The sequence below is a fragment of the Cottoperca gobio genome, chromosome 4 (genome assembly GCF_900634415.1).
Source record: "Cottoperca gobio chromosome 4, fCotGob3.1, whole genome shotgun sequence".
Lineage (NCBI taxonomy): Eukaryota > Metazoa > Chordata > Actinopteri > Perciformes > Bovichtidae > Cottoperca > Cottoperca gobio.
The window spans coordinates 8689043-8749249 of record NC_041358.1 but is presented as its reverse complement, the minus strand read 5'-3'; the positions used below and the strand labels follow the sequence as shown (position 1 = coordinate 8749249).

The 60207-nt window shown below is 40.7% G+C and overlaps 5 protein-coding genes across 5 annotated transcripts; 2 read left to right on the top strand and 3 right to left on the bottom strand.

The window, feature by feature from the left end:
* Nucleotides 1–3732: 3732 nt before the first annotated feature.
* On the bottom strand, nucleotides 3733–11629 carry LOC115007497 (interferon regulatory factor 4-like). Its single transcript, XM_029430399.1, has 8 exons — nucleotides 11237–11629; nucleotides 10332–10518; nucleotides 9867–9943; nucleotides 9051–9189; nucleotides 8853–8954; nucleotides 7074–7451; nucleotides 5700–5812; nucleotides 3733–4894 (listed from the first exon to the last, which is right to left on the bottom strand). The coding sequence occupies exons 1-8, from the start codon at nucleotides 11432–11434 to the stop codon at nucleotides 4733–4735; spliced, it is 1356 nt and encodes a 451-aa protein (XP_029286259.1). The 5' UTR covers nucleotides 11435–11629; the 3' UTR covers nucleotides 3733–4732.
* A 683-nt stretch (nucleotides 11630–12312) lies between these two features.
* On the bottom strand, nucleotides 12313–21241 carry LOC115007089 (dual specificity protein phosphatase 22-B-like). The gene is made up of 7 exons (XM_029429784.1): nucleotides 20993–21241; nucleotides 20863–20896; nucleotides 18513–18595; nucleotides 15916–15965; nucleotides 15282–15356; nucleotides 14622–14793; nucleotides 12313–12920 (listed from the first exon to the last, which is right to left on the bottom strand). The coding sequence occupies exons 1-7, from the start codon at nucleotides 21011–21013 to the stop codon at nucleotides 12762–12764; spliced, it is 594 nt and encodes a 197-aa protein (XP_029285644.1). The 5' UTR covers nucleotides 21014–21241; the 3' UTR covers nucleotides 12313–12761.
* A 2370-nt stretch (nucleotides 21242–23611) lies between these two features.
* Nucleotides 23612–27624, top strand: bphl (biphenyl hydrolase like). Its single transcript, XM_029429459.1, has 7 exons — nucleotides 23612–23846; nucleotides 25217–25320; nucleotides 25419–25585; nucleotides 26259–26412; nucleotides 26553–26684; nucleotides 26989–27112; nucleotides 27223–27624. The coding sequence occupies exons 1-7, from the start codon at nucleotides 23764–23766 to the stop codon at nucleotides 27311–27313; spliced, it is 855 nt and encodes a 284-aa protein (XP_029285319.1). The 5' UTR covers nucleotides 23612–23763; the 3' UTR covers nucleotides 27314–27624.
* A 523-nt stretch (nucleotides 27625–28147) lies between these two features.
* On the top strand, nucleotides 28148–31551 carry psmg4 (proteasome (prosome, macropain) assembly chaperone 4). Its single transcript, XM_029429460.1, has 3 exons — nucleotides 28148–28466; nucleotides 29814–29889; nucleotides 31162–31551. Exons 1-3 carry the CDS (start codon nucleotides 28290–28292, stop codon nucleotides 31281–31283), a joined length of 375 nt encoding a protein of 124 aa, XP_029285320.1. The 5' UTR covers nucleotides 28148–28289; the 3' UTR covers nucleotides 31284–31551.
* Nucleotides 31433–52944, bottom strand: slc22a23 (solute carrier family 22 member 23). Its single transcript, XM_029429457.1, has 10 exons — nucleotides 51759–52944; nucleotides 49167–49270; nucleotides 47712–47866; nucleotides 37748–37934; nucleotides 37354–37481; nucleotides 36397–36499; nucleotides 35988–36214; nucleotides 34611–34643; nucleotides 34311–34434; nucleotides 31433–33432 (listed from the first exon to the last, which is right to left on the bottom strand). The coding sequence occupies exons 1-10, from the start codon at nucleotides 52185–52187 to the stop codon at nucleotides 33012–33014; spliced, it is 1911 nt and encodes a 636-aa protein (XP_029285317.1). The 5' UTR covers nucleotides 52188–52944; the 3' UTR covers nucleotides 31433–33011.
* Between the last annotated feature and the right edge of the window lie 7263 nt (nucleotides 52945–60207).

The following is a 60207-nucleotide window of genomic DNA, read 5'->3' as shown; positions in this document are numbered from 1 at the left end:
AGGGTAGGTAACACCGACTCACAGACGTATGTTGACCCAAACATTGATAGTAGCTTGAGCGCAGCCCGTTTGACATTGGGATATTTTTCCATTGGCACAGTTTTACAGAACTCAAGGGTCCCTTCACTCAGAACAGGTTTCAGTCGGTCTTCCTCAGAAAGTTCAATCATCTCCAACTGGGCCACCGCCTCGTCCGTGACTAGCGCATACCTGTCAACCCTCCTGTTTTTCCCGGGATTATCCCGTATTTTTACTTCTATCCCGATTTTCTCCCGTTTAAATATTTTCCCGTAATTATCCCGTATTTTTAACCTTTCAGAAAAAAAAATAGGCCTAATTAAAAAAAGGGTAAAGTGGCCTCTGATAGAGCAGGTGGCAGTATTATGTTTAACTTTAGCTGAAAAACGTTATCTGCCAGTAAACACACAGAAGAAGAAAACAGGAACAATAACACAGAAGAAGACGACAAAACATTTGGATGAGAGTCACAGTGAACGGGAGATAGATGGAGACACAGTTGTACCTGCCAAACAAGTTAAAACTTTATGTAAGTACCTGGCCAAATGAGAGGAGACCTTCCCTTATTTAATAAAAGCAGAGTCGGGCAAACTCGTGCTTTTTGTAAAGTGTGCCATTCAGATGTTAGCATCGCACACGGCGGAATAAGCGATGTTCACCAGCATGAACAATCGTCCAAGCACAAGCACGTCAAGAGGCACAAAACATACACTGTCAATGACTTCATGTGTGATAAGAACTGTGTCGGAGGCAGACCAAGTGACCAAAGCTGAGGTAAAGATGTCGATGCTTTGCGTTAAAAATAATGTAGCCTTCAGCTTCTGCGTTGATTTCAGTCGCAGTGTAGCGGACATGTTTCCCGACTGACATCGCAAGGAAGTCCTCGTGGGGCAAAACAAAAGCCAAATAACTCATCAATAAAATACAGAAATCTTATAAACATGTCCGTACAAGTAATACATACTTTAAATAAACATGTATTTCCTGAATGTCCCTTATGTGTTTACGTTTACATTGGTGGCTGAGAGCCGTTAAATGTTGACAGGTATGGACTAGCGGGGCTTTCAAACAGTCCGTCTCAGCATTAAAAGGGTCGACGAGGAACGTAATCTGTGACCTTTTCAGCTGTAGATCATGGAACCGAGTCGCAAAGTTTTCGTACAGGGTTTCAACCAATGTTGCATTTCGGCTTGTCCGCTTGCTTTTAGCAGAGGGAAAATGCGCTAATTCTCCCTTTTGAAGAATTGTTTTAAACAGTTTCAGTTTGTTAACACACGCAAATACACTTTGCACTAGGTCAGGCAGCATTTTTATATGAATATGAACTCTCCCACTCTAATAAAACGTCCTATGTTGGTCTTCATATTTTCCCCTGCCGTTTTAGGATGGAACTCAGATGGTCAGATATTGTTTACTCAACGATAGGTTTTTCCCCCCTCGAAGGTGATTGGTTCACTGCATCGCAGGCATTTTTGTGATTGGCTCTTGGGCCACATCAAAATTAGACGCACTGTCATGCTCTCATACTGACAGCACACATACACACAAATAAAATTTGATATGAACTGAAGAGCAGCATGCGGCTCGAGAGCCGCAGGTTGGCCATCCCTGCCCTAGTGTAATCATTTTAATGTATATACAGTGTCTATAGAAAGTCATCATACCCTGTGAAAATATTTACCTTTTGACACATTACACCCTGGAAACTAAAATAAATTAAATCTAACTTTTTTGAGCTGCATGTACACGTTATAACCCTCATCATCATAGCAAAAAATAATGTTTAAATAAAATCTGGACACTTATTAAAAATGAATTAGTGAAATACCTGGTTTGGTTAAGTGATCAGCCCCTTTAGCGTATACCATTATAACTCATAATAAACTCAGGTGGAACCAATCAACTTCCAGTTCAAACACCAGGCTAACTGCCCCCCACCGGACATCCATTGAAGTGATTTTGATTACTTCAGAATCAAACCATCTGTTTCTTGAGGAGTCCACTACTACTAGTGCAAAGTTCTGCAAAGAATCCACCATGGTTGGAAAAGTGCTTTCAAAAGGCCTCCGGGATAAAGCTGTAGGAAGACACAAGTCAGGTGAAGGCGACAAAAATAATTTGAAGGCTTTAGCGCTCCCTCTGAGTGCTGTTCAGAGCATCATTAAGAAGTGGAAAGCGTATGGCACCACCAACACCTTGCCTAGATCAGGCCGTCCGTCCAAACTGGATGACCGAGCCACGAGGACATTGATCTGAGAAGCTACCAAGAGGCCGAAGGCAACTTTGAAGGACTTACAAGTCTTTATGGCTGGGACTGGTCGGTCTGTGCATGTTTCAACAAAGCTGGCCTGTATGGCAGGGTGGCAAGAAAGGTGCCACACTCAGTCTCGTTTGTGCAAAAACACACTTGGACGACTCTGTTGCCATGTGGTAAAAGGTTCTATGGTCAGATGAGACTAAGATTGAACTTTTTGGACTGAACTCAAAGCGTTATGTTTGGCGAAAACCGAACACCATACCTACTGTGAAGCATGGTGGTGGCAACATCATGTTGTGGGGATGTTTCTCTTCAGCAGGGATTGGGCACTTGGTCAGGATTGAAGGGAAAATGGATGCTGCCAAGTTCACCCACATTCTTGAGGAAAACCTGCATCCTTCTGCTAGACAGCTGAAGATGGGCAGGTCATTCGACTTCCAACACAACAACGATCCTAAACATACCGCCAAAAGAACAACGCAGTGGCTTAAGGACAGGAAGGTGAATGTCCTTGAGTGGCCAAGTCAGAGCTCTGACTTAAATCCGATAGAACATCTGTGGATGGACTTGAAGAGAGCAGTCCATCGCCGCTCACCAAGTGAATTTGACTGAACTCGAACAATTCTGCAACAAATAATGTGCAAATATTTCTCCAATATAGGTGTGTAAAGCTAGTAGAGACATTTCCAAATAGATCGATGGCTGTAATTGCAGCAAAAGGTGGCTCTACAAAGTATTACATCAGGGGACTGATGACTTTTCTAGTTCTTATTCTAGTTTTTCATTTTTTATTAATTTTCAGAACTGTCGACTTTTTTTCATTAGTTTGATGTTGTAAGGCTACATGTGTCTGCTTTACGTGGTTTACATCGTAATGGATTTGATATCTTTGACACTTTGGAAAACACAAGACATTTGAAGGCATCACCTGAGGCCCTGGGGAGTTGTGATAGTCGTTTTCTTTATTTTTGTCTTACATTATATGCACTTAATCATTCTGGTAATGAAAACCATAATTCCACCATTCATCAATATTGAATATAATCATCAGTGCAGCTCTCATGTACTGTTTACTGTGTGGTGTATTAAACTTTGAAAGACACTACTCAGTGGCTTTCTGTTTTTCACAGGCAACCTTATCAAGTGATGACATCTTCCCTGCTCTTCTTGTAAATGATTTTGTGGCAGTGACAAATGTATTTGTGGGTTCTTGTGATTGTTTTCCATGGAAGTGGAAACAGACTCAAGCCAGGAACGCTTCTCTCCAGCGCAGCGCGGAAAGCGTGGCCAACCTCTTCCTCTTTCTCCTCCCCCCGTGACGTCATAACATTTGTTTGTGATAACAAAGTGTTTGATTAACCAGCCTCATCCTGCATCTGAACCACACTTCCTGTTCAGACACAGCGCACACAGTACTGACGTTGCCCGTAGAGCTCACACAGTTATGAACACAAGTCTTCACTCTTTGCACTTTATTGCCATTTATTGTTTATAAAAACAGAAATGTGGTCCTTCAAGGCAAAAAAAAAAAGCTCAAAATATTTACTTCAACTCTTTCTTAGATTAAATGTATGCCACTTAAATTAAAAATATATATAATGTAACTGAAATATTTGATACAAAATGTAATTAAAAAATACTTCATAATTTACAAAAGAGTGGTGATAGTGTCAACTAGCAATACAAAATGAATAAGAGGAAGCATTAAACAAGTAAATCCATACCCCTCTCGCATCTTCATAGCAAATATGAAGCTACTGCCAGAAGACGATTAGCTTAGCTTAGCATAGAAACTACAAACATTCCAGGTGGGCTCATTCCAGAGGTAAACTATCTGCCTCCCAGTACCTTTAACGCCCCCATATGACACGGTATATCTTTTGTTTGTATGGATTACAAAGGTAACGATGACAATACTTTGGCTCATAACCTCCATAATGGTGAATTCTAGCTTTTTACACTTCAGTTTAACAAAAAATATAACAATGGTAAATTGTGAGTTTTTATTGCTAAACTAAGATAATCTAAGCTAACCGCCTGCTGGCTGCAGCTTCATGTGCACGGACTCGGGAGTAATGTTAATCTTCTCTAACTCGGCAAGAAAGTCAATAAGCGTATTTTCCCAAAATGTCTAACTATCACCTTAAGGCACTTAAATTCCCCACAGTTTTCAACAGTACAATCACTTAAGCTGTCAGTTTTCTTTGCATAGTATGGAAAATATTCACGGTGTCATAGAAATACAGTAAGGAGAGAAAAAGAAAATAACACTGACGAACACACACACACACACACACACACAGAACCCTGCAGGGCGAACACTGTCATTAAATGTCCATAATCGTTATGTACAACACTGTCCAAGTTTGTCCTCTTGTCTCAGAGTGTCCTTGTCTCCGGTGTCAAAGGTCACCGCTGCATCGTGAAGCTTTCAACAGTCACTTGAACCCACTGAGATCACTCCTGCAGGCTGCTGCTGTGGTGGTGTGTGAAGGTCCTCTGGTAGTCCTCAGGGGTGTTTATGTGGTCTGTGACTCCGGGGTGCTCGTAGCTGCGATAGTAGTGGCCCCCCATCTGCTGGGCGTAGTACTGGAGCTGCCTGGCAAACAGCGGCTCCACCTAAAACACAGACAGACGGCTCAGACAGGTCAGTGAAAGGCTTTGAACTGTCACCATTTTACTCTCTATGCGCTCAGATAGGTATCAACATATCAAAAGTAATATTTGAAAAAACTCGAAAGTAAGTTTTGAAAGTTAACTGGTTTGGGAAGTGGAACATAGGATTTGAAAGTGTAAAAATAGCACATGGAAGTCTGTATGAGCTGCGTCATTACTTTGAATTCAGGGTTGACAAAAAAATCTTTCTCAAGATTTTCTGTTTCCAACCCAATCTAGCAGAGATTCAACACACTTCATAAAGTTCTTTAAAAGAAATTAGGCTCTGAAATATAGCAAAAATGCCGATCACAATTTTCTGAAAGCAGCAAATGATTAAATATTTTCCCTGTTGGTCGACTCGCCCCTCCCACACAGAAATACATGAATATGATGTGAGACTGAACGATGAAGTGAAAACCATCTGGCTCTTCAGTGTGACTTTCCTGATAATCAGATTTTCACTTTAAATCACTAAGAAGATCACAGGTGTGAGCGGTGATACATGTGTGGAACTGGGCTCGTGCTGAATCTCTGCGAGACTCGTTCAGAAACTAAATTTGAAGTTTTGGAACATTATGACTCTGAAGTAGTTCTTACAGACTTTCAAATCCTATTTTTCGCTTTTCAAACCACATTTTAAAAGTGCAAAATGACAAATGAAAGTAATCTGAAGGTGCGTGGAAGTGCTATGAGGAGACGTGAGGCAGGGCTAATCAAACAGAAGGCTTATGCGGTCATCGGCAAGTATTACAGTGCGGACAGTCACCTGCACTGTGAGGCTCTGTCTTTGTCTCTGTGCGTCCAGAAACTCGTCTCCAAAACTCAGCAGGACCTGGAAACGAGGCAGCGGCCGACCGTGGAGTCCGCAACTCTGGATCTCTAAAGGTCGGGAGAGAGATGAGATCAAACCATCATGAGCTTTCTAAAACACATCAGAACGGGGTAAATTCAAATGAATTCAGGTGTATTTCTCGTGAAGTGGCGTGACCTTTGGGGTGATTCAAACGGAAAGTCCTGGTCACACCATGTATGCAAATTCAATTAGCTGTCAGGCTTTTACACAGCTGGGGCTGGCTTAGCATGTGGGCGTGGATGATGTGGCTGCAAAATGAAATACTACTTTAACAACTTTGTCTCGCACATGTGTTGTGATTGACACACGGTGATATTGACTTTTGGGGGGGATTTGCTTGTGTTAAGTTTTGTTTTTCGATGGCATTTATCCAAAGACACTTACAGTAAATGAGCTGCAGTTTTTCTCGGTTCAGACACAAACACAACCTTCACTTTTGAAGAATTCAAATCAGTACTGCTGAGTTGCTGTAAGAGTATCCTGAGCCCCAGTGTGTGCCTCTTATGTATCGTATTGCCATTACATACAAGTCACAGAGCTGAACATCCAACTTTCTGAAAAAATAAACACTGCAAAAAGCAGAAGGTTGAATAACAGCACTTTCCACTTGTCTAACGGCATTTCCTCAAAGACTCTTCCAACCAGCTGGAAGAACAAGTATTCAGTGTGTTGCACTATATTTGATCATTTCATGCAAAACAACACTTATTTTGCTTTTTTTTTGTTTTCTACAACAACATAAAAAAAGCAAAGAGATACAGTTTGTCATTTTCAGCTACCGGGTACAGTTGCAACTTAGGAACAAGTGCAACAAGTGAAATATCTTTTCATCCAGATGGTTGTATCTGACATGACTTTCAGCAACAGCGATGAGTGTTATTGAACAGCTTATCGGATGCTCTGTGAGGCACCAACTGGTGATGACTTGGCATTAGAGAGAAAAGGATATGTGTTTTTATGGGTTCTTGTTTAGTACTAACTCAATTAATTATTCGATTGTAGGGCAAACTAATTCATTTTCTTACTTTTGTGTAAGCTTCAATGCAGGTTTGTCATAAGTAAAAGGTGTGATATCCCAAAACCTTTTCTGATTAAAGCATAAAGTACTGAAGAGGAGTTCTAACACATCTTTTAATCCAACGTCTGAATTTGAATATGTTTGGATGTCACCTTGGGCTTTAGGAACCTGCTGGCCTTTTACACCACGTATAGATCTTAGACAATCAAAAAGCCACCCCCAGATGAAATACTTCTGCAATGAGTTGCATCTCTTCCCTGCTGTCTCACCTGTCAGGTAGTCCTGCGTGTGGAGGAGTTTAAAGGTGACCTCTCTCTCCAGTTTGTTGAGCTTGTCTCCGTATGGAGACAGTCCTCCCTGCCAGTACACTCTGCCCTGACAAAGCTTCCGAGCGTAGAGTCCGTCTGGGCCCATCCACAGTAACACTCCCCTCTCCAGGGCGGACGGGGGACTTGGGGGACACTCCTCCGACCTCCTCTGGGCTGAGAGACTGTCCAAATGCAGGGGGATGACCTCGGGACCTCCGGGCGGCAGGTAGTGCTTCTCCTCTGGGGAGAAGGGAGTGATGTGGCACCCCTCCGGACTGGAGGTGGTCACCTCCTTCACCAGAGTGTCCCGGAAGTATACCGACACATGCAGGCGGAAGTCTGATCGGAGGAGAAGAGGACACAGGTAGAGTCATCTTTTCACAGTTAATCTTTTCACATGATTCTCAGACTAGTGTTGTTGAGCAGTGTTGTCTAGTAAATGTATTTGAGACACTGATTTTTGTACTAGATTTCATCAAGATTTTAGCTTTATCACAAGGTTACTGTGAGCTGCCGTGTGTTTGGCTGTAAATCAATATAAATACGATTATGGAAATGATCGATTAGTCTGCTGGAAGAAAATTATTCAACAAAGGTTTTGATAATCGGAAAAAAAGCCAAACCTTTGCTTGTTGGATCCTGTCGACCCTAATGAAGTCCAAAGTGATTTTATGTAAAGACTCCACTGTCTACCTACAGTAGCTACAAGTTTGGACACAGGCTTGATCTCACGTCAGCATGTGCCGGTTAGCTTTAAAACTTCTTCAATTTACCAGCTGTTAGAGCTTCACTTAGTTCTTAAGCTATTTGTGGCATCAGCTGCTCGGACAATCGTGTTCGTACTTTTACTCTCTGCTTTTGAGGTTAGGAGGATCTGTGATTTATGTCAGCCTTCACTAACTATGAACTGTTCAACTTTAATTATAGCGCCACCATCGGTACAGTCAGCGTTTGAAATTGCTGCAAAGCAATAATTAAATATTAAATATGTCATCCGTTCAAATTCCATGGAAGTTAGACTAGCAATGTTAGAAGTAAAGCTGCATTACTTCATTTCCGGCCACTAGGGGGCAGACAGACCGATACACAGCCACCACGTATCCCTGGCTTTGGTGTTGGGCAGGCAGTGTACAGTGGGTATCGGGGGAAAAAAGGCTGATGCGAACTGTGACACTGAATCATATTATAAATGTAAGAATCACAAATATGCTCACGCTGTACGATGAGAGCAAAATATGCGATAAAGTCCTTAAAATATTCTAAAATAAATATATATTTATTTTTCCGTAATTGTAGCGCCCTCATTGGGCCATTCAGTGTATTTTTTAAGCTTAACAAAACATTGTGCAGTTTCACTAACCTTCTCAATATCAGATCAGTATTATCCGAAACGATGGATTAGCCTTTTTAAAGATGTCGAAATGAATGAAGACTAAAATTAGTGGAAAGTTTGAAAGTTAAATTTAAATAGATGTCTTTAGCAGTGTCTTGGTATACGACCATAAACAAAGCACAGTCTCGTTCATAGGGACTTACATGTTGCATATTATTATCTCCAGGTGCTTATACATTATGTAAAGATGTATTCACTGCTCGGTTCTCATTTGTGTCTTGATTTAAAATATTCTAAATAAGATCTGAAGCCCCATTGAAATCACATTCAGCTCAGTTGGACAAACAGTCCTCCTGATTTCATAGCTTGCAGATAATAAAAAAAGAGAAATGAAAGTGTTTGTTTACCTGAGAGCGCCTCCGCTGATCTGATGCTGGCGTCCAGTGTGAACGGCGAGGGCTGGCTGTCAGCAGGGCCGTACGAGTAGATCGAGGCTCTGAGCTGGTATCCTGCACGCACAGAGAGACGAACAAGAGCTCAACACAAGCACAGAAAGGCACAGGAGTAAGATGCTAATACTTCTATTTGATTACTGAGGACCGTACCATTTTCCATGGACGGGCCCTGCCATGGCAGGCTGCGGGGGGGACAGGGACACTGAGTGAAGGGCAGCTCAGGCAGGGAGGCCGGCTCCTGACAGTAATCTCTCCAGCCAACCTCTGGTGTGGGCACGTACTGTGGCATCTACAGACACACACACAAACAGTAAAGTTAACATAATCTGTACTGGACTCATGCATGAAAAAATGAAAAATATCGATTCTCAGGAGTCCTGCAACCGGAGAGTCTGTCAATCATTTGTTGAGGAGAATAAAGGGAGCTCCACACCATGATTACATGGTAGTAATTGTTGGTAATATGTTAGTCTTTGTTAGTAAAGTTAGAAATGTACACTGTCCTTTTCTCAAAGCTGAAGGTAGAGTTGCTATGTTAACATTTGACAGAAAGAAATGTAAGAATATAAAGGAATGTATTATTTATCTACCTGAATTATATTCCTGACATGGTGCAGTATGGTTAAACAATACAAATCTTAGGATGGTGGCATTATGCTGGGTAAATAGTTTTTAAATCTTAGTTATGGCCCTGGCACAAACATAAAATACTCTGTAACAAATGAAAAGCATCTGTTCACATATCACATCCTTGTAACTTGGACAACACAGACAATGATGTGTGACGATTTTCTTGTACTGCAAATTCAGCATTTCCAACAGCACTTGAAGGAAGCATCAGTAATACTTTGGCAAGCATAGACACTGAGGTATGCACAGTATGCTTTCTCATCCACTGCCCCCCTCCTCTCTCTCTCTCTCTCTCTCTCTCTCAAGCCCACTCATTTCCATGAGTGTGAAAATCACCTGAGTCTGCAGGGCAGGATAGGGGGAGTGCACCTGATAGCTCATTGGACTCAGAGGACTGTCCTCCTGCCGGAGTCCTAAACACGAGACAAAAGAGAAAACAAATGTAAATAAAAGGCTACAGAAGTCTGCAAAAAGTCCACATCTGTTGACATCATGCAGCATGACCTTCACTAGCGGTTTGTCTTTGTGACTCTTCAAAAGTGCATTACTGCACTGAGGAGTCATTGACCTTTATTAATCACTGCAGAGAATTTCCAACTTTGTATGATAAAACCAGTTCACCATAACAACAATTTAAAAATCATAATTAAAACAGACATACAAAAATACAGATGTTCACCCATGTGTTCACTTCAACACTGTGGATATTAATGCTGAACTGCCATTTAACTCGTGCAAACAAAAATCAACATTTTAAAAGCTGTATTGCTTGATGTGTGAGGTGTTTGAGGTGGGACTGACTTTTCTTGGCGCCCTCGGGAATGACGCGGTACACTTTGTACGGGTCTGAGATGTCCAACTGGCTCCTCTCCACCAGCTCCTCGAAGTCATTGCTCTTGTTGAGGGCGCAGCGGAGGCGAGTCTTCCAGGTCGGCGGGTCCGCCTTGTCGATCCCCTCCCGAAACTTGCCTTTAAACAGCGCCCAGGCCTGCACAGAGGTCGACGGTAACACTTTAAAAACCTTACTAAAGTTTAGCCTGAGACAACCAGTTCTCCAAACTGAGCTCCAGCATGTATTTCAGAGCCAGGAGAAGGGAAGCCTATTCAAAGTAGAAAGCTAAAAATGAGTCGATTAATTGAGGAGTCCATCAGAATATTTGCAACAATTTCTGATTTATCAAATGTGACAAATTCCTGTTTAGTTTTTTTAATTGTCTTAAAGCTATACAAGTAAACTGATTATCTTTTTTGGTTTAGAATTATTGTTCAGACAAAACAAACATTTTTTTATGGGAACTTGTGTTCAAGATAAAAACATTTTTTTAACTAGGTTAATTATCTGACATTTAATAAAGGAGTAATCGGTAGACTATGAAAAGAATGCAGGCTTATTTATATTGCACATTTCATACGCAAAGACACTGAAAGAGCTTTACATCAAATATAATTTAAATGCGCAAAGCAGCATAAAACATTAAAACAGGTAACGTTGAGATATTCATCTTAATACATTGTAGCTACTTTGTGAAAAGCAGCATAATGATAACAAATTCTGATTATTATTTCTCACAGTCTCCCTTTATACCACTTTAAAGCATTTGAAACCATTGGTTTAAAACTTTTGTGAGTTTGTTCACCCATGTTCCTACTTTTATTCTGAAAATCACTTTTTATTCTGGCTGGATTACCAGTGGAGGATCTCTTACCTTGAAAAGCGCGGCATCCTCATCACGGTTGTAGTCCTGTTTCCCGGCGTGTTTCCACGGTATCCTGAAGATGCTCTTCTCGTCGTTCTCCCACACCAGACCGGGATAGTTACTGCTGTCCACCTGCTCGATGAGCCACTGGCGCAGTTTCCCGTTCCCGCTGCTCACGGAGCCTCCGTAATCCACCTCTAAATTCATCTCTGTCCAAACACGCAACCGCAGTGCAACGTGCTGAAGTGTGTTTTGAAAGTAAAGTGCAAGTTTAGCAGAGAAGGATGAGTCTATTCAGTGAAACGCACTGAAGGTGATGATCTCCCACGCACACTAAATTGGCCTTAATGTCTCGTACTGAGCTGCTTTTACCTGTGAAACTCGAAACCCGTCAAGTTTTGTCTCTGAAAGTCCTCATCATCACGGCGGGCTCGCTTAAATCCTCCTATAGAGAGCGGCGGGAGGGCGGAGACAGAGCCGGGGATGCTGAGAGGACGCACCTGCTGCTGCTGCTCTCTCTCTCTGTCTCTCTCTCTCTCTCTCTCTCTCTCTGTCTCTCTCTCCGTCTCTCTCTCTCTCTCTCTCTCTCTCTCTCTCTCTCTCTTCTCTCTCTCTCCTCTCTCTCTCTCTCTCTCTCTCTCTCTCTCTCTCTCTCTCTCTCTCTCTCTCTCTCTCTCTCTCTCTCTCTCTCTCTCTCTCTCTCTCTCTCTCTCCTGCGAAGCTTATCAGCGCGCGCACAGTGGCCGATCTACAGTAAGACACCGGGGGAAACCCTGCCGCCGTCAGTCAGAAGTGTCACACACCCGCACACATGGAAAATCATGGAACGGAGACGAAAACAATTCTTTGAAATGATAAAGCTTTACGAAAAGTTACTATAGAGTGGCCCTGCAGCAGAAGTGATGCGCAGAAATATCAGTGGTTGCCACAGGAAGATTATATAGAACAAATGTGATTTAACTTGATTTTAATGGTTTAATTCAATAAAATGCAAATTACTATAATATGGAGCAAAAGTGTAGGTGTGGATAAATAACTCCCAGGCTGTAGACTTTAAAATTATGCTTTAACTTTTAATCCTTCTTATAATGGCATGAATTGAGAGAACAATACACTTTAAAATACAAACAAAAATAAACAAGCACTTTTGATAAATAAATACATTCTGTAAAAGTGTGATACTCATATTTAAAGTAGAAGACACAGCATAACTAAAAGCAAAAAGTGTTCTCACTGTGGACCGTATGTACATATTTCCTTGGTGTCATGCTTGACTGCCCTTGCATGTTGTTTTGACAGTTTGAGGCAAGGACATGACTTAACGAGGGGGGCCGAGATAATGCCAAGAAAAATCCCTCCTACTCACATGACTCCTAAACCCATCTGCAAGCATCGATACAGAACGTGTTCCGTTAGCTTCTCTCTGCAGGATCGATGATGAAGGCAAACAGCTGGTCTGGTCCTTGTGGGTTTAATGGTCCGAGCAGAAGCCCACCAGCCCCTCGGCTGCCTGAGTTCAGGGAAGACGAGACTCTCAGAAGACATTTTTTAATGTGCCACTCGTGCCCAGTTCAGGAGTGATGCTGGTCGTAATGGTATTGCTGCTGTTAGATTTCCGAGTTAAAAGGGCTTCCACCTCCTCATCATCGTTGAACGAGTTCTTCCCGTATCGGTCCTTCCACCAGGCTCGATACTGTAGGGGGGGAGAGCAGATTAATAACTGACAGCTAAGACAGAATCAAAGAGACATTTGGTTACTGGTGGTAAGGTAAGTGTGTGTTATGGGGTCAGTAGAGTAGAGTATTCAGAACAGGTCCAAAGTGTGTGTCACGCATACCCTGGCTTGTAGTTAAATACTGTATGTGCCAATGTTTCATTAAAAATCACACCTTTATTGTCCAGTAGGTGCAGCAGACGCAAGCTTCACCTTGCTGCAGTGATGTACAAGTGTGTCCCAGGGCGTGTCAGTACACAGTGACGTCACTGACGGGTGGGGTTACAGGTGCAGCAGCGCACACTTGTGACCACACCCAGCTGGCTGTGGTCACAAGTGTGTGGTGAAGTGCCCTGTTAGCCGTATGGTTACAGCGCATTCCACAAACTGTAACCACAACGTCCACGGTTTGATTCCAACCGCGGACATTTGTTGCATGTCACACCCTTCTCCCTCCCCCTGCTTCCTGTCTGCCTCTTCGCTGTCAAAATATAAAAAAGGCAAAAATGCCAATGTTTCAGGGAAATGAAACACTTTTTACGCCTCATGTTAAAGGAGCAGTGTGAAGGATTTAGTGGGATCTATTTGCAGAAATTGAATAATATACTCATTATGTTTTCATTCGACTATAATCTCCTGAAATTAAGAATTGTTGTGTTGTTGTTATCTTAGAATGAGTTGGGTGGGTCCTCTTTACGGAGCCCGCCATGTTGCACGCCTAGAATGGACAAACCAAACACTGGCTCTAGCGAGGGCCTTTTGCGTTTTTATGTTGGAGTGGCAGCTTGAATTTGTTGGCCTGAAGGCCACCGTAGGTTCTTCTACAAAGCTTGGAAAGGGGGGGAAAGGTATTCAGTTGGTTGCAACTCACTCCACCTCACCTCTAGATGGCACTAAATCCTACAAGGCAACAAAACATAATTAAATAATTTTACCCAATTCACGTGTAGTGTCCTACAAAATGTATTATTATACAATACATATCTCTTTTCTGTTTTCTCACACTCTGAGCCAGAAATCTCCACTGAAGGTTTTTACAGTTCGAATCATTAATTGCCTGATTTATATAACATTTGATTCCTAAAAAATTGATTTTTTTATCGATGTTTACATTTTCTGATTTATGGAGAAATACAAAGTCAAAATTCCCTTTGTAAAAACCTTTGTCATTAATATGTCACCAAAATGAAACAATAATTTTGAACCTGCTTTATCCAATGTTCAGATTACTGGTCCGGAAAATGAATGCAAATATTTAATAAGGAAATGCCTAATCTGCATATTTAATATTTTTATTTCAGCAAACGTGTAATATAGAAAGTAATTGTCTTAAATTTAGTAATCAACTACGGAGGTTTCATGGTGACATGTAAGACTTTTACCCTGTTCACCTGTACGTCTCCCCTTAAGTTACTCTTTAAGCAGCTACTCTCTTTGTGAGCAAAACCTGAACAAAGCGTTGACCAACAGCCTTCATCTGTCGCACTGTTTTCATAAAGACGAAACCATCATTTCCTGTTAATCCCTTGTTGGTACACAGTTTGAATCCCACATTGGGGACTCTGCCACTAACAGCTAAAACTAATCTATAGAGAGGTACTTACAAACAATTAATAATCAAAATGGGCATTTGATATTCTCAAATGTTAATGATCATAAGATCAGCGGGGTGTCACTCACTTCTGCCAGTTCTATGTTTTCAAACTCCTCCAGCTGCCGGAGGAAGCCCAGGTTGGGCCCCGCACACGGCCGAGCCGCCCTCACCGCCGCCAGAGACTCCACCCAGCCACGGCCCGTCGCCGTCATGATGTAGGCCACCACCAGAGTCACACTGCGGGACACTCCTGCCACACTGAGAGCACACAGCTTCACAGTATCCTGCCAGTTTTAGTAAGATTCTCTTCTGAACAAAGAAGTGAAACTCCTTTTTTTCTTCTACTGCTGTGGTTAAATGCTTGATTTTGTCCTGTTTGATATGAGAATGATGAAATGTACAATGAAAGCATAAACCATAATTGTGTTGTTTGATGACAGTGATGTGGTTGAAAATGAAAATCGGGCTAATAAAATATGAAAGACCTCACGGCAGTAATCGCATCGCAGGCAAATATTACTACTTCACTTTGATGTAAAGTATATATGACTTAAAGTGTTAAATAAAAATATAATTGATAGTAATTAGGTGTAGTTAAAACAACAAGACATAAAAGGAATCTATTATTTTCAAAAATAAAAAATCCCTTTAAGTCCTGTTTGATCAATCAAATTGAAGTATTGTACATTACATTATAGTACATTAAAACGTAAATAAGGATCGTAGTTTAATTTATTTTCACTCACCAGTGAACAAGGCAGCCCTCTCCTTTCAGTCGGGACTCGTGGATAAACATGATGCTGTCTCTGAAGTACTGACTCCTGGTGCAATTATCACATTAAACACACTGATCACAATATACTTAAACATCTTAATAATACAGACTTGACATAAAATATGTTAAACACCACATTTGAAACATCAGTCTCTTTTTATAACTGTATTTCTTAAACCTTCCACTTAATAATTCAACTTAATTAAGTATTGATTCGGTATCCCACAGTTTTTATTCCATCAAATATTCACAGCTGAACCCGCCCTCCAACCAGAAGACATTATAAATTGTATGATTTATTGATAGTTGTTAACCTGGAATAAACGTATGGTTGAAGAACTCAATCAGTAATGGGAATGTATGTGTGATTGTTATCAAATTAATGTCCCGAATAAGAATACTTAAATATAAAATACATTCATAAATTAAAAAAATGTTCATAAGATATTAGTAGAGACATCTGACCCAAGATTGAAGAACTTTCAAACACAGTGGACCTCGTGTGTGTGTGTATATATATATATATATATATATATATATATATATAATATATATATATATATATACACACACATACTTTGCATATATGTCATATAAGTACTCACAGGTTTTGCAGCCTGTTGTCAGCAGCAGATATACACAGGTACGTCATGTCCTGGAGGGCGAAGGGGGGAGAAGTTTAGACTCAGTGTATTTTATGCAGATAAACCTGTTGATTTAATGAATGTTCAACATTTAACTAAGTGTTATCCTATCTGTTTGAACTCCGGGTCTAACACACTTCCTGTTTTTGTTGGGGCGGCCCCTGAAACTTTGCCCCTCTGACCCCGCTGGTATGGTAGGTCACGACAAAACGATATTCGTGTGTGTGTGTGTGTGTGTGTGTGTGTGTGTGTTAGTGTGTTTTTGTACTGTGCACCTGGCAGCTGATGGTACATACATTGGACAGAAACTACCTTGTCCCGTTATGACTGCACCGCTGCAAAAACCCCTGAGCCCTCTGGGACACAGCGAACTCTGGAAGTGCTCCAGACAGGTTAGCTTGCACACACACCAACCACAGACAAGGTACTCATATATACACACACACACACACACACACACACACACACACACACACACACACACACACACACACACACTTACAGACGTGCACATATTGATAAAGCATGTAACTCTCATGTCGGTGAAACTGTACTTATTGAGAGGAAAGATCAGCTTATGCAAACACATGCTGAGAAGTTATCTTGTATCTTTGCACAATCCCTCTTAAAATCCTCATGACCATGACTCAGGGTTTGTAAAATCAAACCCAGGCTGACAGAAAGCATGAATACACAATGTGTGTCAGCAAATTGTGGATACGTGCAGAAATTCATTTTCTTTACTAAGATTTTGTTCCTTAAAGCCGACCATGTCAGTTTATTTTGCGGTATGTTAATTTGAGCCACATACTAACAGTAACAGTACGGTAAAGGGCACGTCCGACCTCAGAGACTTGGTGGTTGCAAATTCTGCCTTCCTCTCTCAGGAACCATCACGCTTTCTTCCAAGAAATCAATCAGTCAGCAGTTTGACTGTTAGGTATGCAAATACACCATCCCATCTGGCCATTTGGGCTAAACTGGTTAAAACAGACCTGAGTCATCATTATACCACAGAGCTAAAAAAAACTGTAAAAAGTTGAGTCAATCAAGAATGCGAGAACAATCCAACGATCAACATAAAAGATCTGTAAAGAGCTGCTGAATGAAGGGTACCACAGTCCAACATTTTTAAAGGTTTTGGGCTTGTAATGATGTCTGACTGTGGTTGACCAGTTTGGGTAGTGATACTGTAATACAAGTTGCTGTTTCTCTTCAGAGTTCAATGAAACATACTAGCATGGATGGAGAAAGTGTACAGAAATCTCTGAGCACTTTTCATGCTCGCTTTCAACAAGAAAAGATGAAAGTTATGAAAGTGGACACTGAAGATCAAGATCTTCGAAAACGTGCCGAAGGCGGACGGGGAGAGAGGGAAATTTCACTCAATTAAAATGACAATTAAATTCAAATTTAAATGGATCATTAGTTATTATTCTGAAAGGATAACGTCTCTTAATTACTTCATTTCCCGAAGAACAGATTTTGCAATTGTACAAACGATATATTTTGACATCTGCTACCAAATGGAAATCAGTGAGGGCTCATTTCTACTTTCAACCTACCAGGTTCTCACAGTATATTCACCTCTTTCTCTCATTCTCACACTCACTCGCTCACATACACACAAGACAGACACCTTTCTCTCCCTTTCATACACACATTGCCACGTCTAAATGCAGCTGTGAAAAGCCAGAAACCTTTTTTTTTAATGCAGTTCCACTTTCAAGACTTTCTGGACTTCAAGCTGCTGAGCTAAAAGCATCTTGTGTGAAATGATGTCTCCCAGTTTGATGGCTTGCATCTGCATCACAGCTGCATCACAGACTGAAAACATACAAATGTTCAGATGTTCACTGGGATCACACACATTATTGAAGTCAATCAGAAATCTGCTTTTTTAGTGAAACCTGGTGAATTCCAGGTCTTCTGACTGATACATGACAAAAGGACAAAAGGACTTTCCGTGCAAAATTGAAAAGACCATCTGACTTTCACAATAATTGAAGTGGTCTATTTCAACCACCTTTGATAAGAATCTGACTCCACACCCTTTTTCTTCTTATGTATTCTTTTAACAACATTAAATAGGTTGTTGGAGGTGGATAAATAAGTGTATAATGCAGCTTAGAGCTGAAAAGATTAGTTAATTAATCAATTAGTTAATTGAGAGAAAATTTACATTTTGAATAAATGTTTTAATTCAGTTTTATGCTGAAAATGCTGAAAATGATTTGGTTCCAGCTTCTCAGGTTTTAGGAAATTGTAATGGACATTTTTCACAATTTTTATTTTTCAGAGCTAGCAATTGGAAAATAAATTCACAGATTAATAGATAATGAAAATATTTGTTAACTGCAGCCATAATAAAGATATTAAGTCAGAGTGGCACCTCATGTCTGCTGCCAACATTGAACACTCTCAGAACGAGTAGCAGGGGCACTGAGGGGGAAAAACAGCCCCATGACTTCAGAGGAGGTTGTATATGTTATGGCCGGATTAATGTTGGGGTCAGAGGGTCACACAGGTCGATACAAGAATCAGAGAAGACAGCTCACCTCCAGGATGGGTGCAGCTGTGTCATGGATGGACAGGATGTGGGTGATGTTGTGCTGCACCAATAGCTCCCTGTCTCGTGCATCTGCGGACCGCAAAGAAAATCAATCATCTCAAATATTCCTTCCATCCAATCAAAAATCACACCATCTAAGTTAAAACCTAAATTAAGCATTTTCTACCCAACAACAACCCCCCCCCCCCCCCCCTCCTCTGATGTCTCCCAAGCAAATTTGGCCTTGCTCTTGTTTTGAACTGAAAGAAAAACCGGAAAACCAATGTTTCTAAAACAGTCCAACAGCTTGGCCCAGAAGCAAGAAACAGTAATTGTTCTAATCAAATTTTGTTCTTTAAAAGGAAGCCAAATGTGTTCTACCCTGGACAGATGTGTCTTGGCCATATTTCTTCTCATGCTTTGCAAGTTTGCAGGATGCTGATGTCACCTTTACAAGGCCAATGAGTCTGAACGCCCCTGCCAGCCAAATCAATTCAACTAACCCCAATTTCATACATCACGGCAGTTTGCATAAAGTTCAGGACAAAACAAACATTCATACAATATCAACTGGAAGAAAGATACATTAATATATGAATACTTAATATGAATCCTTAAAATAGTTGAAGAGGAAACTCAATCTGACTGTGTAACTGCAAGCCAGTGACTTGAAGGTCATAAAATGAGACAAGACCACAAGTGTGTTGGTCATGAGATAAATATTTTTATGGGCTGCATGGTGTCAACAACTGTCTCTGCTGAGCACAGAACAGTGGCGCTTCCCTAAAAAGACACACAGTCACTACAGTTGGACAACATTTTAAAGGGTCTTACTATATAAAAGTATTATAATGCCATAGAAATGTATGCTTTCTGTGAAAACAGCATGTCAAATTAATAGTAGGGCTGTCAAGCGATTAAAAAAATGAATCGAATTAATTCCAAACTTTGTGATATGCGATTAATCGCATATATCAATATTTGCTGTGAGAGCTCCGTGCGACGGGGGGGGGGGGGGGTCACTGTCGGAGCTCTGTGCTCCGTGCTGTCGGAGCAAAAGTCAGGGGCATCTAAGAGCGCGATTTATCTGCGTTAATATTATTTTTGTCACGTTATTTTCTCTGTGATTAATTAATCGAAATTAACGCGCTAATTTGACAGCCCTAATTAATAGTAATTAAAAAAACAAGATAAAAACAACAAGCTAACGTTAGCTGGTGAGATAGCATCAGCTAAAATTAAAACTAAATTTAATTATTGATATATCCCTACCTTTTTTTATGTAAGATATCAATTTTGATAAATTGACATCTTGGTAATTAAATTTCATTACGCATAAGAGTATTTAAATTCATTATGCAGTATAAGAAACCCAGCTAACACTAAACTGTTGCTGAAGCTAAGCTAGCTTAACAGAGTAGCAGTAACTGCCAACTAAGCTTTTAACACAAATGGAATTTGATGCATTTAAAATAACTTTATCACATAATTCTATGAAATAGTGACTTAGCTAGTTTAACATATTTTATCAGTTTATTTTCTTAAGCAAACTGCCAAAAATGTACAAAACATCTGAGATAACACACTATGTGCATGTTTCCCTCTATTCTTTGGAGGCTATTAAATAGGTTCCATGACAGGGATTTTCAGCCTAAAAACGCATACAATGAAGGCATTAGTTTGCCAGCCTGTAAACTTTAAACTCATTTTAAATCATTTTCATTATTGTTCTGCCATTGTACGACAGGCTAGGGCTCTTCTTACACTGTAAGAGTCTTACAGAGTTTTAGTCTTCCTCATCCACAAAGACAGAAGGTTTGAGATGATGTAAAACATGCCGAGCAAAATGGATAACAGAAGATCAAAGGCCTGGATAACATGAAAGGTTTCAGGTTTCCTATTCAACAGTGGTTCCCTGAACATATCATGTTTACAAAAAGTGATCCATATTTTTTTAGACGTTTCCTGTCACCATTACATGTGTGCACAAATCAAATAAAAATACAACTTAATGATTGCATTTGCTGCCTCATGGAAAGATGTGGAATACAGTCCACACCGGGGACACCCCCACACCGCGGGGCATCCCCTCCTACACCAACCCTCACGCACTCAGCAGCCCTCAATTTCTCTCCTCCAGCTGCTGACAGGCAAAAAACAGGTTGTTTGTTTTACATCAAAATACACTACTTCAATCATTCTGCTGTACAATGGGACCTCTCCACTCTATAGAAACTGAGCTCAGTGTAGCATCTCACCACATGCCCCTCCATATGAGGAACTGAAACACACTCTACTACATTATCCTGAAAATAAATTAATTCTTCACTCAAATGACAAGAGGCAGGACATCTTACCTTTGACATTTCCGAGATACAGATGAGGCAGAACCTAAAGACAGTTAGAAATTGAGTCAAAAGAAGGAAGGAGAGGCTGTGAAAATACAACAAGGTCATTAAGGTTGTATGTAGAGATTTGATACTGTACCTTATTTATTCCGTTACCCATATCAGCCAAAAGTCTCAAGAAAAGCACATCAAGCTTAGAGCACAATTTAGATTTTTTTTTTTTTTTTTACCAGATTGGTGAAAGTGTATCATCTAGTGTTCCACACGTTTTAAGGTCCGGTCTAGGCTTCTCCCCATGAAGTCACTGTTAATGTGTCTCATCGTTTTCAAACCACCCCTGATGACTTTGTTTGTGACCCGGGATATCATAAAGACTTTGACGCCTCCACAGTTCGTGCCCTGAGTGGTACTTGATTGAGAATGTGTTGCTTGGAATGACGTAATGTGACCTTAGCAGGGCTGCTTGGATATTTATTTTTAGACCAGGAGTTGGGTCATGCGACTGTCGATGGGCGCATACCAGCCAGACAAAGATGGTTAACGGCCAGAGGGCGGAGGAGAACAGATCCAACGGTGGCTCACGCCTGGCTATCACTATCTGCCGAGGTGCCATACCGTACAAGGAGCACGTCTGGATGAGGCTCAAAATACATGCCACTCGCAATAAATCTCAATTAGGATAATATTCTTGAAGTAGAAATGATTTGTCTTAGAACTACGAATACCCTCATTTAGCTTAAAGGCGCTGAACACACAGCTTCTTTGTGTTATTGATCCTATATGAAAACTAAATGTTCAATTTCATCCATGATATAGATTAATTAAAGGTAGTAAATTAATAAGTGAAACTTTGACCAGCTGGTGGCTCCAGAGGAACGGGTCAGGGTTCATCCTCGGGGATCATGAATGTCTGGACCACATTTCATGGACATTCATCCAATAGTTGCTGATTTATCTCAGTCTGAACCAAAGTGTTGGGGCAGACCAGTCGACATGCGACATACTAACATTGCCATCTAGAAAGATTATAAGTTTACTATTTAATACAACATGGAAAATCTTCACGTTGTTTAATCAGCTTGATACTTTATTACTTTCTCTAATTTTATGAGAATTGCTTATAAACTTTTTAAATGCTGTCTTGGAACTAAGAATCCTCCCATTTATTTGAAATTGTGTTTATTCTCAGTGAACATCCACTTGAAAGTACTTCAATCACTGCATTTCCAGTAAATCCTGCAACATCTTCAACAAATCGCTCTGCAGCGATCAAAGTATTTTTAGCCCGGCTTTGTCGCCTTTGTGTTGTGTTCCTGTGTGTGGTTCAGTGTGTGGCACACACCTCAGACTCACTGACAGCAGAGGAGAGTGGAGGCGTTTACAAAAAGCTGCCTGACTGCCTCAGAGAATTAGGTCTGAACAGCTCATCTAGCGAGAGGTGGGTCAAACCAATTTATAAACAGACGCATCACACATTCGTCAGCGTCAGAGCGTCACTCTGTGTGTCATTTTCATTGTCGATTAATCTGACTTCTGAGTATTTGGATTTTTAATGCCAGAAAACAATTAAAAAATGCCCACTGCAATTTCCCAGAGCAGGTGATGTCTTTGAATTACCAAAGATATTCAGATCACAGTGAAATAAAACAAAGAAAGCCACTAGAGTAGACCCTCACATACGAAAAGCTGGAACCAGAACAACCTTTGGTGTTTTGGTAATGTCTGTGGCTTCAGACTGAAAACCTCAATTTGGATTGCTATAAAATGGTGTAGAGACATTCATGGTCCCCAGATGATGAAGCCTACTGATGTTTGTTGTCCCCTGACTTTTCCTCTAGTGCCACCATGAGGTTGACATTTGTGTTTTTATTCAAATGTTTCAACAGCGATTGATTCGATGCCCTGATGTCGAAGCTCCCCATCAGGATGAACTGTAATAACCTGGTTGATCCCCTCACTCTTCATCCAGCGGCATCAATACTTTTTTTTCATGGCTAAATCATTGCTAAACTAATGTCATTCCCTTCAGCCTCAGCTGTACTTTGTTTTTGGTGCCAGTCAACAAATGTAAGAAAGTTAAATACACTGCTTTCTTACATGCTCCATACAGCGACTCTGATTGATGTTTGGACTTTACTTTTTATGCAGCACCTCTGAAATATCAAACAATGGTTTCTGGATGTTCTGTTATTGGTAGTTTATCATAGTTTGTTCATAAGAGTAGTGTTCATAAAAATAGTTTAAACTCTCTCAGGCTTGAAACATCCCTTATTATGTTTTTATGGGGGCAGTATCTAGTATGCAGACTCTAATTTCTACGTCTTTTAAACGTTCTTCTGTCCAGCAGCTAGTGTTTATCTTCTGAATGTGCATGCTTTGCTAACACTAATTGATTAATTCACCCCACACATAAGTTAAATATGTAAGATGTTTGTAACATGTATGCAGGCATAGCCCATATAAAGTAAACCTTTATTTTACAGGCAAACAAAGAACTCAAAATATGAGAAGAAGTCTCCAATATTAAATGAGTAATTGATGAATATTTAGGGTTTATATGGAACTCCTCTGGAAAAGTTTTTCTGTACCAAATGACATAGGTCTTTCCTCGGAAATAACGAGGAAATCAAGGATCTGTAAAATATTGTTTTACTGAAATATTTGACCCGGGTATCTAACATGACCTTCACGTGAATGTTGCCTTTCGGTTCGTTTCCGTACTTTCGCTTTAAAAAAAAAAAAAAGTCAATAAAGTCGACGGGGAAAGTGCGAAACTGCCTGCCCCCAAATAATGTGCAGTAAAGGATTACTTGAGTTCAGTCAGAAATCAGTCACATAGTTCAATCTTTAACCAGCTAAAGTTAATCTTCTGTAGCGGAGACCTGCTCTGTCTGCACGGACGTCTGAGGAATGGCGTTGGTTTTACTCGGAGGACGTTTCTTTACACGCAGAACTGACGTTAAGAGAGTCATGACAGCGATCCAGCCGTACTGGTAACTTGTTTTCTGTTTAATATGTACATGTTTATATGCACATTCAAATCTGGACTTTAACCACGGAGTGCTGCAGTGAGGAACCAGGAAATGCCTGCCCTGCTGTTTGCAACGTGTTCGTCGTCTTTACAGCAGAATTTCTCTGAAGGCTCGTTGGATTTAAAGCCACTAGATGGCGCATTATGTCCAGGCCTTGCACCGTAAACAGCATGCACGAAATCATATTGCTGAAATTGTTAGAATGATAAGAATGATTCCCGCTGTAAGACCCAATGTACATCTATTTAATCTAATAGCTATTAGTGGTAGTAGTAGTGGTAGTATTTTAGTAGCTGATATTTTAGGGTATATTTTTCTTAAGCACCCCTATAATGTAAGACTGCATATACAAAAATAAAAAAGAAATAATAAAGCCTTTTATTTAAAACAATACTGTGGAATAATTGTTTTCAAATAGGCTATGTAAGAAAATAAATAATGACATTGATCATGCATACTCTTAAATATTGAGGAGCCTTTCCCCTCCAAAATAATATTTCTTAGCAAACACAATTGTAATTCCTGTTCTACCTTTTCTATCTAGACTAAGATCAGGCACGCATTTATACAATATAATTAGCTCTTTTTATTCAATGTTAAAATTGTGCTGTGAAAACATTGATTCAAATGAGATCCGATCAGATGTTGAATTAACAGCTTTTGCTATCGTAGGAAGTTGTCCTGCCAAAATCCTACAGCATCTCATCCATCAGGACATTTTGACACAATATCTACTCAAGTCCACAAGACTTCTTCTCAACTTTTTTGTTATGTCGTACTCCTACTCCCACCCCTACTCAGTGTTTAATAAAGCCTCCTTGCTGACATGTTCACGTCAGAGGCCCTCCTCCCAGCATGAGTCATGTTTAACAGCAGGTCACAATGACCTGGTGGTGCAAACTGTGAAACAAGGACAAAATACCATCACATTTACAGTAGGCCGGGGCACCTATCTGTAACAATGCACAACCCAGTACAGAGAAGAATAACACACCAATGTCATACATCAAAATTCTATCAAAATGTTTAAAACAGAAGCTGTCATTGAGGGTAATGAGGACCACAGTGTTGAGTATGTATCACAACCACTGATCAAACCTTTTGAATGCCAATGAAAGTCAAGAAGGATACAGCGTTGTCATGTTATTGTGGCTGATCTGTAAAGCTCCCTTAAAAGATATACTATATGATTGCTGTAACTCTTGTCGTCTTTGGTTTCGCTGTGACTGTCAAATGAAAGCCAATGTTTCTCACTAGACCGACAGAGTTTTTCTTTTCTCCTCCATCACCATGAGCATACTGCCACAGTCTACCCATGTGTTTCCCTGCAGCTCGTCGGTGGCCTCAGGCAGGCAGCATGTTAATGGCGTGGATCTGTACTACGAGCAGACGGGCAGAGGGAAACACGCTGTGCTGTTGTTTCCTGGTGCTCTGGGTAAATACAACAACACACCTCTTCTTATCTCTGCCTCGTGTCCTCCACGTGTACATCCTCTAATACTGTGAAAACCTTTTTTTCCTCTTCTAAAACAGGGTGCACTCGGACTGATTTTGGACCTCAGCTGAAGTCTCTGAATAAGGAACGCTTCACTGTAGTGGGATGGGATCCCCGTGGCTACGGACACTCTCGCCCCCCAGACAGAGACTTCCCCCCCGACTTCTTTGAGAGGGATGCAAAGGACGCAGTGGATCTGATGAAGGTCTCATCAGTCTGTTGATCAGCCATGAGTGATATTTATTACCGATCTGAATTGCATAGTTTACTAAGAAGCCCCCCATATGGTAGGAAGGAACATGGGTGTGTAAATCTGAGAGCTGGATTGATCAAGTGTAGTTCAGTTTAGTGTTTAGAAGGAAACGCGAGGCGATACATTTTTTGTTAATTAATCGTAACACCAGCTTAATAAAAGCACAGACTAATAAATATTTCCAAAATAATCATCTTTAATAATAATAATAATATCCTTTATGATGCACTTAATAGACTTAAAATAAACACAATTCTTCTTTAAATATTAAAACCAAAGTTACTAAGAATACTAAAAATACCTCCTGATGTGTACTTTATCTTCAGATGAAGAAACTTAGATTAAGATTTTAGTTTAAAAATGTATGTATGTACATAAAACAATATTAAGTATTTCATGTGAGACATTAGTAAGAATAGTAGTATATATTAAGTCCTATCCCTTTTTTAAATATATTTGATCAATGAACATAATGTTAAACATAAATTAGGCATTAACGATCAGATATGACACATATCTCTGTTTTTTTTTTCACCATATGCAATTCACCGTCATTCTCTGCATCTGTTACATATGAGACAAACACTTTGTTAGTGATGTATAGTATTTTTAATTTCATTGGCAGGCATTGGGCTTTGGCAAGTTCTCTCTGCTGGGGTGGAGTGACGGAGGAATCACCGCCCTGATTGCCGCAGCGAAGAACCCCGATCTGATCAGAAAGATGGTTGTATGGGGATCCAATGCCTTCGTTTCCCAGCAGGACCTCGAGCTTTACACAGGTACTCCTACTCTACTTTTCATTATCTTGGCTAGCTGCCAATGTAGTCTCAAACGGTGTGAACTCTACAAGGTGTAATCTTTCTTAACTGCATGTGTTGTATGTCGTCGTGTGTGCATGGGTTTCTGTGGGAACACGCAGCGGTACGTGATGTCTCCAAGTGGAGTGCGAGGATGAGGCAGCCCATGGAGGAGGTGTATGGAGCTAAAGTCTTCGCTGAAACCTGGGAGGCCTGGGGGGATGGGATTGCACAGTTTGCAAAAAGACCAGAAGGTAGTGAATCCATGTTGTTGCAGATTCATTACACAAGTGAAGTCGAAACTGAAACACCATCAGAAATAATCAAATCAAGAGTTGGAGGGGAAATGCAGACATTTATAATATATAATTACTGTGAGAAACACAAAACTGATGGGATTTAGGATGGAGGATATTTATTTCTGTCACAAGATCTCTACTACTGTTCATACCCAAATAACACATAGAGAATCAGTTTGAGGTGCTTCTTAATTTTGTTATGTTCTAATAAATGTCATCTGAAAAGCCAAAATGTTCACTTTAAATGTGCTCTGGTCAGGGAGTATCTGCCTGGAGCTTCTGCCCCTCATCAGCTGTCCCACCCTCATCATCCATGGAGAGAAAGACCCCATGGTGCCCAGCTTCCACCCACAACGCCTCCTTAAACACATCAAGGGATCACGGTGAGATGATGCTCACACGCACATATTTAAACAACAACAATATTCAAATTACCTCAAATAATAGGAAATGATACATGTGACTTCTTTTTTTGTTGTTGTCCGAAATCTAGATTACACTTGATGCCAGAGGGTAAACACAATCTCCACCTGAGGTACGCTGATGAATTCAACCAACTGGTGGAAGAATTTCTGAAAGACTGATCAATTAATTAACACTGTGAAGTAACGCCGTATCATTTTGTGGAGAAGAACCTGTGACTAATCCTTGCATACATTTACACTAAAAGACTTAATTTCGTTATTGATTATTTAATTTGTACTCTGTTTTCACGAGGCATCAATTGTTAAATACTGTATACTTTACCTTTTTAAAATTGAATGTAAAACATTTCTGTAATTTTATTTATAAAGTTATATTATATAACTCAGTAACATTTTCTGTAATTGTGGCTAATTTAAGGCTAACGTGGCAGTGAAATTATTTTTAACAAGGCTGCAACATTAGCTGCTAGCTTTAGCAGTAGCAAGTTAAGTTAAAGTAAAATGTCTGTAGATGCATACTTTAGAAAACAAACACTAATGCAAAGCTAAACTATACAGCCATACCAATAGTTGTAACATCCCAAAACTGAAGTTTAGATATAACATTTCAGTAACATTAGCTTTTAATTGTGTCCCTCACAAAGCACCGTAATATAAAGTTGTGACAAGGTAGCAACATTAGCTGCTAACTTTGGTGATTGCAAGTAATTGTAAGGATTTTTTCACAATGAAAATGATTCATTAGCATTAATAAAACTATTTCATGTTGATTATGTTTTTGATTTACACATTAAGCAGTTAGCAATGTAATTTAAGTATAATTACTCAAGTACTGTATTTAATTACAATTTTGAGGTACTTTACTTAAATATTTAAAGTTTCTGCTACTCTTTGCTTTTACTTCTCTACATGTTCAGTCAATTATTGTACTTTTTTGAATGAATGACTTGCACCACTGACAGTCTTTTTAGTTTGGTGTTTTATGGTCAGTGGTGCTGGTGCTGCACATCAGAGCGTTGACGATCGATTGCTTCTGGCTGCCATTTTCTTTCACGAGGAAGGAGCTGTTTCTGTTTGCAGCTAGCACAAGTGCTGATGTTTGCTAGTCGCAGCTCGCTAGATTTAAACCAGGAAAATGAACGACACACAAAGCAGAGAGGTGTTTGAGGCCATTACGGTGCACAATTTTTCGGAGAGGATTTTGGAGCAGGTCATACACTTTCACGTGATGAAGCTGAGCGGCGGGTTCTTCCTCTGGGTCGGTTCGAGTCCGGTTCTGTCAAACCTGGCGGTCTCAATCAGCAGCAAATATGTGAGTAAACACAATGTAATCATTGTAACTAAGTACATTCACTCAAGTACTGCACTTACGTACACACTACTTGTACTTTACACTTCATTATTCTTACGCCACTAACGTTTACGTTACATCTCAGAGGGAAATACTGTACTTTTTACCTCACTACATTTATTTGACAGCATTAGTTATTTACACATTGAGATGTTTGCACACAACACATACAAAGATATTTTAAAATGTATGTTGCACTACTCAACAGTACATAGAAGTAACGTTACAGCTGTAACTATTAGTCAACTGTTTTGATCGTATTAAGTAATTATCATGATATTTAATGGTTCCAGCTTCACAACAATCTGTTACTTTTCCTTTTTATTTATTGGAATTATTACAAGCCAAACAATCATTCATTTAATGGAGTAAAGAATCAGCAGATGAATCCATAATGAAAATATAGTATATAGTAGAGTATGAAGATTCAATAAATTGGGCAAGGTAACAAATACATACTGCATATCTTGAGATGTTTTTCCAAGACAAGTTATTCGTTGAATATTTGTGGGAAGACTGCTACAGTTTTAATCCACACGGTAATGAAAAACAACATATCACATTTTATTTGGGTTTTGGATTAATGGATTATTGTGAGCAGTTATGACACTTTTTCTGTAAAGATTTGTTGCTTATTTTAATTAATATTTTTCAACAATCTTGTAAGCACATATTCAATTAATTTGAGTTTATTTGCATTTGGGGTAATGAAATAAGTTTGACTGAAATGTCAAACCTTTAAAAAAATAAAACCAAAACTGTCCTGTTGATATTTTATTGGTCTTGATTATGGGTGGGCCGTGTTACAATATAGAGCTTGAGATGATATGAATTTGTCTGTACTTTATATACCGTATGTATTATTCTCTGTGCAGTATACTGTATATCTGGGGGCATTAGGCCATAGTGTGCAGTATTGTAAATCAAAAAGCAGGACTGATTTTATTATTATTATTTTTTTAATCAATAAAAATAGAATAAATATTTGTATATGATGTTTGCATCAGTATGATGAAATACTTTAGTTTGCCAGATTATACAAAAGTAGACATTCCTGATTGTCATGTTGTTACATGTGTCATAATCTAATCTTAAAGTCCCTTTGATTAAGTAATGTACTCCAGCACAGGGCCACTGGGTGGTTAATGTGTCCTTAGCAGGCAACATATAATAAATAAAGACAAAGCTGATGTTATTTGGGATCACCAACAGATAAGAAAGTGAAACATAATTTTTTTATGTCAGAAAGATGATTTCTGTTTTGCAGAGGGACTAACCGCTGTTCTACGTATTGCTTTTTGTCTGCAGGATTCGATGCCTTTATCTACATTAGTCATGGGGGACCCATCCAATACTGCTTCAAATTCCTTGGCGCAGAGATTAGGTAATGATGTTTGGCTTTGCACACATTTATTGTTTTATTATTGCTGCTAATGTAGAAAGTTAAAATAAATTCTTAAAAAGCTGAAATGCTCTTTTCAGCTGTCATGTGGTTTTATTTTGTGGATATTAAAGATGTTTTTGTATGTTTTAGCCCATTTGCTTGAAACCACTTATTATCAACTTGACAATTATCCAAATCCTGCTGTTGTGTTTCAGATATTGTTTATGTGTGTTGCCCCCTTCATGACAGCCACTGGCCTCCATTCATTTCAGTAAATAATATGCAGAAGCCTGAAACTTGTTTAAGTTTGGTCGTCCTTCACAGTAAACATCATGCCTGCTTTCCGTTTTGTCAGTGCGTTTTAATTCAGTTCAAAGTGTAAATTAATTTGAAAAGTCTCTACTATGCAGTGGTTGAAGAAGTACTCAGATCCTTTACTTAAGTAAATTAGATAATTACAAGTAAAAGTCCTCAATTCAAAATGCTACTCAAGTAAAAGTACAGTATTGTCAGAAAAAAGTACTAATTGTTCAGAATGGCTCTTTCCACAGTGTTATGTTATTACAGATTATTATAATATGTGTAATAATTGTACTTAAGTACAGTACTTGAGTAAATGTACTTGTTACATTCCACCACTGATACTATGTAACATAAAACATGTTTCACAAAAATAAAAGTGATAATAATGTTCACTATGCTTGGCTGCAGATGTCAAGCGAGTTTCAAGTCTTCACAAGTCGATCTTCTTACCACCCCGAATTAAATTAAAACCAAACCAGTGTCTTCTTGAAATGTGTGGAGAAACACACAAAACCTGTGAGAAGGTTTGGAAAATGTTTAGACATTTTGGTAAACACTGACGAGGTCCATTAATCTAAAGTAATCTAATGATAATGATAATAATATTACTGATGCCTTTCGTGTATTTGTAGACTAGGACTGTCCTCGACTAAAGACATTCTTAGTCGACTGACACTCATACGATTTTGTCGACTCATAGATAAGTTAATTTAATCGGCAGATCTGTGGAACTGAGTTTCTCTGCAAAGAATAACCCAAAAGCACCACTTTAAATCTTGTGTTTACCAGAAATGTTCTCAGGTAAGTCATTCAGTATGAAAAAATTATTATTCCACTAAAGAAACCTTAGTTCACTATAACTACAAGGACCGATTAGTTGACTAAGCAGTTTATTGTATACTGTAGCAAACCATTCTGTGCACTATCTAAACTAAAAGTAAAATAATCGTCTGTGTGTCTGTTTTACAGCAAAGAAGACCAAAAAGCAAGTGTATGTGAGTTACAGTCTCCCAATGACAGACACCAACTTCAGTCTTTTGGTGGAGAACAGGATCAAAAAGGAGCTGGAGCTTCACCCTGAACACTTTTGAACTCTTGATCTCTTGTTTTGTGCAGCACTGAGGACATGTTGGAAGAAGGGCAACATAAAGTAACAAAGGCTTCTCCGTCTTCTTCTTCTTTGGACTTACATACTCGCTCCGATACTGTAATTGTACTCCAACACAATAACCACAAAGGGTCACATCAAGTGTTCTTTTATTGACATAATAAATTAAGTGGTTTATTATCAAAACATGTAGGCCTATGGCTTTTTGTACAAATGCATCATATTAAAAAAATAACACTTAGAAAACAGCATTAGTAGTTGAGTTCTTTCTTCTTTTTTTTTTCTTTGAGTGTTTAACTGTTGAAAACATACAAACTAGTAAACCATACAGGGTGTTCAAAATACATGCTGTGTACTAAATATGATTTAAAAAATGTAGCATCTGTGGATTCAGGTACATATGGATGACAAAATGGTGCATGGGATGGTTTATCTATTCAATGTGCTTATTACATCCTATACAAGTAAGGTTGATGGGCCACACATTATGAATAAATGGTACATGTACACATACCTTACACTTGTATACAGGCCTAAGGGATGCTTACGTAGCAAAGTGTATAAATGTACACTAATCACAACTAGGCCAGGTTTGCGCAGACCACGCTGCTCTATTCTAATCTTCACAAACGTTTATTTTCAAAAAATTGTAAAATATTGTGCTTTCTGGCTAGAGTAACACATCCTAGGAGCAGGATTACAACATTACCACAGTACAGAGAACAAGGAGTGAGAGTTGGAAATATTTGCTCATTTAGGAGGTATTTCAAGCAACAAAATTGCCCTTGGCAGCATGATAAAAATAAATACATACTGGTTTTCTTGAAATACATTCTCTGCTTTGTTAAAAAGAACAGAGCCATCACGATAAAGCCATTAAAATGCTGAGACGCTTCATAAGACGTACAGTAGTACACACCGATGTCCGTTCAACTCTCACATTTGTTGAGCTTTACCCATCGTCTCTACAGGCTACACATACTGAGGTCTCCGGCTGTTCCTCACACCAGACAACCATCATACACCCACACGAGTAGCAGTAATGCTTTCTTTAAAAATCAGTGCCTACACCAACCTCATCATTGGACTTCTAGTAGAGGGAGCACAAATGAGAAGAAAACGCATGTAAAACTATTTGTGCCCTTTCATGCAAAAACAGTGGTAGTGGTTTAGCCAATCTCTGGATCTCCAACGTGTTGGCTGAAAATCACAAACACTTGATTGTGTCTTTGACATTTAGTGCAAAATAACTTATAAAGAATTATAAGATGCAGTGAAATCCTCTCTCAACGAGTCAAAACCACAAACAGAAAAGTCACAGAGCACACGTTATTGAAAGCGGCTCTACTTTGCCCTCCTGACCTCCCTGCGTCTGCTTCTTTCACCTGTAAATCATTCTCGACAGAGCGGACGACAGTGCAAGTAAACACACCAACACCACTGATGACTTTCGTATTATTTAACACACACTGACTTCAGGTAAACTTTGTCCAGTACAATATTTTTTGGCAACTCCTGAATGAATCAGTCAGTACAAACTACACAAAGTTATTATCGTCACCACCTCACATCTCCCCGTTAAAGAGTTCATCTGGTTCATCCGAAAGATTCTTTTTTCCCTTAAAAGTTTTTTCCACAAGTTTAATGATCATTCAATTCAGGTTAATGCTTGAGCAATACTTAGCACAGTAGTAGACTATTGCTAGGATGCTCACACACCATTGGCTATGGCACAATTTCCAATCACCTCCCCGCCGGTGGCCAAGGCGTATGAGGCAGGCACCGCTGCCAGAGCGGTTGCTGCTGCCACCGTAGCTCCCCCAGTGGTTGTGAGGTGTAGGGGCGTGTCGTGGACGCGGGAGTAGTCCCCGTCAGTCTTGGCGAGAAGAAGGTGCTGTTCTCCCGGGTGGAGCAGCGTCTGACGGGTGAAGGTCTCTCCGTCAGCCAGGCTCTCCGGTAGCGGCTGGCCCCGCGGCTCGGGCAGCAGCAGCAGGCAGATGATGCACAGCAAGGTGCAGCAGGCAAAGATCACGTGATGCAGGAAGTAGCCCTTCTGGTTGTGGAGCTCCATGATGGGCGCGGTGAGCATGCCGAAGCCGGCGCTAGCCAGGACCAGGCCCAGCCCTCCACCCCTGCACAGAGAGAGAGGAGATATGTTACCAAAGTAGTGTGACGTGACTAAAACTAACAACAGGAGCTCTTAGTGGCCCAGTGGTACGGCTTCTAAATACAACACCAGATGGTTGTGAGTTCAATACCAGGCTGCCACCATTGAGCCCCTGAGCTAAATGACCTGACCTGTACTTAACCCCAAGTTGCTCCAGGGGGACTGTCCCTGTAGTTAGCTCACTGTAAGTTGCTCTCATAAGAGCGTCTGCTAAAAGAACTGTAATGTAATAATGTAATGGACAAACTAGTTTGTTTGAAGCATCCTTTGTGGCACTAAGGCCAGACTCACGTGTTGGTCAAAACTGCACCACAAGATGGAGCCAATAAGCAACATGAGAACAAGAGCTGTGTCACTACATAGTAATTGTCAAAGTATACTGTTTTCTGCTGTTCATACACAAGAACAAAATGTACTTCCACATGTTGTACTAACAGGAAAATATATTTTCATGACAGACATTAGTTCAACTGTGACTTTGGCATCACACTGTCAATTACACTTAACAATTAGACAGCTAAATGGTTTTCAAATGACTTTTTATTTAAATTAAGGATAACACTGTACATCTAAGTTTAACAAACAACGTACTCAAACCTACCTAAAATGTGTATGTATTATGTCATTGGCCACAAAGTCATCGTAAATATTCATCACATTTGTGTTCAATTGTGGCCCATTTTGTGTACACTGTGTAGTGTACAAATTGTACACATAAAATGGCGCATAGTAGATGGTTTACGAGAGGTAGCAAAAAAGTGACTTCAGAAAGCCTTGACCTCTCCTACCGCTGAGGGCTCCCCTAACTGTTGTATGTTGTGTTTTACGACCACCCAGGCTCACCGTATGACAGTCGGGGTGATTTCAGCACAAAAGAATATGCTGAGTGTGCTGACTGCATGCGAGGAGAACATGCCGATGATGGAGAAGGCCACCGAGAATTTCCTGTTCAGAGTGTCTCGCAGAACTGAACAGAAGAGGACAAGAACATTTAAGTTTAGCAGAAACAGGCGACACGAAGCATTAACAACAGCTCATTTAACATTAGCGAGGGGCACAAACAAGTGTTTATAAGATGCTATTTCACAGGGACCTTAAAGTTTGACTTCAATATATAACAAATCCAACAAACTGTAGCTGTACCTATGTCGTGGCGTAGGCTGTACTTTCCAATCACTGGATTCCATCAGCGAGCATTGGAGAATAGAAAAGAGGTGAAGAGATGTCATTAGTAAGCATACAGAGCAGCCAGGTGCTGACTCATAACAAGCAGAATAAAAAAGCCTTCAGGAGAACTCAGAACAGTTTAGTACTGAAGCCTGAAATAATGAATACTGTACTGCATATTATGTAGGTCAGAAAGAATGAGGAGAGGCTCCTGTTAGACTGGGAGCTGGACTTCAGTCTGTGCTGTTTTAATGACACGGGGATGTGCGAGAACAATCAACTTTACTGTTGAATTTCAACTTTCTATTTTGCAAAAACCTTCATAACTTTCTAAACTGATTTTTCTGACTTCAAATTTTGCAAAACTTTTCCAAAAAAAGTAATTGCCCAGTAGCGTAAAAAGCTGATATTGACACTTACACCATCCAAACAATTTTTGAGGGTTTTTTTCTTGTCATTCCAGAACAGAAACACACAACAAGGAGTGTAGGCTAAGGGAAGGAGTAACAGTTAAATTTTCAGCTTTACGGTAAGATGCTAGCATGTGAGCAGATGTTAGCATGCCAGGCTAACAGGCTTCTTGCCTACATTTGCCATCTAGCGTTACCTTCAAGGCCAAGGCATAGCATAACATAGCATAATAAGTGTATTATTTTATGGGGTTATAGTAGAAAAAGTCTTGTTCTGGGAGCCGGTCCTGGATGATGCTAATGTTGTATCAGCCTGTAGAGTAACTTTAGCTGCTCTGTCCTGCTACTGGCTTCAGATGTAGGCTGAACTCATCGGTTACTCCTCGTACTACAAATATTTCACATGTAAAATAGATACATATTAAATATTAATGTCATATCTGTGAAAGTTTAGTTTTTTATACAATATGTTTCGTTTTAATTTTTCCTTGTAATACCACAGAATAAAATGAAGGCTAACTAGCTTAACCTTGCAAAACAACAACAACAATGCTGCTCCTTTATGAAATGCTGACTTTTTTCCTAGAACTTGTACATTTTAGCCTCATCATTCCAACACCTTGCACTTAGCATGATAACATCGATGTAACCATCAAGTCTATAGTTAGGATTCTTATGCAGTGAAAATTCACACAAGTTAGCTAAAAACATTAACAAGCTAAGCGATGTGCAATATTCTTATTTAATTAGCGTTATTTAGCTAACTAGCTACAGCTGATAAAATATGCCATCAACGGTTGTAATGTTTGCCGTCAAAATCAATGCAGTTAAAATGAAATAAAATACATTTTGAGTGAGTGTTATTATTGTAAACTGCACAGGTGAGACTCTCGGCCTGTTGGCAATCGTGACTAAGTGTTGCAGGGCTTGTGTGATTACTCACAGTTGAGTAAACCCAGCTGTAGTAGCGATGCCAGGGCCGTGATGATCATGAAGGTGAGCAGCCCTCCACGCCGACCCATCAACCCCACGGCGGGGCAAACCGCGAGGCAGGTTGCCACGGCGATGCCAGCCATAGTATAATAGTCTGCGTGGCACAAAGCGGTGGGCTGGGCCTCCGGGTCCATCATACTGCGGGCAAAGCAGTGGTGGATCCCATAACCTGTCAGACTGCACAAACGAAACACAAAGATACAATATGAAAGCGGACAGGGACGTGAGACATGCATCTGCCAAGAGGCCAGTGAGCTTTACACTCACACACGTCTTCATCTCTCCGGGGGATGAGCTCATGTAATTCATGCTCTCTCAACACAAAAGGAGCTGTACCAGCCCGGCCACAACACACTTACGAGTTGACACACAGCACCACAATGTTTTTCCACAGGTTCCTGGTGCTCATCATCTTGACAATGCAGGTCCTCTGGGGTTTCTTGTGCAGCTCCTGCTCCAGCTCTGGTAGGAAACATGAAAAGCACACCTTCAGACCTTTCCTTACAGAAGGTAATGAGAGGCCGGCCACAAAGGGACCTTTAGCACAGAGAAGCTAATGTGCTGTGGGACCTCAAGATAGATATAGCTCATCCCTTTGGCCACTATCTGTCCGCTTTGCCACTGGGAGAAGCAGAAACACTGAATCAATCACCAAGGCAGGCGAGGAAGAGAGGAGAGATCTAAGTGAACATATTACTTCTTTAAGGACTGTATGGTTGCAAGACAATTAATGATCAAACTTTTCAAGGAGAAATCACCCACATTCACTAATTAAGCTTCTCAGATATGATCGTTTACTTTCCAGTATTATAGTAAATTGTATTTCTTTAGGTTTTGTTCCGTTGATTGAACAAAACAGGCTATTTGAAGATGTGACATTGGGCTATAAGTAATTGTGAGGGGCAGTTTTCACTATTTTCTGACATGAAATGATGAATCGTAAAACGTAAAAAAGAATTCGTAGTAGCCTAAGACAGAAGTCAGACTTAATTTCCAATGAGAAAGATCACTGAAGATCTCAAGGAGCATGTATGTGTGTGATTGCAATTGCATTTCATAAGAGGATAATTTGGGAAATGCTGCTTGAAAACTACAGATGTTTGCACATATGAAGAGGAGATCTTTAAATCTTGGTATGTGAATCAGTGTCTTTGTGTTGGTTGCATGTTCATTTCATCACACACCAAGAAGCAGCTGCAACATAACATAGATGATGATTTCAAATAATTTACATAATGAAGTGAACAAAGAAAAAAATATTTAGATTAATAGGATTCATTGATTTTGAATAACTCATCATGTTTAATGTCCCTCACCTGAAAGAACTCCATGTGGCTCGGATGTCATGTTAACCTGGTTCTTCCTGGCGATGCACAGCATCATAGCTTTGGACCGCCTGTAGTGCTGGGTTGCCAGCAACCAGCGCAACGACTCGGGGAAAAGCCTGCATAGTGAGAGAAAGAAAGGGAAGGACATGGAGAGAGCACACAAAGAAGGATGAGAACAGATGTGTAAGAGCAAGAAGAAGAAACAGACAGAAAGACGAGGAAGAAGAAAAACAATAGAAGAAAGAGAGTATTGTTTGTAAGTTGAAGCAGAGGCTGCTCAGTACTCTGTAGTGCAGTGTGTACTGTACGAGCCACCGCCTGGCTCAGCGAGAGAATAATCTGCCCCCCCCCGCTGTGGATTTTCTCAGAGGGCGGGACTCACCAGACGTAGGGCAGCATCAGAACGAAAGGACTGATTATAACAATCTGCAGGACCTGCCAGTCATCCCGGTCCGGCCAATTACGGCACAGAGCGGCCACCCCTGGCATCAGTAGCTGCCCGCCCACCATCAGAAAACTGGCCACCATGGTCATAGAGAAGCGCCAGGCTGGCAAACAAAGCTCGATTCCTAAAATGAAGAGACAGAGAGAGAGAAGGAAAAAATAAGATTTAGTTTCACATAAAATATAGTGCAGTGTTGGTGCACCAGTGGAGACGACTAAATGATGTATCAGATGCATGTGTGTGGATGTGATCACCGTCATAAACTAAGCATCAGCCTTAATGGCCTTGCAGAGTGTGATGTGTGTGATTGTTTAACGGTGAGGCCAGTATTGAATTTCTTCTCTGAATTATTGAGAACTCCTTTTACTGATCCTTCCCATGAGAACGCACTAGTTTAACATCAGACCTTTTTATAAACTTAGGATGCACTTCACGTCAAAGCTGTTGTGAGGCTTCAGCTGCTCGGGGAGCGTTTCACTGTAAACATCCCTTAATTTCCCCCCCGACCGGGCTCTCCTCCCCTCCCCTACTGCCTGTAACATGGTACAGTCCAGATGGCCTGGCCCATATGGCAAGGTCTTTTTGAAGGTGACCATTGTGGGAGGGAGGGAGAGCGGGGTAGACTCGCTAACCTGGCTTCATGTACCGTCACTTCTTATTGTGGAGAAGAAGAGAAAGAGGGGGAGGAAAGGGAACGGGAGGGAGAGGAGAAAGTAGGAAGAGAGGAGCAGAATACAAATGACTTTTCCCCTATAAAGGAAACAGAAAAGTCCCTCCATTCATCAGCGGGGGAATAAAGACTAGCAAGAGGGAGGAAGGGAAAAACACATGGAGAGAGGGAAGGAAAGAAAAAGACAGAAGATGACACAGATTTTCAGATAAGAGAAAGACAAGAAAAGGATTCAATTAGAACACAAGACAGGAAGAAGAAATGAAGGTATTACTGAAAATCCCTTCATCTCTGTTCTCTTCAGCCCCAGACAGACAATTTCAGAGTTAATATCCCCAAAAGCCCTCCCTGCAGGAGCCAAAAAGATGAAGGAAATGACACTGACCCGTAATCCTTAACCTGCCTTCCCTCTCTTAACCCTGTCTTCATGCGTCAACGGAGAACAACAGTCTGTCTGTCAGCCATTTGTGTAAAAAGTAGTAATACAACAATGTACAAATACCCCAAGGCTCACGCTCAAATGTTTACTAAAAGGTGAATTTTGTTACGATCTGATGTGACGCTGTTATCTTAACCACTTTATTGGGATAAAACTGACAGTGAATACACAGTGAAATGTCAGTAATAATCCCTCATTGTATTACAGGAAAACTGTGTGTTCAAGTAGACAGTTTCAATTCAAGGATTCAAGGTTTTTCATGATTGTCATTATACAATACACGATTACACAATTAAATGTAGTTGTAACCCCCTCAATGCTACACACTCTAATGAACCGGAATGACCTTTAAAGCTTCACAAATCAATATTTTTGTAAACACAATGGATCAAATTTAGTCTTTAGAGGTCACTTGTAAAGCCACAGAAAATGAGCCATGAACACTTAATACGGAGAATATACTGTATACGGGTTGAAAACACCACATATATACACTGTTGAAGTGTGGTGTTTTCTACCTGCTCCGCTGCCCCCGATTGGCCAAAGAACAACAAATGCAGCTTTAAGTGGTATTATATTTGTTATATCTTTATGTTATTGTAAGAGTATGAAGTAGCATTAAAATGAAAGTGCAGTAGTACAGGTACCTCAAAATCACACCTAAGTCCAGTGCTGGTTCTCCCGTTTCAAATGTTATCAACCCAGTAAATGGATGTTATCAGTGGTTCTCACGACCATTGTAATGATGGGACAGAACGACAAACTGCAACTTCCTGCACGTTGTGAGAACTGAACATGTGATTGCCTGATGACATCCAAAGCAGGTGGCTTGTTCACATGTACTGTATTTCCACCGCTGCTGTCTGTTCTCACAAACAGCACAGCAGTGTGTCTCTGTGGTACCACTGTCCACAGCAGTCAATAGGCATGGACCACACAGAGCCACACACACACTCACACACACACACACACACACACACACACACAACACTACACACACACACACATACACGTACACACACACACACACACACACACACACACACACACACACACACACACACACACACACACTCTAAACCTACCTTGCAAACAAAAACCACTCCCCAACTCTCTGGGGAGGTTTCTGATCTCACTGACTTTACTGGGATATCAACACACACACACACACACACACACACACACACACACACACACACACACACACACACACACTCACACACACTGGCAAGGACCTTTTGTTCCAGCTGAGTGGGAGAATGGTTCTCCTTGTGCTGATTATCTCACTGCCCCCCCCCCCCCTCCCCCCTTGTGGGCTGATCTTCCCTCACCCCCCTCCTGCCCACTCTTCCCTCTTGCGCATCAAGGCTGAAGTGGCTCCCTCACCCTTTGTAAAGCCACCATCCCCCCTCTTCTCCACCCTCCTTACCCCCTACCTCCCCCCCTCCTCCTCCTCCTTTCACCGAGCAGCTTCTCCACTGTCCTTGCATCTGAACAGTTGCAGAGGGGTGGTGAAAACAAAAAGATAGAATGGAAGAAAGGGAGGCTGAAAACAAGGAGAAGGCAACAAAAAGCATCTAATGGCCAAACTAATCTTTGATGACAAATGGCTGACAGCCCCACCACACACTTTGTGTTGTCTGCTGCTCCCTCGCTAACCTTGCCTGGGGCATGAGAACAGGGCGCAGAGACAATTGTCTTTCTAACAGCATGAGTTCAGAGCGAGAACCACAGTCTGTCTGTGTGTACGATGGGGATGTATAGGGAGGGTGCAGGTGGGGATAGGCACTTGATTGATATGAGTTGGATTTGGGGAGAGGGAGAATTGCTGAACAATATATAGATAAGTTGACCCACAGCACATGAATTAATTACAAATTTAGAGCTACAACAATTAGTTGAGTAAGCAGTTAGTCGATTGACAGAAATATAATCTCCAACTATTTTTGATAAACGAGTAAATGTAGAACAATTGTAGAAAAAGCTATTCTCAGTGCTTTACGGCCAAGTGACTGTACAGACAAACATTGCACAAACATCTCTAGGGCCATGCTGGTTAAAAATGTAAATTGAATACCTTTGAGATTTGGATCAATTGTTGGACAAAACAAAGCAATTTGAAGACGTGGCATTAGGCTCCTGAAACTTGTGATGAGCATTTTTCATTATTTTCAGGGATATTAGACAAAAAACATTTAATCGATAATGAGAATAAACTTCTGCTGCTGCTTTAACAGAGGATGACTTCATAGAGAGGCCGGATGGGAACAGATAGGAGGTTTCACAAGGGCACAGCATGACAGGACAGTACTTGACCCTCCCCCCAGCTGAGTCAGCAATAGTCGTCGTCCCAGCTCATAAATACACACACGCACACCCACACAAACACACACACACAAACACACACACACAAACACACACACACACACACACACACACACACACACACACACACACACACACACACACACACACACACACACACACACACACACACACACACACACACATGCTGCATGTCTCTGTCATTACCTTCAAGTCTCTGAGGAGCAGAGACAAAGAGAAAGACACAAAGATATTAACCTTGTCTCATTGGTGTAAAAGCTACTGCAGCCTAATTCCTTTGGGTCCATGCAATCCGCACTCACTGAAATCTTTTGAGTACCACATGCTCACTCCCTGAAGGGCTTGAAAAGTGGCTTCCGAAAATGTGTGCAGTTTGCTGCAGCAGCTCCAGTCAGCTGGGATTCACAGGATGTACACTGAATTCAAATGTTGACATAGTTTTATAAGAAACACATACCAAAACCTTCACAGAAACTTTACAAATGACGTCTGCAGCACAAACTACTCCTCTGCTTTTGTTTGAACCAGAACTTTTTCTCAAGTCTGTCTTTTGCAGGCAAGTTAAAGTCAAACATGTGCCTGAACAAGGCTCAAGTCCTTGAGGGAAATGTCAAGTCAACTGTCAAGTCTTAATGAGAAAATTGCAAGTTTTGGTACCAATTACGACACATTATTTACCAGCCTCATGCTGTCTTAATCATTTTAAATTGTTCCAGGATTTTACCAAACCAAAACTCAAGCCAAGTCTATTGGCAGTCAACTCTTAAGTGAGGTTGCGTTAAGACCAAGTTTATTTGAATGAGGCCAATCCATCTGCCAACTAAGAGGGCATAAGAAGCTGCCAATCAAATATGTGCATTACTTTGTAACATGGATGCCATATTTATCTTGTTTACCTGGTGATCATTGCAACAAAAGATATCTGCCATAACAACTTCAAAACCACTAAAATCATTCCTCATAATGAACCTTTGCAGTGTATTGGTGTCTGAAAAGCCTCCAAACTCATGGATCTAATAGATGAACTGGACTTCCTGAATCATATTTCATTGTCTCACTGGAACCTGACACAACTTCACTCCCACCATAACTTGAGTTTGACTGAGTCCAAGTCTCAAATCTATAGCTTGTAGTTAATACACTACTTCTTTGCAAGCAGCAACCTCCCGGTCTGTGCCTTAAATTGCAGTCTTTCTAATGCCCAGCGGGGGCCTCTGATTGCAAAAAGAAGTCTAATTGCTTAGAAGTCTATGAGAAAATTACCCTAATTCTCTCAGTAAACAGTTTCCTAATGAGTTTATTGTCTCAATCGCTAGTTTCAAGTCTTCTTTAATACAGCATGATCCATAAGTTTTAATCCCATTTAGAGTAAAATAGAAGATAAAGCAGCGTATGCTTAAGGTCAGAGCTACCTATGCTTCTGTGTCACACTTTGTCCTCCTCAGGTCTCTGAAGCTCCACATGACTCATCATAATTAGCCATTTTTGTTTTGGTGAAGCAATGATTATTGGGAACATATTGAGTACATGGATCATCATGGGTTATGCTGCAGTAGTGGTTTGAAAAGTTTCTATGGACGTTTGATGCTTTTGGAATCCATTGCAACTGCAGTAAATCTGATGTCTTCTGTGAAGGAGCAGCTTTTAAAGCCAACAGAGTATCTAATAGTAAAAAGATAGATTTTCAGTTGTGCATTCCTTAAAGTTTCATCTGCAAATACTTACTTGCCCAAACAAAACTTGTATTAATATAATAAAATAGTTTGAATGATGGGCATAAAAACAAGGTAAAAGGTCCGAGGACACAGAAGCTCTTTCCTTACAGCTCCCAGAGGACGGGGCTGAGGTACGTGCTAAATTACAATCTAATAACCCTGTGTAGAATTGGTGCAACACTAGGCACACAACACACAAATCAACACATTTACATTAGCAGAGCAAACTAAAGCTTCTGCTGGCAGCTCCAGTGGAGTTTATTATTCTCTGTGTGCTGCAGAGAGATAACCGAACGATGAGAGATTTCAAATGAGCCTCGAGAAAGTGAGGGTGAGAGCGCTGGTAGTAATGGAATGGTAGAGAGAGAGAGAGGAGGAGGGATGAATGGGGCAGAGGAGAGTCGAGGGAAGCATAGAGTGGAAATGAAAAAGGCCAGAGAGCTGCTGGATTTAGAAATAGAAATTCAGTGCTGCGCTTACAGGGACCGAGGGAGAGGAGAGGCAGGCGTAAAGAGTATTTCTGTGTTGAGATAGGTACGAAAAGATGGCGCGAGACAACCACAGCACATACACATGCATGCTTACTGTACAATCATCCATAACACAGCATATGTGTGCTACATGCATATGTTTGAGGCTTCCCACTGCAGTCTATTCAGCGCTCAGCAGTCCACCAGACAGTTAAAGTGCTGTATTTAAGATTAATTTGAGGGTTTTACATCATAATGGGTGTTAACATCTGTCCCTTTTTATAAATAGCCCCACCCCCCAATGTTAGCACAACACAGCACTATAATGGTACTTAACATACATACGAGGCAACCGAGGATTATTTAAGGACAAACAATAGCATGTGCAAGAAAACAATAGCAAGACACAACCATGGTAAGTACAGTGGGTCAAAGTTTGAACAAGGAGGTTGATTGACTGTGATGGATGACAACAAGTGTTGCCTTGTTTACAACCTGTGTGATGTCTGACTGCTCGTGTTTCTTGCCCTGCAGGACTTCTTTTTAACAATGTTGCCACATTCCCAGATCTCAGATCTCATATCTTGCAGCCACACAACCCTGAGCCCCAGAAGCTAATGATGGGCTCGGCTGGGACGGGAGACTGTAAGCTTAGTGAGTACAATCTTTTTATTACAGATAGAAATAATGGTTATAACTACTGAAATAAGCCCTCGTCGTATTAAATCAGAGTATCCCTTTAAACATGACAACTTTATTTAAGACATTATCTGATAGCTGGAGTTACTTTACACATGAAGACAGTATCTACAACAGTATATCAAGTAGTTACTGTGTGGTCCACCTCCACTAGCTATAACATTAAAATGCTGTTTATGTGTTATAGCATCAGTAATAATATTCCAATAATATGATGTATATAATAATATAAAGCTCTGAAAGTACTTTTATTTAATGACATTTCTTTTATTTGAATACATTTAGCTATCAATACTTCTCCTTAGGTAAAATGTATTTTTAAAGAGCAGTATTGCTACTTTTACATTTAAAAGATACGTGTACTTATTCCACTACTTCTTGGTTGTTTAAAAAGAGCTATGGGTCCAGTGCTCACCCAATATGGATGTGAACGCCTTCAAATTAAAGCCTAAAGTCACTTCAACCTCACGGTCATGTAATCATTTTCAAATCTAGAGTACTGGACTACAGAGCCAACACAACAAAACAATGTGTCGCTGCCAAAATACTGAAGGACTGCACTGCTTCTGTCCTGCAGGGGACCGTTGAACCTCTCTGGGCAAACAATAAAAGGTTCAGTGATGAGAAGTTTAGTATTCCTCTCAGTGTTGTTTGGAGTAATGAGAAATTGCAAAGTGGCTTGCATTGCTTCACAGCTCATGTTTTTGTATTCAGCCTTCGAGGATGTGTTTATGGAAATCTTCAAATGTGTGTGCTGTTATTCTACATGTCTTTTAACTGATGATGGGACGGCAGCGTGTATTACCTGCTGCCATTGTGTCAGAGAGCCGACTGTACCTCCTACTGTATTCATCTACACCTTACACAACCAACAAACACCTCACACAAACATGTTTTTGTTGCACTTCAAAGTGCATACATACAATCTGTTCTCTCACACAAACAGCAGAGACACTCAGCACATACAAACACACACACGGTTACTTATCCCATTATTGTCAACATTGAGCACACAAACAAGCCACATATAGAAAATTGCCTCCCATTCCAGATATTTTTCTTTGGCAATTTCTCTTAAATAACAGGAGGAAGATGAGTGAAGCGCGTGTGAGTGACTGAATGAGGTGTAGAGACAGATATCGAGGGAGAAGAGGAAATGTGCACCGGATTTACAGTAAAGTGAAGTGAGCATAAATACAGGCCTGAAGTTCAAACTTTAGAAAATATGCAATTTAAATCTTAATATCGATCCGAAAAATCACAAATATATGTTCCTCAATTCATTCAGCCCATACAATGTCACCTACAACTCATCATAAGAGATGGCTATGAATGCTTGCTTGTGCTGTAAAGCGCTAAAGAGCGCTATATAAAGTCTATTCACCATTTACCATAAATCAATTCCACCTTGCATTCACATCTCCCTTAGACCTGGACTACACAACACAACATTATTAGTGTCTTCGTTGCCTTTGTATACATCACGGATTAAATTCAACTCTCAGGAGTCTCGCGGCAGACGGCTCGGATGCGTCCATTTTGTTTGTTTGTTTTCATTAGCAGTTCAGTAGAGATTTATCAGGAACCCCTGCAGAAAGAGACCGAAACCCGCCCCACCGCCCGAGCTGACAGTCTGCTGTTGCTTCACGCATAATGTATGACTAATCCCCTACTGGCCTGACATAGAGGAGGACTGCAGAGGGTGAGAAAGATGGGAGACGGCAGCCGGGAGAGGGGACAGTGGAGAATGCAGTAGGGGGGTGAGGGTGAGGAGAAATTCAAATGCTATCAGCCTGTTTGGTGTCATTAAGATCACCTTGGCCGCTGGCTATTATGCAAAGCTACAGAAGGGAAATACTGTAGAGGAAAATATTTTATATGGGGGGGCTACTTTTGCATTCTCTGCAAGTCTCTGCACCAATTTGCACCTCAAACCCCAAGAAGTAAAGCAGACTATGTTAAAGGGACAGTTCACCCCTAATTCAAAAACACCTGTAATTTCTTTTTACCTGTAGTGCCATTGATCAATGTCTGCCTTCTCAACAATATAATGAAACTAGATGGCACTAATCCACAGACCTTGTTGTGAGCAGTTCCATGTAGGAACTAACTACACCCGCCAACCGTATCACCTCTCAGAAGGAAGCGTGCTCATGAACGAGGGCTCGTGCTCACTCGTTGGCGGGTGCAGTTCGGTAGAAAGAAAATAGTTCCTACAGGAAACTGCTCACAACTAGGTCTGTGGGTTATCTTCAGTAACCGGGTCATGGTTTCTGAAAGAGACATTGATGTTGAGAAGGCAGACATCTCTACGGCCGATATCTCCAACACTCAACTCCCACCAGAACAATCTAGATTGATCAATAGCACTAAAGGTAAGAGGGAAAATATGTATTTTTGATTTATGGTGTGTATTCAGCATACTTACTGATTGAACACACACAAGATAGTTGAAGTCCATGCTAGCTGCTGCTCCACTAGCTTCCATCTATATTCCCTATAAAACAACAGCATCAGTATCTACAACAGCACTTGCTGATGGAATAAGTTAGATACATACAAAAAGCTATGTAACCCCCCATACGTTTTACCAGCATGGCAGTTTGTGAAATACATAGTTGTAACTGTTGGTTTCTCCCTTATTCATAATATCCACCAACACTGTATTTCTGTCTAATCTGTCCACATTTTTATCTGTAATGTCAGCTGACAAAAGAATGTCCATGGCCCTATCAGTCCTGCTTTGGTTACAGCCAACTCCAAACCAGCTGTGGACACTTGACTGTGGAGCTGCTGGCGTTTAACCTGCAGAGGTATTACTTTTCATCTCTGTCTAGACATACTGAGTGAACCGCACGACATACTGGTAAATAGATTATGTTCCAAGCCTGGATTTATTTTTCTAATTTATGTTATTACAAATGTCAGTGTGGTTTTGAATTAAATTCTGGTTTCACTTTTATACCCAAAGTGGCCCAAAATGTTTGCGTTATTATAAACTGTAGAGACTGTGTGAGGATACAGTACAGGTCAGGGGAGGTATTTTAACAACTATCAAAGTTTATTTTTACATTTCTATGGATTGAAGGGTAAAACAAATTGTTTTGATTTTGGTTTATTGACAATATTTTAATATATTATAAAATATAAGATACTTTCAACAGGGACAATGCACATTGAATGTGTTGCCCCAGATGCAGCTGAAAGCTCATTTCCATCTGTAGTTTTTACAGTACACCTTTTATCTGGATAAAGACAGCTATTAAATGTCCAAACATTTACCAAACAAATATTGGAAACTAATAACAAAGAAACTGGAAATTTGAAGCAGTAGAAGGTGGAGGGTGTAGACCCCCAAAGAGTCGTATATTCAAGGTAAAAAGAGACAAAAGAAAAGGTTTTCCTGTATGTCCCTTCCAGGGATCCATACAATAATATTAGGGCATTAATGATTCATTTAAATAAACACAATAAATTACAAAGCATGAATGAGCAAATACAGGAGCGGGAAAGCAGAAATAAAAAAGCAGAGAGGCACGAGGAGGAGACAGCATGTACTTACTGAGCACGTAGAGGGAGAGAGCGAGGCCCGCCAAGCAGAAACCCTCAAAGAAGCGCAAGGTGCTGAACATGGTGACGTTTACAGAGAAGGCAACACTCAGACCAAACACCAGTATGAAAAGCACCGAGAGAATCAACACCGGGTGTCGACCAAACCTTAGAAACAGAAAGAAGCAAGAAACAGGAAGACTTAGCAAACTGAGAAATTAAGCTTTTGGTATGTCAGGGATCATTCCCCTCATTGTTTGCTTCAGACTCTGTGGACTTCCTGCTTTGAGGGGGGCCAGAAGGTCAATGGGTCAGGTCAGAGATGAGGCCTCTTTAGCCTGCGCGTTTCTTTACATTGTTTCCATGGTTACTGATCCCAAACACAATGCAGGGATTTCTTTTCCCACGAGGCACCTACAGTGGTTCACAGGCTGCAGAAACGACCACAATGAGTCTAACAAACAACAGCGAGCCTTAAAGGGTCAGTTCACCCAATTACAAATACACATACTTTCTCACTCAGCCATGCAGATAGATTTGGTTTTATCCATGTTTTGAGATTCAGTTTGTGGCGCTCACAGCTTGAAAATAATAATAATTTAATAGCAACATGTCTGAAAACAATCTCCTGGTAACTACTGGACAGTTTTTATTAGAACATTTTTATACCAATTTTTATGTACAAACTGTGGAGTAGAATGACGGATGGGGCATTTGTTTACACGTTTAGGGAAATAGGATGAAGGAAAGAAGGATTGGGATGAAATTGTGTTCAGATTTTCATAGTCTCAAGAGGAAAACTCCTAAAGACTTTGTTGATCCCTCAACATTTACTCTAGCACCATCAGCAAGGTGCATATATCACATATAACACTTAAATATATCCACATCTACGAGATGCATTGACATATATGAAACGTTTTCATTCAGAGTGAAATGTCTCAGCAACTATTGGAGTGAACATTCATGTCCACCACAGGATGAATCAAAAATAACTTTGATGATTCCCTGAATTTAAATCTAGTGCCGCCAGGTCAAGATTAAAATGTTTCCAATATTTTGGTTTATGACCTAATACCTGAAAAACTGATGACAGGATGTTGAACATGGTAAACATTACTCTTGCTAAAGCCTGTTAGCATTTAGCTATACACACCACTGTACAAATACAAGTACAGCCTCACAGACCCGCTGGTATGCAAACGTTTAGTCTTGTTTGAATATACATTTTATTTTAAGTTTTAATAAGCACAGAAACAAAACTCCATTCACCTCCATTGTTTTATGAGGTAAGCAGGAATCTTGGGGACAAATATCTGACCAAATAAAACTGAAACAATCTGCAAGATGAGTACCAGTAGATTTAAGTGAGAAAATAGGTTTTCTGTAATTCAGATGAATGGATATTTTAGGGCTAACTAACAGAAGCTGTATAGATGCACAAAACAGACATGAAAAGGCAGCTTACCAGTCAGCCATGACACCCATCACTAGGTAGCCAAATATGGAGCCCACCAGCAGAGAGAACTTGGCAATGTGCACCTTCCAGGCTGAGTCACACACCAGGTTCCACTGAAACAAGAGACAAACACAGAGAGGGACGTTGAGCAAGTTTTCTGAGAAATCCACCCACAACAAGATAAAAGGGAATTAAACATCATCAACTGAGCAGTTTTAATGTGAAAGACACACAGAAACACAAATAAGCATGGGCTTTGCTCATCTGAAGTCTGTCAACTCTCTGACTCAATGTGTTGATAATTCATGAAGGTTGACGAGTGTGCGAACATGCTGTGAACGCTTTCCAAAACTTAAAATGTGCATCTTGAAGGAAAACATAGCAAGCGTGTGGGAGGGAGAAAGAGCAGCGTGCTGTGTGTGAATGTGGGTGCGTGTCTATAATTACAGAAATCAATAGCTTTCCACTCTTTCCTCTAGAGCCCATGGGTCAGTGCACACACTGCAGCTCTCAGCATCTGAAACTCAGCCAAGGACACATGTGGAAGCACGATGTGTACTCTATGTTTACGACCCCGACAGTATCTGCAAGAGCTCAGCGGAGCGATTCAGCTGTGTGTGAAAATAGTGGGATTTACAGAACTCCCCGCTGAGCCTCCGACTGCATAGGAGCAAAGAAGGAGATGATTCTTGGTTATGACTGATGGTTTTGGTTGTGAAATGGCCGGTGGTGATGTGGAGAACCCAGCCAGTGTGGGTTTATTATGTACGGGCTATTAGCACCAGCGTTCATCAGTCATGCACACCGGCCAGGGCTGGGTGATAACTCAACATCGCTGTTCCTCTCAGTGGAATGGCACTGTGATGATATGACCTTAAAGTTTTTTTTTTAATCATTTTACAAAATGCCATTGCCTAAATTAGATTCCAAGCAAACAGTTTTGTATTTTACACATAGGGATGAGAATCGAGAACCGGTTCCTAGTTGTTTCCTTGGAATCGCATGCCTATCGAGTCCTCTTATCGATGCTTTCCTACAGTTGCGCAATGACTTAATGTCATATGCACGCTGCATCATGTTTTAGTTTCTTTGGAGCCAAGGTGGAGAGAAAAAAAACACACAAATGCATCGCTGTATTTCACTAGAGTAGATGGAAACTAATATTTGCAAAATGTCAGTTTCATCCAAGAAGGGAAATACTGGCAATATGCTGAAGCATTTCTCAACGCAGAAATCCCTTAAAGTACAGGAATATTGAGTTTGTGACACTCTATGGCCGAATACCGCATCACATCAAACCAGTAACACCGCTAACACATAATAAAATCCTGTTCTTTAAAATAACGCCAGCATCATTTGTTTCCTTAACTAAGAAAACCTAAATGAAAAAGATTTATGCTTTCACTCAATATTCTCCCGTTTCATTATGTATGTCAGTTTTATTATTGGATCCAGCTTTTACACTTTTTAAAGAAAAAGGAGCACTACAGTTTGTCTTAATCAGGAATGGAGAAAAGGAATCGATAATGGAATCGGTATCAAGAAAATCTCATAGTTTCCCATCCCTATACAAGCCCAAAGTGAGATTAACCTGCTCGGGGATCCAGGGGGCTCCATTCCTTCCTCTCTCTACAACATGTACAGTTTTTATTTGTGAGACCTGGATTGGCTCCGCTCTAATGTGACTAAACACATTACTTTAAAAATATGCAACATATAAGCACAAAAGAGAAATAATGAAATGTTTCAAAACAAGATTTTGGCACAGCTCTTTAAAACGTGGATTGAAGATTAGATTACAAGGCACTTGAAGATCTTTACTGTGTCAGTGCTTTAGTGTTGCTTTACCCTAAATAATTCATCATATTAACACAAACCAGCTAAATCTGGAGCTATCAGAGTCCCTGGAGTTCTGGGCAAAGATGTAATGATCCTTAATAAACAGATTAGTATATTGGCCACATTAAATGCAGTTCCTTCTTCAATGTTATGATGAATGTCAGTGTTTCCCCTATTAGTTATATTCACAATCAAGGCAGGCGTCTCAGTACTCGATATTAGCATCTGCAGATACACCGAGGAGAGATATAGGGATCAGTATCGGGAGGGAAAAGTGTTTATCGCTCCATCCCTGGTTCTCTGGCTCTGGACGTTCGCCCACTTTGTAATGCAGCCTTGCACAATTTAAGTGCTTTGTGTGATGTAACCCATAAGTGTGGAGCACAGTGCATTGAACTGGACATCAATTGGATTATTATACATGTCATTTGGTATTCATTTGCCATATTGTGATGTTTAAATGTTGATAAAAATAGTCTTATTAATAATGTGATACTGACTTCAACCATATCGCCATGCCCAACACACACACACACACACACACACACACACACACACACACACACACACACACACACACACACACACACACACACTCTCTCTCATATTGAGGTCAGTGGGTAACTTGTCAATAAACTGTGTTGGCACTTGTGCATCAGCCTCTGCTTTTAACTGGGTGACAGTGATGATGAAGACACAGGGTGAGGATGATGATGGTGTCTTCTCTGTCAGATAACACAGTGGGTCTATCTCAGTCGTTACCTTGGTAACCACATTCTGACTAAGTCCCGTCTGCAGCTCGAGCCTCCACTCCTTGCAGGCGCACAGCAGAGCGCTGCCGTCACCGTATCCCTCCCCGGAGCCGTTGGCTTTGAGTTGCCACGCGGGCGCGCCGCCGGTGACGGTGACCGGCGGGGATGCCGCGGTCCAGTTACTGTCGTTCGTGAAGGGTTGCAAGCACGTGCCATTGGGCTGCGCCAGGAGGAAATAATCCGAAAACTGGCTAAAGCCGATGAACAATGCCGGTATCCAGGTCAGAACCACGAGCTGCTTCTGATGTTTCCCAAAGCCCCCCAGAGACGGCAGAACCGAGCCGTCAATGTGCGGTAACAACCGGGGAACCGGGTGCTCCAGCGGGGGGAAGCCGTTCTCGGGCGGGTGGTCTTGCGCGTCCGGCCGGCCGGCTGCCATCACGGCCCGTCCACAAAGAGAGCAGCTGGGCGCAACAGCGGGTGAAGCAAAAGCCCCCGCTCTGCTGCCGTTAAGCCCCTTGACACAAAGGAAGCCCACGGGAGATAAATCCTGTGTGTAGCCAACAAAAGCCTGATCCAAAAATAGGGGGTCTCCGGTTCGTGAAGGAGTGCTGAGGCACCGAATCACCGAGCAGTGGTCCTCATGGCGAGGGGGCTTGAAGCGACCAGGGGATGTCCGAGTGGAGAAGCTGTGTCAGGAGGAGAGACTCTCGCAGAGGAGAGGGCTCGGACAGGCAGGCATGCTCACCAGCACGGGCTTTGTATTCCATGAGTACAGCTCCTACAGCGGGATCAATCCATGTGGGGCTGAACTGGGCCAGGCCTGCTGGTAGTGTAGAAGTGGAATATGGAGCCACACTGGGGTCCACTAAACATCTGCTGCTCCTTCATCCATGAGCGCCACAGGTCTCATACCAGCCCAAACGGTGACCTCTTGGATGTGCGCATTACTTAGTTCCTCAAGTGCACAATATCCGAGCTCCAAGTCATCGCCGGTCCACTTTGACGGTTCTTAGTTCAGAGACGTGGTGGAATACGCTACTCGGTGTGTCGCCGTCTTGTCAATGGGACACGGTGCTAAAGCGGGGCTGGAAGAGAGAGACAAGCCCCGCCCTCCCTCGGTCGCGCTATGCGCTGCGATTGGAGAGCCTTCAAAGGGCGACTGCACCACTGACGGGCATCTGCAGGCAACAATGATCCCCTTTGTGCAGCCTCTGCCGACTCCACTTAATATCAAGCTTGTTATGATTCAATCATTCACGTTTTCCATCGACATAATATGAATTATGATAAAAAATGATCAAGCGAAGATATTGCTGCAGGTTTTTTTTAAGGCGGTTTGTGGTGTTGCGTTTGGTTTGCTGAACGTCCCACGGAGGTTTTGCGTCATATATTGTTTTTTTTTCACAACCGTCATATAAATAGGCCTATTAGTTACTGGTTTGAGAAGACACAAGGAGGACATCAGTGTTTTTTGGATGATGTGCCGCCTGTCAGCCGCGAGAGGGCGTCAAACGATCACAGTAGGCGTCTTTACACCAGTTTGACATTATTATTCAGATTACCAACATAATAACAAGAGAGAGAATAAACTATAGGTCCCACTGCTGGATTGTCTAAAGTGCAGTAAGGCAAGGAAGTGAGATTCAAATGTTGATGTGGCTGCAGCTGCTCCCAAAAGACGGAGTGAGAGTGACCTTGAGATGCAACTGAGTGACAGATTTCCCCCCTGCAGTCAAGTGTGTGTGTGTGTGTGTGTGTGTGTGTGTGTGTGTGTGTGTGTGTGTGTGCGTGCGTGCGTGCGAGTGTGTGTGTGCGTGCGTGTGTATGTGTGTGCGTGCGTGTGTGTGTGTGTTAGACTGATAACAGTTAAATCCGGATGCCTCTGAGTGACTTGGAGCTGGTGTTCAGGGTGCGGCTGACGGTGTAACAGTGAGGTGACAACTTGTGCTCAGCTCTCACTCATCTCTCACCTCCTTCCTCCTCCTCAGAGGCTTATAAAGGTTTAAGATTGAGGCGGAGGAGGCTGAAAATAAGATGAGGAGGCTCTGTGTGTGTCATCTGTTATAGTTTGCCAACCACACCCAGTTTATTGCACATACCAGAGCTGGCTCAGGCATTCTTCTGGCCCTAAACAGAATATGACCCCCCTCCACACAAAATATAATAAATGCAAAGTGGAATTAAATTAAATCTAATTAAATTAGGCTAAATTAAATTAAACGTCACTGTTGGGTAATTGTTTATTGCTTATTAGTTTATGGTAATTTTACTAATATATCAACATGAACGTTGGTGTTTAGTTGGTACACATAGCTTCTCTAATCGTTCAACACTTTAGGAAATATGCTTATTCACATTACACTAATATCGGTCCCATCAGTCTGATGAAGATAATCCTCTCGGGGCAAGAGACTATATTATTGGGGTTCTGGTGTGTCCAGGAGTTATCCGGCCAAGACTTCCTTTTCTGTGCACTGCACATTGTTTACAGTCGAATTAGCAACTTAACAATGCAAGAAAGTAGTTAAAGTTGATAGACGTGTCTACGACCAGATTGTTTCACAAGTAGCCAGTTTACAATCTAATAAAAAGCTAAATTATTGTCAGACGATAGTTGATGGTTTCCAATATTGCTTTTTGTCCAATGCATTCTGCCTCTTTTGCTCTCCACACAGACTGTTTACCTGCATTCAACTAAAGTCAACCATTGGTCAATATTAAACGGACTACAAACAGAAACCAGAACTCTTCCGATCCCAAAATCTTATCCCGTTGCCTACTGATTCTATATTCAAACAGGGTTTTGGTAAGACAGGGTTAGTGGGCGACTTTAATTAAGCTGTATTCAACTAAGACTAATTTGTTAGCTTAGAGGTTGCTGCAACTCCTGTTCCTGTCCTCTCTTTATGTTGGCGTATGCAGCTATCTGTAAGTAAAATGTTATTTTTCAAGAATACTTTCAGATGTAACACCTCCAAACACATGCCATAACTATTTCTGGGCGAACGCAGTCTTTTTGTCACCATAAGGAGCATAGAAGCACCAGCGTGTATGCAACCAGCATGCTTTTCTGGCTATTCTGACCCACAATCCTTTGCAATCCTTTGCATATGATGAAGAGGATCAAAGTTCAAGTTGCAATGTTATGACGAAGTAGTATATTCCAATCGTCTGTACACTGCATACAACAGTACATACTTTGTAATGTTATATACTTTTTTAATGCTCTAATTGAAAATGGGCATAGAAAGAGGTGGATGAAATCACAGCTGATGATTTTCATATGGTGAAATAAGTGGAAGTCAATCATACTTTGGAAAACAGACTTGAAACATAACATGAGTAGTAGTGAATGGGCTCAGACATGCTAAAAAACCACCATTGTCTTTTAAGTCTTCCAAATAAAGTTACATTACACACGATCTACTGACAGGCCTAGAGTGAAATAATTTCTCTGTACGCAAGGAGGTGGAACAGCATCGTTTGTCTCTATGACCAGTGACCTAGATTGGTTCAGGTGTCATGTGACGACCGCTCCCTCCCATTTACCCCCTACCTCCCCCCTCCACCTTCTGTCTCCTTACCCCCAGGAGGCATATCCATGTCACCGTGCTCCACAGGTACACGTCTGTGTCAGGATCAGTGAGCTGCAGCCTGCAGTCCTGTCCTACCGCCTTGAATCAGAGAGAACCACACACAGTACATGTATAATAATAATAATAATAATATGTTCTTATTTGTAACATCTCCTACAGATGTACAGTATCCTAGATGTGCTGTTTAAGTGTAATATAAGCATAACATCATAGTAATGCGGGAGATGTGGGCGGTCATGTTGAAATTGAGCACAGAGCTCCTCTCAGTTCTCACTGTTTCCCTCACAGTCACCTCTTTCACCTTTGACGCAAAGTTCCTCAGGCGATGAATGACTCTTGTCTTTCTGTTATCCTCCCTTATATGCTCATTCTCTCTCTCACACACACCTGCACAGGTGCAAACCCAAGAACAAGAGATGATCCTTTCTTTCTCCTCCCTCCCTATGATTCAGTGTGTTCTATTAAAAATGTCAACCCCTCTAGAATCAAACTCCGGACTCTTCCCCTTTATATGTCTGTTTGTGTGTGTATGTATTTTGGTTCCTGGTTGCTACATACTCAGCTCCACCCTAATCTCCAGTATCAGAACATTCAAAGTGTGTACAAATAGTGTCTGTGTGTACACAACAAATCCAAATCACACAGGCAAATGTATTTCAAATAAAACATAGAGGAATCAAATATAAAGGAGACTTTGATGCAGTTGCTCAGGAGCTTCTTCCATGTTGTGCCAGTAGAAGGTATCGCATGTCTTTGTAGCTGCAAGAGCAGTTTGTCTTTTTATGTTTTTTTATCTTCTTATCATTTATATGAAGCAAATTGGGAATTTATTTCACATCTACTTCTGGCTCAGCATCCCCTGTCGCTAGTTTTTGGTTCCAATAGCCGGTTGGATTTTGGATGCAGTTCCAAGCAGATCAAAAATATCCAAACTCATTAGGCTCAGTCTAATTACTCTCTTATTTATTCACTCTCTCTGTTGGTGTGTACTAGCATTGAGTAATGCACAACACATTAGCACTTAGAATATTATAGTTTGAGTTGTACTTGTACATTTTGCTACCTAAAGTTTTGAAAGCTGAACCTAAATAGATCTGATTAGGGATTAGAAAATATTAGAATGTATTAAAAGTTTCAAGTTTATTTGAAGAGCACAATCAAAAACGCCAACTAATCCCAAACTGATAAGATACTATATGTTTATTCTTAAAGGAGGATAAAACATAATGTAATGGCCCCCTGATCTTGACGAGACACACAACTTTGTGCTAAACATTTAGACATTCCTTCAAACCTGCTGATTTATGGACATAATTACTTTTGAATTTACATTTGTCCTCAGTACCACCTGCTTATACAGGTGTGGGCATGGATGTTACCTGAACATGCCATTAGCCTCGAGGGTGACAAGCAGAGGAGACTCTTCAGGGCCGCACCCACACATCAGGGCATAACCGGCTCTGCTTTTAACTCGTTACATAAGCTCTTACATCAACAATGTAGTGATAGCATTGACAGATATTTGGCATTCATTGTGGAGTCTGTCTTTTAAATTAATCACCAAGTCTTCACTGCAGGAGTAACACTTTTGAGTTTTCACACTGCTGAAAAGAATCCAGAAAGATGTTCGCTTTTAACAGCGGTAAGAAACTGTATTTCAATGTGAAGCAGGTCTTAACAAAGACATCCAGTCAGAAAGATGGTGTCCTTCATGTTCCTGGTTTCCTGTAAATCATGAGAACAATGTTAGACAAGCAGTCACACCTTGAACAACAACAATTCTCATCATTAGTCACCAGCACTTTTAATCCGCACTACTTTCCCTTGACACACACGCGCGCGCAAGCACGCACACACATACACACACACATACAGACACGACAAGTTCACGACAAGGACCTGGTAAAGTGAGACAACCCCTCAGACAGAGACAGAACTAGACAAACAATTTAAATGCTCCTCCTATTTCAAAGTGTCAAAGTGAAAAGATATGAGCTGTCTGTACATGCAGCGATGTCGTCTGAGTCAGCACAGCACTGCTAATGTGTGTGTGTTGGAATAAGGGGATTCCTTTGACAGTAGGATTCATTTTTTTTTAATAGCACTCCATGGGTGTGTTCATGGGTGTGGAGCCAGTATTTGCCCAGCAGCTTCCTTCGGCTCGCCTGTGGGATAAAGCCAAATTGGAGAGGATCGCAGGGCGTCAAACATTTTAATCTCATTCCGAAAGGTCATAACGGCTCAAAGAGCATAAGAGCATAACGTACAGGTGTACTCTACTCGGTTACATTTTGTACTTTGTAATAGCACAGCTGTAATCTTGCAGTCACGTTATGTCAGCAGGGAAATATTGTACCTTTTTACAGTGCTACATTTATTTTATAGCTTTAGTTACTAATTACTTTACACTTTCAGATTCATTAAACAAAATAATATCAAATAATAATATGCAATATATATACATATATATATATATATATATATATATATATATAAGATTAGTGAGGAAATTCACAAACCAGCATTATTAAAGTATTTATGATGAGCTCCACCTTTACCGGCTGCACCATTAAAGTAATGAACCAATTATTGCGTCAATAATTATAATCCAATAATAGAATATATTCTGAAATGGGTCATTCTGCACAATGAGCACTTTTATATTTAATACTTTAACTATATTTTGTTGCTGATACTTTTGAATGCAGGACTGTTACTTATATCTGAGTATTTCTACACTGTGGTATTGTTGCAGTTTCCTTCTTCCCACATTGTTCATTTTTAGAGATGTAAGTAATTATGTAATACACAAATGTGGTTTCCTTTTCCCTGTCTTATCATTTTAGTCATATTGTTGTGACACCTTGGGGCAGCCTGTTTGGGAACCACTGCTTTACAGGATAGTGATGTAGAAAGACTTGAAGCAGGGACTAATTAAAGTGACAGAAGAAGAAGGATATTGATTAGAGGTCCCATGAGACATCAATAGACTGAGATAATGGAAGAGTGAGAGATCATTTGGTGCAGTCACTGAGAAAGCTTAGAAATGTGGGGGGAGATCATGCCATGCTTTTTAGACAAACAGATCGATTTAAAAAGAATCTCTAAAAGTAACAGTGAGCCAGTGAAGACCGGTGAGAACTGGCATAACATGGTCTTTCTTTATGGACTTATTAATCTTGCTGCAGCCTTCTGAATCATTTGAAAGTGAGATAAAGATCCCAAACAATAAAACGTTAAGTACTTGAGATGGGATGATACCAGGGCATGAATGACTTTCCCAGATACAAGGCTTTAGAGGAGGTGCCTGATCTTGAACATGATCCAGATTTAGACAATTTAATTGGCCTGTTTTTTTTCTTCCGTTTTTTTCCTGCACACACACATTCCCTTCGTTAAACAGGCTGCTTTGAAAAAGCCTATCAAAGTGTGCAAGCCTTATCCTGTCTGTAGTGATCAGGAATGAAAGGATATAGGAGAGGGTGGGAACACTGGGACTACGCCTTAGATACACCCTGAAACCATATAACACATATAACCAGAAGATAAAAAAGACATCACATATACATAAAGAAAATGTTTTTAATTCAACGATTAGTTTAAACACGGTTGTGCATCAGATTAAACATGCAACACTTTCACAATTTCCTTCTTCTGTCATACTATAGTATGTCCCCTGAAGCGTAGTCCTTTTAAATAACAGCAGAGATTTCCAAGGTGCAAATTAGGGAACAAAGTGTAGCTTTTAAAAAAGGGAAGACCAGTGCTGGAATGCTATTTTGGTGAAAGGTGTGTCTCTGAGTTTATGTCAATACAAAGACATGTTCTTAAATGTCATCCGCCACAGGGAATAACATGATGATAAGGTGGGACCTTATTTTCCCTGAGAAAAAATGTTTGAGCAGTTTGTTGTCTTCATGAATCACTCACAGCGACGACACAAAAGCTCCAAGACTAAGTCGATCACGGTAATAAAAGTGCAGAGCTGTTGGATTCATCATCATATGCCAGAATATGTTGGGTAAAAATTCTTCTGCACCCAGTCATTGAATCCAAGTCTGCAATTATACGAATGACAAACAACTGTTTGCAATAAATTGGAGATGGCAGCAAACTAACACTATAATATATCTGTCCCTGCTTCTCTTCTCGCTCTTACTTTCACTCTTGCATGCTCATACACATAACTCCCGATCCCACATTATTACAAACAAACACACACACGCTACATTCCTCAATCGCTGCTGAGTTTATTGGGTAAGACCGCGGTGAAGGGAGATTATCCTTGAACTGCAGGGTCTTGATTCAAGCTCTTAGCAAATAGGTTCTCATTGTTATTATTCTTTTTTCCTATTATTATTATTATAAATATTTGTGGTAGTTGACTGTATCAGGTATGAAGCTAATACTAGCCTGCAGGTGAGCTGCTTCTGTGCCAAGGCATACCTGTAAAGTGTAAAACATGATCGGTCTTGACTCAAAAACTGTACTGTTTGGATCATTATCATCTGTACTCTGTGTGCAGAGTGACTTTCCTTCCTCTCTTTGCTCTCGCTCCTTCTGTAAAATGTTAATTATGTGCAGTTTGTGATGCTGTTTTGGCAAAACATCCCATTAAAAAGAAGTTTTGGACTCATGAGAAGAAAACAAAAGTCAAATGAAAACAAGAACAAGTTCAAATAGTCAAAAGAATAACTTTTCCTAACCACCAAATGTTATGAATATTATGAGATCAAGAAAAGATATGAAGGAGAATTCATAATCAACAAAAAAGACAACCTCGTTGCTAAGAGAATCCCACTGCACTTACACCAAGCTACGTATATTATGCAACAATGAATATTATTGACGTGTGCCGCT

Coding starts and splice junctions, on each gene's coding strand:
- psmg4 (XM_029429460.1), top strand. CDS start 28,290: ATGAACGACACACAAAGCAGAGAGGTGTTTGAGGCCATTACGGTGCAC. Junction 28,467..29,813: donor TCTCAATCAGCAGCAAATAT/GTGAGTAAACAC, acceptor TTTTGTCTGCAG/GATTCGATGCCTTTATCTAC. Junction 29,890..31,161: donor TTCCTTGGCGCAGAGATTAG/GTAATGATGTTT, acceptor TCTGTTTTACAG/CAAAGAAGACCAAAAAGCAA.
- slc22a23 (XM_029429457.1), bottom strand. CDS start 52,187: ATGGCAGCCGGCCGGCCGGACGCGCAAGACCACCCGCCCGAGAACGGC. Junction 36,500..37,353: donor GCCACATGGAGTTCTTTCAG/GTGAGGGACATT, acceptor GTTTCCTACCAG/AGCTGGAGCAGGAGCTGCAC. Junction 36,215..36,396: donor GTGGTGCTGTGTGTCAACTC/GTAAGTGTGTTG, acceptor TCGTTTGTGCAG/TCTGACAGGTTATGGGATCC.
- bphl (XM_029429459.1), top strand. CDS start 23,764: ATGGCGTTGGTTTTACTCGGAGGACGTTTCTTTACACGCAGAACTGAC. Junction 23,847..25,216: donor ACAGCGATCCAGCCGTACTG/GTAACTTGTTTT, acceptor GTTTCCCTGCAG/CTCGTCGGTGGCCTCAGGCA. Junction 25,586..26,258: donor ACGCAGTGGATCTGATGAAG/GTCTCATCAGTC, acceptor TTTCATTGGCAG/GCATTGGGCTTTGGCAAGTT.
- LOC115007089 (XM_029429784.1), bottom strand. CDS start 21,013: ATGGGTAACGGAATAAATAAG. Junction 20,897..20,992: donor TGGGTAACGGAATAAATAAG/GTACAGTATCAA, acceptor AACTGTCTTTAG/GTTCTGCCTCATCTGTATCT. Junction 15,357..15,915: donor GACAACAGGCTGCAAAACCT/GTGAGTACTTAT, acceptor TAATTGCACCAG/GAGTCAGTACTTCAGAGACA.
- LOC115007497 (XM_029430399.1), bottom strand. CDS start 11,434: ATGAATTTAGAGGTGGATTACGGAGGCTCCGTGAGCAGCGGGAACGGG. Junction 8,955..9,050: donor GGGCCCGTCCATGGAAAATG/GTACGGTCCTCA, acceptor CTGTGCGTGCAG/GATACCAGCTCAGAGCCTCG. Junction 5,813..7,073: donor CACGCAGGACTACCTGACAG/GTGAGACAGCAG, acceptor CCCGACCTTTAG/AGATCCAGAGTTGCGGACTC.